Below are 72089 nucleotides of genomic sequence, written 5' to 3'. Positions count from 1 at the left end.
TATCAAAGACATTAATAGCAAGTAAGTTCATTTGCTTATTTGAAATGTATCTAACATCCCTCAAAGTCAACATGCAGCTCATACTAATTTGTATAATAATATCACTAATCTCAACAATCTACAACACACTATTATTTCTCATCTTGGTGTAACCAAAATCTTCTGCTTTGTAAGTTATAAATAACTCCCACTTAAGAACACAATAATATACCGCTCTTGTGTCAACTATCCACTCAATGTCGGGATCACCAACATGATTACAATTATCATGCGTACAAATCAAAGTAATTGAATCACTATCTGAATTCACTACTGTAACATTGCCATCATCTGAACTCTTGCCTTTCTCATCTTTCTACTCTTGTTTTAAGATTTTGTAGTATCATTTTATATGATTTTCTTGACCATAATGAAAACACTTCACTTTATCTATGGACTAGGATCTATGTTTAGACTTACTATGGCCTTTTGAGTTCTGATCTTTGTTGATGTTTCTATCCCTATTTTCTGTGACCAGAGCTTGATTCCTAGGGTCTAAATCTTTTCACTTTACTTTTTCATTGAGCATACTATCTTTTACTATCTCTAATGTCACCTTGTAATTAAGAACTAAATTAAGAACAGTCACAATAAGAGTATTTTAGCTGTTTGGCAATGACCCTAAAAGAAACAACGCCTTCATTTCATCATCCATCTTAAGCTCTATAGTAGTCATCCGATTAAATATGTCTTGAAAATCACTCAAGTGCTTTATAATTGATCACCCATCCCTATACTATAAAGTTGCAAGCTTTTTAACAAGTATAACTTTATTCATATCTATTTTTCTCTCATATAATGCTGGTAATTTTTTTCAAATAGTATGGGCATTTATCTTCTATGCTACATTATGGAACATGCTGATATCAATCCATTTTTTAATTGTAGCCAGCATTTTTTTACCTAATTTTTCTCAGCTTTCATCTTTCATATCTGTTGGTTTAGCCGAATCACTAATACCGGCTCATACAAATCTTTACAGTATAAATAATTTTTCATTATAGGCTTTCAAATTGAATAATTTGATGCTGTCAATTTTATCATGAAACGTGTATCACCCTCCATGATCTCAAATAGAATTTACTTTTGTCTTGGGCTACTTTTATATCGATGTCTCAAAATAACCTTTGCTCTGATATCACTTGTCATAGGCCAAGACTCAACCTCTAGGCCCGTGAGGCTCTAGGACCTAGGCATACACTAATCCAGCGTCTCAGATCAGCCTAAGGTCCACACCTTTGTGAGGTATTATTTGCTCTGATCTTTCTTTGGCCTTACGATTTTATCCCACAAGAGGCGCCTCACAAGAAGAGGGTGGTGTGAACCCTTATATCTCAAGATCAACTCTAGTACTCAACCGATGTAGGATTCATAGCTCCTCTCTAGGACCGTGATATTCTCTCCCACTCCAACGTAGGCCCATCGTCCTCGGTGGCACATCGCTAGCACCCTTAGAACTGGCTTTGATACCATTTGTTGGGCCTGAAGCAATAAACATAACAACGTAGAAGCAATATAACACAATAAATCCACAGTAATAGACAATAATCAATAATTAACAATGCAAGAAAAATAAAGCACACCAAGATTTACATGACAAACCCTCAAATGTGGAGGGAAAAACCATGGACCACTAGAAAAAAAAAACTCCACTATCAAATAATACATATACAAAATTCTTCTCTAACTAAAACTAAAGCTAATCAACAATTAAAAAGACAATTGGAGAAATCTCACCAAATAGGTGACTCAACAAATATACTTTGAATTTGTTTCTAAAGAGCCTCAAACCCAATCTTCATCGTTTAGAATGTAGAACTTTGAATCATAAACATATTGACAAAATTTCAACTCAATCAGACTATAGATAGATTTTCGTTCAACCAACTCTCCCTTCTTCCTTTTCTTTCTATTTTCTTGGCTTCTTTTTTCTCTTTTCTTTTTTTAGTTTTTCGGCACCACCTTCTTTTTTTTCACCTTAAAACAACCTCACATATTTTTATTAAGTAGCTAGGGCTTTGTATAAAAAGAAAGACCAAAGCCTATGGCCTTTGATTAGTCCAAACCCAATTATATGGGGCTGGACCCCACTTTCCTAACACTTCCAATACCTAAAAGCTAAAAAAGAGAATTACATCATACATTAATGCAATTTGGACTCTTTATTGACTACTTTCAGCTGTTTATAATTTTACATAGATGTGCTGATCTACAGTTTATGAATACATACGTTATATCTTTCCAGATGATCCTGCCTCAACACATTGTAATTGGAATTGCATTGATTTTTTTTTCCTACTACAATAAAGGATGATTCTTCACTGCTAAATTGGTTCAGGGTGCTTAAATCCAAATATCTGAAGTGCAGTCACCACCTGGATATCTCATCTCATGAGCCAGAGAAGGGCCATCAGGTTCAGCACCAAAGTCAACAAAAAAGTTCGGGTTTATTTTAAGACCACCTTTCTCAGTGTCAACATCAATCTGTAACATGTGGGAACCCTTCTCCACGAGTTCAGGATAGAATTGGCGATTCCATTTGCTGAACAGTGAGTTGGTTACATATAGCCGCATCCCATCTAAGCTCAACTGATCATCTGGGGTCCCCCTCTCAGACGATGTCCCTATAAAGAAGATAAGAAGTTTACCAACTAACAATTAAGTTAAAAAGAAGGGTTTTTTGTACTGAATTAATTTGCCTATGTGATACCATTATATCTCCAGGGGCAAGGCAGTGGGATGTGTGGGGATAAGCTAGGCCTGTCTTCATAACAATATCCTCAGGCTGCAGCACTTTATGCAAGGGGGGAGCCTTGGGATTCTTCGTGTGTCAACCGCATAGATACGACCAGATCTGATTGAAATAGTTAAAATAATGGAAGTGGAACAGTTAAAATATGTCTGTACGATAAAATTCTACTATCTCAATAGCTAATGCTACAATCGGAACCACATTGTTTATCGTTATAGAAGATAGATGATGCAAGAAATAGACATCATAATTCATTTATTCAGTTTGAAAGAGATACGTCTGAGGTGAGAGACATATAATATCCTACACTCTGGTGAATTATAATCTATGCAGAGGCAGAGCCATATTTCAAATAAAAGATGCCACACATATCAGGTGGTAATGAATATTGCAATTGTCTATAATCATGCTATAAAGAAAATTTTATACTCATTTGCAAAGATTTGAATTCCGATTTTAATGCAAGAAAATCAATTACTAAATAAAAACATAAAATTACATATATTTTTATTCTAAATCATGGAGAAAAATTAAGCATATTTTTTGGTTTTATATATTTTCAATTTCATATGGGGTGCATATAATTATATTGTTGCATCAATTATTATCTTTTTAAATTAATTTTATTTGATTTATAATGTATTTGGTAATCATTTTAAAAATGATAAATTAATAGATAGTGGTTGATTTTTTAATAGAAAAATATGTCAATAAACATGATTTCTTGTATAATAATAGCTTATCAGTATCTCACAAAGCAATACTCTTAACCTTAAACATAATCACATATTTACAGACAATAAAAAAAAAACCTTAAACGAATTTATCAAAATAAAAATGTTACCAAACAACTTTAGTGAAATAAATTTGAGTTAAAAAAACCTAACAATTCACTTAAAAAATTAAGATTCAAGATCCAAATCTCATTCTTTCTTTGTACTTCCATATGTAGGTAAACAGATGGGCGACGTTGAATTGGAAGCTAGGGAGAACACAAATGTAGAATCAGAAGCCGAAGCATAAACGATAAAATGAGAAGGAAAATAACCCAAGTGTGCTTAATTTGTACGAAACGAAACAGGTCACACTTCCTTTTACTTTTGTGCACTTTCCAATCTTTTGTCTTTTAGGTTGTTCCTCTTCTTGCTCAACGATCTTCTTTGTTCTACGTCAATATTGGAATAATTCGATTTTGGCTAGGAGGTTGGCTTATAAAGTATTGGTTATTAGCCACATAGTTAGAAATTTTGCTAGTTTAATTTAAATATATTAAATTAAAAATCAAATAAGAATAAGATTATGCTAATAAAAATTAAAACTTTCATATTCACTCATAATTGATAAAAATTTTACAATTATTTTTAACATGATTTCATATTTTTACAATAATTTCAATATCAATATTTATAACATATTTTTTTTCAATATATATAGTTAAACTATCATTCAATCATTGACTTCTTAGTAATCATGCAAATAAATCTTTAAGATGTAATTTATTTCTGAAAATATTTCTCTATTATGATATTGACAACTAATAAAATTAATATTGGTCTCAACAATGAAGGCTCTTAAAACTTAACCCCATCTACCCATGAATTTGCTGATGAATACCAAATTTCTTCACAAAAATTCCACCATGCGGCTCAATTGAAACTTCAATTTCATCTCCTTCGTCAAAGTTTACAACGTAGATAAAATTGTTTTCATCATCAATAAAAAAATTAGGTGTCACGTAACTCACCCACGCATGATCTTGACATATATTCCCATCGAGGGAACCATGTGACCTAACAAAAGCCTCACAGCCCGTTGTTTTATTCTTAAAATATATGGTAAGAGAAACTTCAGAAGTGCTTTCGCCATTACATTCTTCATTGACCGAATAGATTGCGCACACAATCATACCTCGATTTAAACCAATCGGGATTGAAGGCATACAAACCAGTAGTGAAGATCCAATTTCTTTATAGTCGAACCAATCTGGCACCTCTCTTGCTGGGAAGTGAGCTTCCAAACACTTGTACTTGGAAGTAAACGACTTCTGTTTCAAAGAAATACTACTAGTTATGAACATTATCATGCATGATAATATACATTGTATGTATATACAGAGAGATAGAGAAAGACCTTTGGGTTGTTAAGATCTGGTTCTATCCAATTAAAACAACATCGATGAATTGGGTAAAACTCCCACCGTTGAATGTCAACTATTTTGCAATAATTACTAATTCGGATACTATCAAAACGATCACCTATGTTTGATAAGTTTGGGTATCTCTCAATTGATGTGCATTGCTTTGCTTCTAAGATCCATAAATTTTTAGGAAGCTCTGTAATGGATCGAAGGTTTTTGCAGTTATTCAATACAAGGCTCTCTAACCTTGGATGGTTGCTGATTCCCGCAGGTAGGTTACAGAAGTTGTTTCCCCCTAATTTCAAACTCCTCAAAAAATAGAAGCTCCCAAAGTCAATGGAAATTTCATGGTCAGACAAGTTGAGGTCACAAAGATTAAGCTCGCTTAATGAGCTTAACTGAGAGAACGTTGCAGGTAGCAGTAAAGAAGAAGGACCCACACTACTTTTTGGTGAGATCCATGAGGAAAAGTATGAGAACCAATACTTAGAAGGTAACTCTTTTCTAAGTCCAGCCAAAGATAGATCTTCAAGGTTCTTCAAAAGTCCGATCGAGGAAGGCAACTCAGTAATAGCAGATCCACTTAAAACAAGCTTTCTCAAAGCTTCCAATTTGCCCAAATGCTCTGGCAAACTACAAAGTTTTGAGCAGCCATTGAGGTTCATTGTCTCAAGAGACCTTAAGTTGCAAATGCTGTCTGGAAGTTCACTTATGTTCTTGCACTCTGCCAAATTCAAGAATTCAAGTTTTTCCAGATGTCCGATAGATTGATCAACCCCAACTAAACCTGTGCAACCTTCAAGTTCAAGTCTTTGTAGGCTTGAGAGTCTTGCAAAGTTTGGTGTCTCTCCAAGGTATACCGAATAACTCAGATCTAGTATTTTAAGCTTGTGAAGAGCCTGTTGAAACAAGAAAAAGAATATAACAATAAATCCATAATATGCGCTAAGAAAAAAAATCTAAAATATCAAAATTAAGAGAAAACACATAGCATTGCGAGTGATATTAATTACTTTTGTCTCCTTCCAAACTTTTTTGATACTACTGTGTTGCATTTCAAGAACAACCAAGTTTTCTAGATGAAGGTTGGGCGGTAAAACCATTAGTGGACATCGATGCCACCAGAGCCATCTTAACTTTCTAGAAAATTTTTCATAGGAACCAGTGAAATGTACAGAATCGATTTTCAGCAATCTTAAGTTGATCATCTTTGGAAATGCTTGGGTGATTATAAGGTCATCTTCTAGTGTTGGTACATCTAAGCTGAGACCTTCCACAGCTTCCATCCCCTAAATACAAATAAAAAATATTATTAATTCTAGTTAAGTATAGCATTTAGTGCATTTTTAGATCTATTTACAAAGTGCATTTAACATTTTACCATGTGTTTCGTTAATACATCTACAACATCCTGATGAAACCAAAGCCTACTTCGATATCCAGGGTGAGATGGTGATTCTTCATGAACAATCTTTCTTCCCATGTCTCGTAGTAGGTTATGCATTTGTAGCTTTTGATCCTGTGGGTCAACTGCTATAAGAGACCTTTCAAGAAGAGCTTTAATACCAAATTTTGGAAAGAATCCACAACCATCTAGTATTGTCATCACATAATCTTTATTCATCCCAACATAAAAACATGCAATATCAAGAAATGTGGCTTTCCATAAATCATCATCTAGTGTGTCAAAGCTTATCCTAAGCTTCTTTTGAATTTGTTGGTGAGGTGCCTTTTGTAATTTTTCCACAAAACTTTCCCATTCTGGTAGGCTTCTTTTAGACAAAGAAGAACCAAAAATTTCAAGAGCTAAGGGGAGTCCTTGAGCATGCTCCACCAAACTGTTGGAAAGTTCGAAGTAATCATTTTCTGGAGCAGGCCTCCTAAATGCATACCAACTTAAAAGCTGAATTGACTCCTCATGATTCAATTGTTCAACCTTATAACTTTTATCCACCTCTAATTCAGTCAGCAAACGTTCATCTCTAGTTGTGACGAGAATCCTACTTCCTCGACCGAACCACTTCCGATCACCAACTAATGGTCTCCATTGTGCTGACTCATCCAAGTCATCAAGAACTATTAAAACTCTTCTACAACAAAGCCTCTCCTTGATTAAATTGACACCCCTGTCAATATTATCTATCTTGAATTTTTGCCCATTCAAGATATCAGAAAGGAGCTTCTCTTGCATCCTAGCAAGACCATTAGGTTGCTGCGAGTCATCTTTAATATTTGAAAGGAAACTGCATCCTTCAAATCCTTCACAGACCATTAGGTTGTAGACAGCTTTTGCGATGGTGGTCTTACCTATCCCACTCATTCCATAGATGCCCACTACGCAAACTTCTTCAGATCCAATATCTAATAATCTCATCACCCATTTAACACGTGATTCTAGAGCTACTGGGTGAGTGGCGACGTGCAAGTCATTACGTTTTAATTTTCTGATAACATCATTGACAATTTTTTGGATGAATCTCGATTCATACCTGTGAAATTATTTGGGATGAAACAACAGAAGAAGAGCACAAGAAAATTTGATTATCAGTAAACACCCATTTTTTATTATTTAATTTTTATAATTCTCTTTATTACAATATTACAATTAATTAATTATAATAAAAAAATATCTAAGAGTTCATCACTTAAAATGAGGTTTAAATAATTTTTTGATGGACACTTCATAATGCTAAAACTAAATTATAATTGATTAATTATATTACAATAATTATATATGATATATTGTCATTATACACTTCAAACAAACAACTTTACAACAAAAATAAATTAGACATTTTTCAGGTATATATAGATTGTGTAGAATTTCTACTCTTAATTTTAAGGTTTAAATCATCAAACATAAAAAACAATTTATACTAAGATATAAATTGACTACAATAATTTAAAATTAGGCGCATATAATAATTTTCATAGCACTAACTAGCAATTAAAATTAGTTTCATTTAATTTTTTTTATTTAAAAACGAAGATGTACATATACATATACATTTTAGAATTTTTTGGATGATTCATCTTAAAAATTAAATATTACCCATTTGTCATGTTTCGAAGGTCCCAACCGGATAAGTTTCCGGCTTCTGTTAGAGCTTTTCTCCACTTTTTAATCCTTTCCATCTTATCTTTAAACCGTTCTTCGTGTTTAGCAAAAGCTTCTTCATAACTTCCGATCTGTCGCCGGACCTCAGATGGATCAACATCGTAGAAGACAGGAATAACAAACTGGCCTGTTGTGTTTTTGCACTCAATAATCTTGACAAGCTCATCAAGACACCACCTGGAAGAAGCATAGTTTTTAGAGAAAACCACGATAGAAAGTTTTGATTCTTCGATTGCTTTGAGGAGCTCCGAGGAGATGTCTTTTCCCCTGGGAAGTTCATCGTCATCTCTGAAGGTAATCACTCCATCTCTCACCAAAGCTGTGTAGAGATGATCTGTGAAGTTCTTCCGAGTGTCTTCGCCTCTAAAACTTAAAAAGACATCATGGTTCCATTTAAAGCGAGAAGAAGATGCTTCAGAGAAACTTTTGGTAGCCATGGAAAGTCAAACAGAAAAATGCACTGGAGAAAATGGTTTTTGGAAACTTAGTACATCCATCTGAGAATTACAATGTAAGGGTCATTACTATTCCTTACTTTACTATTCAAATTAATGTATTCTTTATTGAGAGCATTACAATCACCGGGAACCTTCCAAGAAAAAGCTTCATTAAAATAACTTGGCGGCGTAGTGGGTGCAATGTGATGTAGACTTTAATATTATTTTTTTAATTCAACTTGCTCTTGTCCTTCGCATTTTATTATTTTAACTTAAATCATTTTATAGATAATAAAGTGATCCAAATGCATTCACAATATATATAAAAACATAGATTCCATACATCTCTACCGTAAATATGATAGCAAGAATAATTTATATTAGAATTTAGCTCCAAAGACACGTTTTTATTTTATTTTGGTTTTTTTTTCCGTCATTAGTATTTTTATTACATTCATTAAATTTGAATATTTATATTATTTTATTTTTAAATAATTATTATATATTGAACATATAATTGCCTATTGTATAAATAGTTAAAATTCATCAAATGCCTTTTAATATGTGAAGTTTGTTTCATGTACAAAATATATTAAATTAACGTTAATGTATATTTGGAACTATAAAGATAAAGAAATTTCATATTAACATTAACTATTTATTTGTCAAATAAATTCATTTAATAATAAAATTTTATGAAAATAAAAACTCTTGTTTACAAATTAAAATCTCATTAATATTTAGAAGAAGAAATATTTAAAATATAGTAAATATAATTTTCATTTTAGTCAATAAAAAGTTTCACCAATATCCATGATTATATATAAAAATTATTCTATACGTTACTATCGCTAGAAAAAAATTTTCAACTTCAGAAATAGGTCAAAAAATTTATATAAATACTCTAATGAGGAACTTTTCAATCTTTTATCCTCATTTACGAAATCTAAAAACTGCAATGCATATAGGATAGTTTTTTCCGTAAATATATTTTTATCAATCCTAACGTTGTATTTGACCAATCAAATTTTTATTAAATTTTCAGAATTACTTTTCCATATATAGACTATATTAAAGTTTTTTTAAACTTATCAAATGGATTTATATGATTGTGATATATCTATTTAAAAATTAAATGATGAAAAAGTTTTTTATACACCTTATGGCTCATGTTTGTACTATTATTTAGGAACAAACTTGTCTGTTGAGATGAATTCTTAGCAACTTTGGACATTTGAACCGTAAATCTATGCTCTATGGTGTCTGTATTATATGGTAAAATCAATGTGAAAAAATTAAGCTTCGTTTCTCAAACGATTTTGCTTTTTGTTATTTGTTTTCTCATTTTCATTCTCTTTGGAAAAAAAAAAATACACACACACAATAAAAAGTAAAAGCGACCTAATTGTTACACTATTCTCGTTTATTATATTTTATTTTTGGATTGTTACTCTTTTTACGAAACTTCCCCAAGAAAATTTTATCACAAAATCACCATATGATTTAGACAGATCAAAGAAATTCATTTGAGGGACAGAAATTAAAAACAACTTTCAAATCTTTTTAATTGAGTAATGATCTTACATAGTGAAATCTATAGGATAATTATTTGATTCCATCGTTCACAATTACAAATAAATTTTTATGCCATATGAGAGGGATTTCAAATTTGAGATTCAATTGCAACTAATATAGGATCAGCCTGATAAGAAGTAACGTGAGAATAATATAAAAAAAACCAAGTTGTTATTTCTTTTTTTTTTAATATAAATTAAGAAAAATTTATTCACTTTTGTCATTTACTATTATATTTTATTTTTGGATTGTTACTCTTTCGATGAAAGTTTCCTAGAAAATGTTATTCCAAAATCACCAAATGAATAGGACAGATCAAAGAAATTCATTGGAGGGATGGAAATTGAAAACAACTTTAATATTTTTTATAATTGAGTAATGATCTTACATAGTGGAGTCTATAGGTTAATTCTTCGATTTTATCGTTCACAATTAAAAATTAGAAACTATGTCAATAGCTAATCAAAAAAACTTTCTAGCCAGGTGAGGTTGATATAAAATTTGAGATACAGTTTCAAATGATATGGGACCACGCTGATAACAGGCAATTTGAGAATATTGTCAAACAAAACCAAGTTGTTATTTATTTATTTTTGTAAACGAGGCTCTCTGGATTTGATTTATGCTCACTGAAACTAAAATTCCAATACTTCACTGATAAGAATTTTTTATTTTAAATGAGAATTTTATTCAAAGCATGGGATGTAGTAAGCAGGAATAGAGCTCGAATCGGAGGCAAGCTCTGCAACTCATATTTTTCCTTTTAATTATTTTTTACCTAGTTAATTTCAGAATCCATTGACAATTAATGCATATAAAACAACAAATTCCATCTATACTCATTTGAAGATGACCTATTGTATTTTTGCACTTGTTGAAATATTGGGGTTTAAACAGATTAACATAATTCAACTAATTAAATTCAAAGTAAAGATAGCAAGCACATAAAAGAAAGTGTTATTCATAAATAAAAGTCTATATCCGCGAACAGAGAGAATGAGAGAATATTTCACTCTAATCAAAGAAGTAACAATCCTACAAGATCAAAGTTCTAATCACCGAAGAATAAGAGTTCGTTTTTGATATATTAATAGTGTAATTTTTAATTTTACAAGCTAAATTAAAAAGACTATTACGTGTTTTTTTTTATATTTTTTATTACACCTTAAGGCTTAAGAGATATGTGTCATTCCATTAATCTCTTTTTTTATCTTTGAAACATGAAATTCCTTAGAGACAAAACCATGCGTTTGATTCATAAACACTTCTCTATCTAATTCTCTATAAAGAAATGCATTTTTGATGTTTGCCACAAATTCCACTCCTTATGGGCAGCCAAAGAGATGAGAGATCTGACGGGTGTCATCTTGGCAACTGAGTTAAATGTCTCTTTATAATCCAGTCCATAATGTTGCGAGAAATCTCCAGCAACCAAAAGTGCTTCGTATCGATCCACTGATCCTTCCTCCTTTTTCTGAAACTTGTAAACCCATTTGCATGTTACTGGTTCAATGTCATTGGGCTTTGGCACAAGCTCCCATGTATTATTCTTTATGAATGCTGAAATTTTCTCTTGCATTGCTACTTCCCATCTTAGGTGCCTTCTAGCCTTTCCAAATCATGTAGGTTCACGAGAGTCAATTGGACCTATAAAACAGCATTGGGTTATAGTGGACTTATTTGCTTGGACTTTATAGTCTTTTGCCAAGCTGGTTGCTTTCTTTCTCGGCTAGACCGTAATCTGATCATCTCTTTCTTGTTCCTATTGTTGACTTTCAAATTTGTTGTTGCAGCCTTTTTCTTTGCTGCTCCCCCTTTCTCTAGACTCTTGGAATTCTTCATGATTGAAAAAGTCGTCATGTAGGCTTAGTTTAAACTTTGCAACATCATTAACTTTGATGTTTGACTCAATCTTTTCTAAGGTTTTATAGGAAAGTGAAACATCATCAAATACCACATCTCGAGAGGTGGTGAACCTCTTGGTTTCTAGATCATGCACCTCCAATCCTTCTGATGCTGATCATAACCGGTAGAAACACGCCTTTTTGCATTTGGATCTAGTTTTGTTCTGTCACTTTTTGAAACAAAAGCATAACAAACTGAACCCAAAACTCGCAAGTAACTCACATTTGGCTTCTTATCGTATAAAAGCTGAAAGGGAGATTGGTTACGTTGCCACGGAGGTAAATAGTTCACTGCATCACATGAGCAACTGATAGCTTTAACCCACAATTATCGAGGGAGATTCTTGTTATGTATCCATAACAAACTTGTCTTTGAGAGATGTGCAAGTTTCCTTTCAGCAACTCCATTTTGTTGAGGAGTCTTTCAACATGTTATCTACTTTTGAATCCCATTCTCTCCACAAAACTTTAGAAAGTCTGTATCCGTGTACTCGAGCCCATTGTTTGTTCCTAGGCACTTGCTCTGAACATCAAGTTCCTTCTCAACTTACTTCTTGAACCCAAGAAACTTGTCGAAAGCCTCATCATCTGCTTCAGAAAATACACCCAAGCAAAATCTGGAAAAATAATCAACAAAAATCATCATGTAGTGATAATTGCTGTAACTTGATGTTTTGGTTGGTCCTATCAAGTCCAATGAATCAAATCAAAAGATTTTGATCTTTGATTTTGCGATGTATTGAAAGACAAGCGTTGAGATTTGCAAAATTGACATCCTTGGCAAACTAAGTCTAGAGGTATGCTTTTCAGAATAGGAACGCCATCAACCATCTGCTTGGACGCGATTTCCTTCTATTACTGATATCCAACATGGCCTAATTTTGCATGCCAAATAGCTGCATTATTGTTTCGGTTAGTCTTCTATGCATAAGGTTCAGAAGCAGACAATACAAATAAGTTAGATTTTCTATTTTGATTCTTTATAAAAAAGTTTAAATAAAGATTTTTTTTATCATTTCTCATTTAATAGTGATATTTTAAAAAAATTAAATATTGCTTGAATCCAAATAATTGAAATTTCTTTCACTTAAAATTAATTTTTTATACCTTTTTTACAAGCAATATTTCAAAATACTTTATCTTTTACTCTATAATTGTGGACTTTATTAGTGCATATTTCATATTTTTTTAATAAAAACTTAAAATTTTAAATTAAAAAATTTATTATATGAAACTATAGAAACCACAAAATTATTGCTACATGGAAGAGATTGTTAGTGGTAATAATATGGTCAATGATTGTCAGTGACAAGTTTGAATATTTCAAGTAAAAGGTGCCATGCATATAAAGTGGTAATGAATATTGTAATTGTCTAAAACCGTGCCATAAAGAAAAATTTATACTCATTTGCAAAGATTCAAATTCTGAATTTAATGCAAAAAAATCAATAACTAAATAAAAGCATATAATTATATATTTTTATTCTAAATCTTGGAGAAAAATGAAGCAGATTTTTGGGTTTTATATATTTTCAATATCATATGGGGTGTATATAATTATATTGTTGCATCAAATATTACCTTTCAAAATTAATTATATTTGTTTTATTGTATTTGATAATCATTTTAAAAATGATAAATTAATAAATAGTGGTTGATTTTTTAATAAAAAAATGTCAATAAACATGGTTTAATGTATAATAATAGCTTATAAGTGTCTCATGAAACAATACTCTTAATTTTAAATATAATCACTTATTTATAGACAGTAAAAAAAAACCCTTAAACGAATTTATCTAAATAAAAATATTACTAAACAAGTTTACTGAAATAAATTTGAGTTTAAAAACCTAACAATTCACCTAAAAACTGGAGATTCAAAATCCAAACCTCGTTCTTTCTTTGTACGCCCATATGTAGGAAAACAGATGGGAGATTTTGAATTGGAAGCAACTGAGAACACAAATGTAGAATCGGAAGCCGAAGCATAAACCATTAAATGGAAAGGAAACCAACCCAAGTGTGTTTAATTTGTACGGAACGAAACAGGTCACATTTCTTTTTACTTTTGTGCACTTTCCAACTTTTTGTCATTTAGATTGTTGCTTTTCGTGCTCAACGATCTTCTTTGTTCTGCATCAATATTGGAATAGCTCGATTTTGGTTGGGTAGTTGGCTTACAAGGAATTAATTATTAGCAACGTAATTAAAAATTTTATCAATTTAATTTAAATATATTAAATTAAAAATAAAATAAGAATAAGATAATGTTAATAAAAATTAAAATTTTCATATTCACTCATAATTGTTAAAAATTTTACAATTATTTTTAATGTGATTTCATATTTTAAAAATATTTGTACCATAATTTCAATATCAATATTTTTAACATATTTTTTTCAATGTACTAGTTCTATTCCACGTGCTATATACGTGATTGTTAACCAAATTATAATTATAATATAATATAATAATTTTGGTACTTTATAATAATAAAATCGAAATAATTATCATCATACTAAATTAAATTAAAATTGTAAATTTAAGTTTAAAAAAATAAATATAACAAAAAATTAAAATTAAAATTCCAAAACAAATAAATATTTAATCTTTCTTTATTTTGATTCTTTTTAGAAGTTTTCTTTTAAGTCTTTTAGTGTTAAGTCATCATCTTCATTCTTTTATATATATATTTTAAAATTTTTTCAACTATAAAAGATTTTCTTCTATCACAATTAAATTGGAGTTTGTACTTTCTTTATTCTCTATGTTATGTTTTTTCTAGAGCTTTTTAAAGCTTTTTTAGTGGTGGACTTTTAACTTCAATTTTATAAATTTTTTAGTCAATTGATCATTTCTGAACTCATTCAAACTATTACTTTTCATATATTTGCAATTAAAATTTTAAATTCATTATCTTGATTTGAAATCAAATTGTTATAAAGTTTTTGTTACTTGAAACAAAGTAAATATATAATTTTTTTTCATTACTAACTTTTGTTTTAAACATGTACTTATTTATGTAATATAAATCATTTTGTAATTTCATTTTATAGTAAAAAAATGTATACTTACATGAATTTTACTAATTAAAAATATTAATTTGTAAACATATTCTAAAAAAAGGATATGAAGTAATAAAAACTATTAGTATCTTGATGTAATAATCATGATGTTTATTTATGTATTTATAAGAGATATTGACTAAAACTACCTTTAGTATTAAATACTGATTTCTTAAAAAGTAGTTAAATATACAAAACTTACTAAAATATGTTATACTAAGAGTTTAAATAACAAACTTTACTTAAAGGTATACCTTATCCTAATCAAATAGTTTTTAATGCAGTTCTTTAAATATTCAAATACTTTTTCCAATTAACTTTGGTTCAATATTATTATTGTTTGTTAAATAATGAAATATCATAATTTTAAGATTAATAAGATATGATCTATTTTAGACAAATATCAAAAGATATATTTTAAAGGTAAACTATGTTTTAAATCTTAGACTTTAAAATTGATAGTGAATATATTTTTAATATTTGAACTCTTTTTTAATTAAAATGGAGTAATTTCATTATTCGATGAACACTTAATTATATATTAAATATAAGTCATGCAAAAAATTCATTATTTAAGCAATATTGTTTTAAAATTATAATTTATAGAATTCATACTATTATTAGTATTAGTAGATCATATATTTTAATTTAAAATATTATGTACCTGAGAAAATAACTAATAGGTAATTTTTCTATGGTATTTTCTAATAAATTTAGACTCATTATTTTTCTCTTTCATTTTAAAAATATATTTAAAGACAATAATTTTTTGTATAATTGCTATAATGTTATAAATGATACCATAAAACACAACAATTTATTTTAGTAAAGATATAGCATTAATCTAGTTACTATTAAAATATTATCAAATAGACAATCAATGTCATACAAATATAGATAAAGTTATTTCAAATTTTCACTTCAAAATTTGATTTTTTTAATAAAAATATGTTGTTATAGTAATTGGTACGTGAATATTGTTTTAATTATTTATATATGTGAAAAATATCCACAAATATTATAACTCAATACCTTAGTATTAAATGGCAATTAGTATAAATTTTTAAATGAATTAAATATGTTAGACATATTAAAAAATATAGCTCTATATCAATATTTAACCAAAAAAAAACCTACTAAGTTAGTAATGATTTACTACTACATGTTATAGATGATTTGATGCTAAGTTATATTACTAATTTAGTATTAAAATATGAATAATTTACTATGAAGTTATCTAGACTTTGCTATTAAGCTAAACTGATTTACTACTAAGTTATTATTGATTTATTGTTATTACTGATTTACAACTAAATTATAAGTGATTTAGCATTTAGTTATCAATAAATTACGTATAAGTTAACTCTAATTTATTATTGTAACTAATTTATTACTAAGTTTTTACTTTACTCTTGCTAGTAACTAGAGTTCAATCCCTAAAAACTTCAAATATAAAAAATCTTATCATCAATTGACAATTAAGTCATTACTAATTTATTACTACGCTATCAGTGGTTTATTATTAAATTATTAATGATTTACTATTAAGTTATAAATAATTTACTACTAAGTTATTGATGATTTAGTACAAGTTATTGATAATTTATTATAAAATTATAACTAATTTATTATGAAGTTATTGATGATTTACGATAAAATTATCATTGATATATAACTAAGTTATAAGTGACTTATTACTACATTATTGGCGATTTATTTCTAAATTTAGTGATTTACTATTATATCATTATGCATTTACTAATTACCATTGATTTATTACTAAGTTTTCAATAGTTAGCTATTAAGTTATCAATTATTTATACTAAATTATTATTGAATTACTACTAAGTTATTTATGATATACTACTAATTTTATCAATTAATTACAATATATGAGATAATTTTCTTTTTATATAATATAACATTATTGTTTCATTTAAATTTAGAATTTTTTTGCTAACTTTTTTTAATGAATAAGTTCATGGTAAGTTTATCCTAATCCTTTTCTCTTTCTAGTAACCAAGGTTCAATCATTAGTAACTTTAAGTATAAAAAAAATGTTATCACTAATTAACAAATAAGTTACTACTCACTTGTTACTATCTTATCACTGATTTATTACTAAATTATCATGATTTATCACTAAGTTATAGATGATTTACTGCTAAGTTATAAATAATTTATTACTTAGTAATTGATAATTTACTATTAAGTTGTTAATAATTTATTATAATGTTATTATTGATTTACTATAAAGTTATTAATAATTAACTAATTTACAACTAAATTATCATTGATTTATAACTAAATTATCACTGATTTATAACTAAGTTATCAATGTTTTACTATTATGTTATTAGTGATTTACTACTAAGTTATCAATAATTTACTACTAAATTATTAATGATTTACTATGATACTATTATGCATTTGTTATTTTGTTATCATTGATTTACTATTTAATTTTAGTGATTAGCTATTAAATTATCATTGATTTATCGCTAAGTTATTTATGATTTACTACTAAATTTATAATTTAATTACTATTAAACTAAACTAAATTTATTATTATGCTATCACTAATTTACTACTAAGTTTTCATTGATTTAGTACTAAATTATTAATGATTAACTATTAAGTTATCATTTTTTATGAAGTTATCGTTAATTTACAACAATGTTATTATGCATTTACAACAATGTTATAATTGATTTATTATTAAGTTATTATGATTTGACTATTATATTTTTACTAATTTACTACTAAATTATAATTGATATACTATTAAGTTATATCTCTAATTTACTATATTAAATTATTATTGATTAACTATTAATTTACTGATGATTACTATTAAGTTATATTGATTTACTTTTAATTTCTAATTATTAATTACTACTTAGTTATAAATTATTTACTATTAAATTATCATTAATTTATCACTAAGATTTTTATGATTTATTACTAAATTTGTCAATTAATTACTACCCCCTTTATCTATCCCAATTAAATTGCCACAGTTGATCTTTTTAGTTAAATTTTTTTGACTTTGACATCTATTATTTTAAATATTTTAATAAATTAAATTTTACAAAAAATATATTTAGAAACCACTTCATTTAAAGTTTTTAAAATATTGTTTTCATATTTTTATCAATAATAAATAAAAAATAATAGGTAATTAAAATTGAAAAAAAATTGACCAACAAAAATCAAAATGTGACAATTTTATTAGGATGGAGAGAATATTAAACTGAATTTTATTTACTATTAAGTTATCATTAATTTACTATTAAGTTATCATTGATTTATTACTAAGTTATCAATAATTAACTACTAAATTATCATTTATTTTTATTAAGTTATCTTTAATTTACTAATATGTGTTATACATTTACAATTATGTATAAATGATTTTATTGTTAAGTTATTTGTTATTTCCCACTATGTTATTATGTATTTATTATTATGTTATCATACACTATTTTATCAATTATTTACTACTAAATTATTATTTATTTACTATTAAGTTATTATTATTTTATATTAAGTTATCCATAATTTACTATACAGTTATCATTAATTTAGTATAAAATTATTACTGATTTTGTCTAAATTATCACTAATTTATAACAAAATTATCAATAATTTGCTACTATATTGTTATACATTTACTACTAAATTATAATTGATTTACCATTAAATCTTCTATAATTAATATAATTGTGTAAATCATATTAATAGGTGTAATATATTATAAACAATAAATTATTTATTTGTAGAAAAGCTATTTTAAGCCTTCTAGCTGTAATGCTTGCGTTGAGGTATGAATGACTTAACCAAAGAAAAATTATTTTAATAAGAAAATAAATAAAAAATAGATAATATTTTAATTTATTAAAAAATATTAAATAAAAATAAATAGAGATAATTTAATAAATTATCACTTTTTATATATAATATAGATATATATTAAACATTTTCTTAATTATAGAATGTCTTATTTAAGGTAGGCTATAAAATCTAAAGTATGTATATGTTTGTGAATTCTAAATATTTAGCTAAAATTTAAATAAAATTTTTTATAGTAAAGTTGGCTAAATTCCAAGTGATACACTTTTTACGCATTAAGAGAAAAAAAATTAAAGGTCATGTTATCATTTGTCATCCAACACTTTTTTTTAATCATTTTCATATATATTATGATACATTGACCCACTGAATAACAAAAAGCTTAATTTAATAATTTTACGATCTATATGAAATATTAATTGATTCACTTATTTATTTATATATATAATTTAACATTATTAATTGAATTAATTTATGATCTTAATTGTAAGATTATATAAATAAACATATTTTATTCCACATCCTCATACTTCAAATTTATTATTGTGCAACTAATGAGTTTAATTGTAAGTCTTCTTTTCTTTATGAATTGAAGAATTGGTTGGACATGCATGATTGGCATGCGATGTATTATCAATAGGAGTGTAACAAATAAAAAAAATCACTTTTAATATTATTTAGAGTTCACACTTTTGTATGTAGATATCATAAATGATATATGTATTTATCATAAATGATAAAGTACAAATAATTATTAAATAGATGCTTTCATGATAAGAGTACAAATTAATAATCATATACTTAAAGAATATAAACAAACAACAGAAAATAAACTATAATATTATTGATTCAAAGAATATAATAATTGGTTACAAAACTAACAAAGCTTTGATTATTCAACAAAACGTGCACAATTAATCATGTGACTAAAATACTTTTCACTATCAAAATACAAAAATATTCTAGAGCATTCTTAATTGAAAAAAAATAAATTTATATTATTCAAGGAAAAATTATAAAATATATTGATAGTAGAGTTTTTAAATTTCACAATTGATATTAGTAACATAATACACATACCCTTTAAGCTTCAGAGTATATTAAAAAAGACTAATTGAAAAAATAAGTGAGTGATATTAAAAAAAAAATTTAATTGAAAAAATAAGTGAGTGATGTGTTAATTTTTTAACCCACTTATGGAATTAAAAAAAAAAAACTCAACTAACATTATATCAAATAATTTTTCTCCTTCAAGATTAATGTTTCTTAACAATATTGACTATGGTTTCATTAAAATATCTTAAGTAAAAAATATTTAAAATAAAAAATAAAAAATAAGGATTGACTGAAATTAACTTTGATGTAATAAAGAATCAATCTATAGAAGACAAAATAAAATCTAAGTTCAGTAACAATTCACATAAACAGGAGATTATGTTCATAAAGCAAAGATTCATTTAGTCATTATAATGTTAAAACGTGATTGCATAAAGTGATTAGAAATATTATAGTAAAATAAATCAATCATTGCAATCATTAAACATATAAATGTATATTTATCATAAAAAATAAAAAAAATTCAAACATACAAACATACCACAATATATGTATTACTCTTTCTCAATAATATTTGGTAATTTAATTAATAATTTTGTATGAACTTTAATTTTAATTGATCTAAATTAAATAAATAAATATTATAAATATATTTAAGGACTTATGATATGTACTATTAAAGAAGATAAAGAGTAAATTAGGTTGTATCTTGAAAAAAAAAATTTATATTTTACTGAAGATAAAATTAAATGTTTTTGGGTTATAAACGTTATGATATAATAATTTAGACTAAAATAATGACTCATTGAGTAACAAAAGAAAGATTTTACCTATGTTTTGTTCAATATCAATGACTCATAGTATGCCATAGCCTATAAGATGAGAAATATGTTTTATATGAATTTAATTGAATTATTACTTATGAAATTAAACAAAAAAAAGATAAGAGTAAATTTGGGTTAATTTTCGACAACACATCCACCATTTCCCATAAAGAAACTTTTAATGTAATTTAATTTGATATAAATTCTATTCATAAATTTTTAATTGATTTAAATTTAAATAACTATCGAATAAAAGATTATATATTTAATGGCAAATTTGTTATTTTTAAAAATTCTTAACGATAATTATGCTATTCACTTTTAACACTTTTGGATTGATTTAAATAATTAACTAATAAATTATATATATTTAATGAAAAATAATCTTTAATACATAAATAAAAAATGCTAGAAATTTAAAGACAAATTTGTTATTTCTTAAAATTTGTAAGTATATTTATGTCGTTCACTTTTAAAAATTTTAGAATTCATATTTTTATATATAAATAGATATATAATTAAACTATCATTCAATTATTGACCTCTCAATTATCATGCAAATAAATCTTTAAGATGTAATTTATTTTTGAAAATATTTCTCTATTATGATATTGACAACTAATGAAATTAATATTGGTCTCAACAATAAATAAAATAAATCAATAAAGGCTCTTAAAACTTAACCCCATCTACCCATGAATTCGCAGATGAATACCACATTTCTTCACAAGAATTCCACCATGCGGCTTAATTGAAACTTCAATTTCATCTCCTTCTTCAGCGTTTACATCATCGATAAAAGCGTTTACATCATCGTTCAAACCAGGTGCCATGTAACTCACCCACGCGTGATCTTGCAAAATATTCCCATCGAGGGAACCGTGATGTGACCTATCAAAAGTCTGGCAGCCCTTTGTTTTATTCTTAAAATATATGGTAAAAGAAGCTCCAGAAGTGCTTTCGTCATTACATTCTTCATTGACCGAATAGATTGCGCACACAATCATACCTCGATCTAAACCAATCGGGATTGAAGGCATACAAAACACTATTGAAGATCCAATTTCTTTATAGTCGAACCAATCTGCCACCTCTCTTGCTGGGAAGTAAGCTTCCAAATACCTAAAGCTGGAATACAACGACTTCTGTTTCAAAGAAATACTAGTAGTTATGAACATTATCATGCATGATAATATACATTATACGTATAAAGAGAGAGATAGAGAAAGACCTCTTGCTGGTTAAGATCCCGTCCAAGAGGCCAACAAGAAGACAATTTATGAATTGAGCGAAAATCCCAACCTTGAATGTCAGCTACTTCGCGACAATTACTAATTGAGACTCTAAAAAGTTTTCTACCTATATTTGATAAGTTTGGGTATCTCTCAATTGATGTGCATTGCTTTGCGTATAAAGAGAGATAGAGAGAGACCTCTGGCTGGTTAAGATCTCGTCCAAGAGGCCAACAAGAAAACAATTTATGAAATGAGCGACAATCCCAACCCTGAATGTCAGCTACTTTGAGACAATTACTAATTGAGACTCTAAAAAGTTTTCTACCTATGTTTGATAAGTTTGGGTATCTCTCAATTGATGTGCAATGCTTTGCGTATAAGACCGTTAAATTTTTAGGAAGCTCTGTAATGGATCGAAGGTTTTTGCAGTTATTCAATACGAGTCTCTCTAACCTTGGATGGTTGCTGATTCCTGCGGGTAGGTTACAGAAGTTGTTTCCCCCTAAATTCAAGCTCCACAAAAAATGGAAACTCCCAAAGTCAATGGAAATTTCATGGTCAGACAAGTTGAGGTCACAAAGATTAAGCTTTCTTACTGAGCTTAACTGAGAGAACGTCGCTGGTAGCAGTAAAGAAGAAGAACCCACACTAATTTTTGGTGAGATCCATGAGAAAAAGTATGAGAACCAAGACTTAGAAGGTAACTCTTTTCTAAGTCCAGCCAAAGATAGATCTTCAAGGTTCTTCAAAAGTCCGATCGAAGTAGGCAACTCTGTAACAGCAGATCCACTTAAAACAAGCTTTCTCACAGCTTCCAGTTTACCCAAATGCTCTGGCAAACTACAAAGTTTCGAGCAGCCATTGAGGTTCATTGTCTCAAGAGATCTTAAGTTGCAAATACTGTCTGGAAGTTCACTTATGTTCTTGCACTCTGCCAAATTCAAGAATTCAAGTTTTTCCAGATGTCCAATAGATTGAACAACCTCAACTAAACCTGTACAACCTTCAAGTTCAAGTCTTTGTAGGTTTGAGAGTTTGGCAAAGTTTGGTGTCTCTCCAAGGTATACCGAATAGCTCAGATCTAGTATTTTAAGCTTGTGAAGAGCCTGTTGAAATAAGAAAAAGAAAATAACAGTAAATCCATAATATGCGCTAAGGAAAAAAAGATCTAGAACATCAAAATAAAAAGAAAAAACATAGCAGTGTGAGAGTGATTTTAATTACTTTTGTCTCCTTCCAAACTTTTTTGATACTACTGTATTGCATGTCAAGAACAACCAAGTTGTCTAGATAAAGATTGGGCGGTAAAACCATAAGAGGACATCGATGCCAACAGAGCCATCTTAATTCTTCTGAAATTTTTTCATAGGAACCGATGAAATGTACAGAATCGATTTCCAGCAATCTTAAGTTGATCATCCTTGCAAATGCTTTGGTGGTTATAAGATCATCTTCTAGTGCTGGCACACCTAAGCTGAGACCTTCCACAGCCTCCGTCCCCTAAATACAAATAAAGAATATTATTAATTCTAGTTAAGTATAGCATATAGTACATTTTTAGATTTATTTACGAAATGCATTTAACTTTTTACCATGTGTTTCGTTAATACATTTACTACATCCTGGTGAAACCAAAGCCTGCTGCGATATCCTGGGTGAGATGGTGATACTTCATGAACAATCTCTCTTCCCATGTCTCGGAGTAGGTTATGCATTTCTAGCTTATTAAATGGGTTAACTGCTATAAGAGACCTTTCAAGAAGAACTTTCATACCAATTTCTGGAAAGAATCCACAACCATCTAGTATTGTCATCACATAATCTTTATCCATCCCAACATAGAAACATGCAATATCAAGAAATATGGCTTTCAAAAGATCATCATCTAGTGTGTCAAAGCTTATCCTAAGCTTCTTTTGAATTTGTTGGTGAGGTGCCTTTCGTAATTTTCCAACAAAACTTTTCCATTCTGGTTGACTTCTTTTAAACAAATAAGAACCCCAAATTTCAAGAGCTAAGGGGAGTCCTTGAGCATGCTCCGCCAAAGTATAGGAAAGTTTGAAGTAATCTTTTTCTGGAGCAGGCCTCCTAAATGCATACCAACTTAAAAGCTGAATTGATTCCTCATGATTCAATTGTTCAACCTTGTATCTTTCATCCACCTCCAATTCAGTCAGCAAATGTTCATCTCTGGTTGTGACGAGAATCCTACTTCCTCGACTGAACCACTTCCGATCACCAACTATTGGTCTCCATTGTGCTGACTCATCCAAGTCATCAAGAACTATAAAAACTCTTCTACAACAAAGCCTCTCCTTGATTAAATTGACACCCCTGTCAATATTATCTATCTTGAATTTTTTCCCATTCAAGATGTCAGAAAGGAGCCTCTCTTGCATCCTAGCAAGACCATTAGGTTGCTGCGATTCATCTTTAATATTTGAAAGGAAACAGCATCCTTCAAATCCTTCACAGACCATTAGGTTGTAGACAGCTTTTGCGATGGTGGTCTTACCTATCCCGCTCATTCCATAGATGCCCACTACGCTAACTTTTTCAGATCTAATATCTAATAATCTCATCACCCTTTTGATACGTGATTCTAGACCTACTGGATAAGTGGCGATGTGCAAGATATTGTGAATATTGCGGTTTAATTTTTTGATAACATCATCGACAATCTCTTGAATGAATTTCGATTCATATCTGTGAAATCATTTACAATAAAGAATACAAGAAAAACATAGGAAAATTTGATTATCAGTAAACACTCACTTTTGGTTATATAATATTTTTAATTATCTTGATTACAATACTACAATTAATCAATTATCATAAATATTATTTAAGATTCATCACTTAATATATAAATGAGATTTCGATAATTTTTTGAAGGACACTTTTTTCAGGTATTTATAGTTAGGGTAGAATTTCACTATTAATTTTAACATTTAAATCGTCAAACATAAAAAAACAATTTATATTAAGATATAAATTGACTACAAGAATTTAAAATTAGGCGCACATAATAATTTTAATAGCACTATCTAGCAATTAAAATTAGTTTCATTTAATTTTTTTATTTAAAAACGAAGATGTACACACGTATATATTTTAAAATTTTTGGATGATTCATCTTAAAAATTAAATATTACCCGTTTGCCATGCTTCGAAGGTCCCAACCCGATAAATTTCCAGCTTCCATAAGTGCTTCTCTCCATTTTTTGATCATTTCCATCTTATCTTGAAACTGTTCTTCGTGTTTAGCGAAAGCTTCTTCATAACTTCCGATCTGTTTCTGGACATCAGATGGATCAACATCGTAAAAGACTGGAATAACAGCCTGGCCTGTTGTGTTTTTGCACTCAATAATCTTGACAAGCTCATCAAGACACCACCTGGAAGAAGCATAGTTTTTAGAGAAAACCACTATAGAAAGTTTTGATTCTTCGATTGCTTTGAGGAGCTCCGAAGAGACGTCTTTTCCCCTGGGAAGTGCATCGTCATCTCTGAAGGTAACCACTCCATCTCTCACCAAAGCTGCATAGAGATGATCCGTGAAGTTCTTCCGAGTGTCTTCGCCTCTGAAACTTAGAAAGACATCATGGTTCCATTTGAAGCCAGAAGAAGATGCTTCGGCGAAACCTTTAGCGGCCATGGAACAAACAAAAAAATGCGACGGATAAAATGGTTTGTGGAAACTTAGTACATCCATCTGAAAATTACAAATAAGGGTCATTACTAATTGTTACTATTCAAATTAATGCAAATTTTTTTTTTTTTTTTGGAGAGTCACTATCAGGTTCATTAAATCATTTTGTCTGACCAAAGAAATCCATACGCGGAATCAAAATTAATGAAAAATGACTTTGAGGAGTAGTGGACGTACAGTGATGTAGACTTCAATATTATCTTTTCAATTCAACCTGCTTTCGTCCTTCGCATTTTATTATTTTAACTTAAATCATTATATATAATAAAGTGATCGAAATGCATTCATAATATATATAAAAATATAGAATATTAGGATTTTAGGTGCAAATTTCATTGTATATAAATTTTATTATTTAATTGTATTTTAATTTGTCAATTGTTGTAATTAATTATGATAAAATACAGTACTAAAGCCTAATAAAAATTTTCACCCTTGTAACTTGTCAACTTTAGAACTTGTCAACCTTAACGTCCGCAAGAAGTGGATGCTTTTCTTCTAGGCAACGACTCCAGAGAATAGAGACTCTTAATCAATCCCAGTGCAAACATTTTAACGTCGAAGGGCCCAAGGCGGCCCTGATAGATACCTGACAAAAGAGATTTTTGTATTCGGAAATTGAACTTTAATCGTCTTTCACACTGTCCTCATTGGCTTCGTCGAATGTTACAAACAAGTCAACATTGGAGGGCTAGAGATTGTGCTATACACTTTCCCATTTGGATTTGGGTTTAATTTCATTAGATAATTTTAGATAAAATATGGTGATGTAATATAAAAATAATATATTTAAAATTTAAAAAAAATTTAAAAAATAAAAAAATAAATTTTTTATTTTACTTGTAAATAATATAATTTTTTATTTTATTAAACAAACATCACGTAAATTTATAAATTATTATATTTAAGTTTAATATAAATCACCAAAATGCATTTATTTTGAATCAGACTTGGTTAGGATTTCATCCTATATCATCCAGTTGGCGTAAATTGACTTTGGAAGCTAAAGTGCCTCCACATTGCTGGCCCAAGGCTAGCACAAATGGTGGCAGTGGCATTCTGTGGTGATCCAAGTAAATTGCTACATGTGCAAATTCTGTGAGAATTACCTGGGAAAAATAAATTGAACATTTATTTCCGATTTGGTTTACAATCACAAAATTTTCACCTACTATAGTTTAAAACTTTGAAATTTACAAATCATTTTCTAATTTCCATTTACCTTTCTTAATGTCTCTATTCTCTTCGGAATTCCCTTTGCTAAATCAAATGGATCTTCAACAATCTCAAATCTAGACCGAGGATCGGCATAAATAATCCTTGGAATCAATCTTGTGACCACTTCTCTCATTGCTAATTCTTCATCCTTGGAAACTTGAAGCAACGTCTGGTTGATGCGAACTTTTCCTAGTCTCAATTTCTTTGGAGATATGAACACCGAATACTTGGTATGGTTTTTTGGTTAATGCCATACATATTGTGAATAACCACTCACTGGATGGTAAAAGACTGGAACACAACTAGCCGAAACGGAATCAAAAGTTGGCCTTGGAGGTTGCAAGCAAAACACTGAACTTTGAAACAGCTTCATCAGATTAACTGGATCATCACATTTATGCCCAATGGAACCACGGTCTACTAAATTGCATAAGTTGTTTGAAGCTTGACGTTGGCTGATAATCTCACTCCTTTTTTATTTTTGACATACTTCAAGTAATTATTACACAAATATATTGGGCTAATAATTATTTCTATATATGTTAACAAAATAAAGTTATCTTTTAGATAAAAAGAAAATAATAATTCTTTATGTTATGCTTAAAAACATTTTTTTTGAAAATTTTTTTATTTTTAATAATTTTTAACATAATTGATAGTATTTTTTGTGAGTTAGATATGGCAGTTATTGTCATTCTTCTCATATCATCCATTGTAGATAAAAAAAATTTAATAATAAAAAGTATAGCAAAAAGAAATAGAAAAAATAAATTTACATATTAATTTGTCAAGATTAAATATATGTAATAATAAAAGCAAATATGTTAATAAATTAATAGAGAATAAAAACATTGAAAAATGAATAAAACAAAAAAATATATAATACAAAAAGTTAATTATAATCAATCTAAACAAAATTAAAAAAAAAAAGAAGTTATGGACTAAAGAGAAACAAATAAATTAACCAAATATATAATATAAAAATATTTGAATTAAAACATAAATAAAAACATTATATTTGTTTTCAAAAAAATATATTTTTTTATCTAATTTTTTTATCAACATTCAAATGTCTCATATTTTCATATAAAGATGTAAGTTTTTATTACTTTAAAAATACATGTTTTCTAGTTAACAATTCATTAACTTATCTAAAAATACTAAATTTAAATAATCTATTAAATAATTTTTAATTTTTTATAGATTTTAATTTGAATTTAAATAATTATCAAAAAATATTAAATTTAAATAATTTATTAAATAGAATTATTTTTCAAAAAATAAAATTTTATTAAGTTTATATATTTGGAATTGTCATTAAATTAAAAAAAAAGATAAATTATGATTTAATATATTTGAATTCAAATCTTATGCAAAAATTTCAATCTTAGATTTTAATTTCAATTTAAATAATTATTCGAAATATTTCATTTAAATAATTTATTAAAAAATTTTATTTTATAAATAAAATAATATAAATATTATCTTATGTGTCATTAAAAAAAATTATCTACCTAGACGTCCACATAAGTAATTTTAATTGTGTAATCTTGTATGTTGTAATATAATATATATATTAGATTACTAAATGAGTGTCAAATAATGAGCTCTTTAAAAGACTATTTTTCTTTTTTTTTATAATTAATATTGTACTTTATATATATTTATGTCTTCATACATAAATAAAAAATATATATAAATTTAAATTCAAATAATTTATATTATTTTAATAAACATTTAAATCAAAAATAAAAATCATTCAATTTATAAAGTTTAATAGAAAAAATTAATAATATATAAAAAATTAAAAATATTTTTTATAATTTAAATTTGATGAGTACTTATTCAAAAATAAAACTTCTGTTAAGATTTTTATTAAAAATATTTATTTAAAAATATATTAAATTTTATAATTTTTTTCAAAATTTACATCTTAATCTATGTAATAAAATTTTTTTAATTTATCAATTGTGATTTTAAATTTTAATTTTTATCAAATCGTTTTTAATAAAAAAATTTCACGAACCTCATCTAAACATCTTCACTTTTGGGGGATCGAGAGAGAAGAAGAAACGAACAAGAATCATTAAAAGTTGTAGCAAAAGAATATTGAGAAGAAACGAAGAAGAATCATTAAAAGTTGTAGCAAAAGAATATTGTGTTTGTTACCCAATATAAAGAACATATATTTATAAAGCAATTCATACTTTACATATAAGAGAAAATGATTATAGATATTAAGATTTGAACTCTAAATATATTGAATGTAATTTTTTAAATATATTTATATGAATCAATTAAATTAATATTCAAATTTATAAACAAAATATTTTGGCTTCTTCTTTACTTCTTTAATCATTTATATCCGACTCTTAATATATAATTGTATTAGATATTTTTATTGGGATCTATATATGTATCAATGTTAATTATAGTACAACACAAATTTAAGTTTTCTTATATTTTTGAATTTTTATTAAAAGGATATATATATATATATATGTATATTTTTCTTATCTTAAAATGCAAATGGTTGAAAAATATTCTTTTTTTTTTCATAGGAAAAATATTTAATTAATTTAAAAGTTTTAGTTTAAGATGCTAAAAACATGATGCCGCTACATATCTATGTTATTATTGGTTTATAATTCATAAAAGCATAGATCACCAATTTTATTTAGTTTATATATTTGGAATTGTCATTAAATTAAAAAAAAAGATAAATTATAATTTAATATATTTGAATTCAAATCTTATACAAAAATTTCAATCTTAGATTTTAATTTCAATTTAAATAATTATTCGAAATATTTCATTTAAATAATTTATTAAAAAATTTTATTTTATAAATAAAATAATATAAATATTATCTTACGTGTCATTAAAAAAAATTATCTACCTAGAGGTCCACATAAGTAATTTTGATTGTGTAATCTTGTATGTTGTAATATAATATATACATTAGATTACTAAATGAGTGTCAAATAATGAGCTCTTTAAAAGACTATTTTTCTTTTTTTTTTTATAATTAATATTGTACTTTATATATATTTATATCTTCATACATAAATAAAAAATATATATAAATTTAAATTCAAATAATTTATATTATTTTAAAAATTAAAAATATCATTGACAATTTTCATTCAATTAAGTCTTGCCTTTTGTTTTCCTTAGAATTTGCTTTAAAAAAGAAATAAAAAAATTGAAGAAGATGCCTCAGAGAAACCCTTGGCAGCCAACGGAAGTCAAAGAAAAAAATGCAATGGAGAAAATGGTTTTTGGTAACGTAGTACATCCATCTGAAAATTACACTGTAAGGATCGTTACTAATTGTTAATATTCATTTTTTTTTTTTTGGGGGGGGGGGGGGGGGGGCGCTGTTACTATGAGTGGGAACCGACCAAGAAAAAGGTTCATTAAATGATTGTCTGATCCAAGAAATTCATACGCGGACTGGAAATTAATGGGAAATGACTTGGACGAGTAGTGGGTCCATAGTGATGTGGACTTCAATATTATCTTCAATGAAAAAGGCAACTTCATTTTGCTTTCTGAAAGTTTCTTTTGACTATATATAAAAAAGCCAAAGGCAACTTGGACGATGGGGAAGTTAAGAAAGAACAAACGAGAAGATGTCGGTGGCTAGGTAATATTAAGGAAGGGAAATTCTTAACAAACTTATTCAGATAAAGTTTGTAAAATTTTTTTATTAAAAATAATTTAATAAAATATATCAAGTTTAATAAGAAGATTAATAATATATTAAAAAATTATTAAAAATATTATTTATAACTTAAATTTGATAAATACTTATTTAATAATAAAAATTTTGTTAAAATTTTTATTGAAAATATTTATCTAAAAAATATATCAAATTTTATTAATTTTTTAAAAATTTATACTTTTAATCGGTATAACTAAATTTTTAATCTATCAATTTAAATTTTAAATTTTATTGAATCATTTTTATTAAAGAATTTCATTAATTTTACACAAAAAACTTCACTTCTGGATATTCGGGGAAAGAAGGAACAAAAAAGAATCATTAAAAGTTTTAGCAAAAAAATATTATGTTTGTTACCAAATATAAAGAATATATATTCATAAAGTAAATCTCAGTTTAGAGATAAGAGAAATGATTATAAATATTAATATTTGAATTTAAAATTTGTTAAATGTCATTTTTTAAATATATTTATATGAATAAATTAAATTGAAATTCAAGTTCATAAACAAAATATTTTGGCATATTATTTACTTTTTTAATCATTCATACCCAACTCTTAATATATAATTATATTATTATTTTTGTTGGGATCTATATATGTATCAATGTTAATTATAGTACATTACATGGTCTAGTAAACACAAATTTAAGTTTTTTATATTTTTGAATTTTTGTTAAAAGGATATATATATGTATATTTTTCTTATCTTAAAATGCATATGGTTGAAAAATATTTTTTTATTAGGAAAAATATTCAACTAATTTAAAAATTTTAGGTTAAGATGTTGAAAACATGATGCCACTACATATCTAGGTTATTATTGGTTTATAATTTATAAAGGATAAACCACCGATTATTTATATATATATATATATAATTTATAAAGGATAAACCACCAATTGTATATATATATATATATATATATATATATATAGAGAGAGAGAGAGAGAGAAAGAGAGAGGAGAGGATTAAGTTACGCTAATTTTATTATTATATTTTTTTAATAATTGATTTCAATAAATTTAAGAGAAAATTAAATTTTTTTCACTTTTGTTTCTCATTCCTTAGATTTATTGAAATCAATTGTTAAAAAAAATGTAAAACTAAAAAATTTTACACTAATATAAGTTGATTTTTCCTTTTGTATATTATTTGATTACATAAACATTAACTTTACTAAGTGTGTATATTAATAATTGCTTGATGAGTGTCAAGTAATTAGCCTTTCAGAAGACTCCTTTTCTTTTTTTTTTTTAATTAATGTTGTACTTTATATATATATTTATATCTTCATATATAAATAAAAAAATATATACACTTAAATTTAAATAATTTATATTGTTTTAAAAAATTAAAGATACCATTGATAGATAATTTTCATTCAATTTGGCCTTGCCTTTTGTTTTCCTTGGAATTTCATTTAAAAAAGAAATAAAAAAAAAAACAAATAAGATGCTTCAGAGAAACCCTTGGAAGCCATGGAAAGTCAACAAAGAATGCAATGAAGAAAAATGGTGTTTGGAAACTTTATTTGTACATTTATCTGAAATTTACACTATAAAGAACATTACTAATCGTTACTATTCACATACATTAGTGTATTTTTTTTAGGGGGGAGCGTTACTATGACTAGGAACCCATCAAGAAAAAGGTTTATTAAATCATTTTGTCTGATCCAAGAAATTCATACGCAGAATGGAAATTAATGGGAAATGACTCGGTGAGTAGTGGGGGCATAGTGATGTAGGCTTCAATATTATCTTCAAAGGAAAAGGCCGCACTATTTTCCTTTTTTAAAGTTTCTTTTGACTACATAGAAAAGAGCCAAAGGCAACTTGGACAGTGGTAAAGTTAAATTATGTGGACCTTAAACTTTTATCATATCGTTACTTTGTTAGAAGAAAGAACAAAAGAGAATATGTCGGTGGCAAGGTAATATTAAGGAAGGGAAATTATTAAAGAAGATCTTTAGATAAAGTTTCTGAACTTTTTTAATAAAAAAATTTTAATAAACATTTAAATCAAAAATAAAAATCATTCAATTGATAAAGTTTAATAGAAAAAATTAAAAATATTTTTTGTAATTTAAATTTGATGAGTACTTATTCAAAAATAAAACTTCTGTGAAGATTTTTATTAAAAATATTTATTTAAAAATATATTAAATTTTATAATCTTTTTCAAAATTTACATCTTAATTATGTAATAAAATTTTTTTAATTTATCAATTGTGATTTTAAAATTTAAATTTTATCAAATCGTTTTTAATAAAAAAATTTCATGAACCTCATCTAAACATCTTCACTTTTGGAGGTTCGAGAGAGAAGAAGAAACGAACAAGAATCATTAAAAGTTGTAGCAAAAGAATATTGTGTTTGTTACCCAATATAAAGAATATATATTTATAAAGCAATTCATACTTTACATATAAGAGAAAATGATTATAGATATTAAGATTTAAACTCTAAATATATTAAATGTAATTTCTTAAATATATTTATATGATTCAATTAAATTAAGATTCAAATTTATAAACAAAATATTTTGGCTTCTTCTTTACTTCTTTAATCATTTATACCCGACTCTTAATATATAATTGTATTATATATTTTTATTGGGATCTATATATGTATCAATGTTAATTATAGTACAACACAAATTTAAGTTTTCTTATATTTTTGAATTTTTATTAAAAGGATATATGTATGTATATCTTAAAATGCAAATGGTTGAAAAATATTCCTTTTTTTTCTTAGGAAAAATATTTAATTAATTTAAAAGTTTTAGTTTAAGATGCTAAAAACATGATGCCGCTAAATATCTAGGTTATTATTGGTTTATAATTCATAAAGCATAGATCACCAATTTTATATATATTGGAAAGAATTAAGTTACACAGAAAAAATTATATATATATTTTAATCATTGATATCGATAGATTTAAGGAATGAAATTAATTTTTTTTCTTTTTTTCTTTTCACTTGTATCTCTTATCCTTAAATCTATTGAAATTAATAATTAAAAAAAAGTATAAAACTAAAAAGTTTTATACTAATCTAAGTTAATTCCTCTCTTATATATATTATCTTATTACATAAACATTGTAGATACCGATTTTGTTTGGTATATTTTTTTATATATATAACAATAATGATTTTAATAATAATAAAATTGGTTTAATTAAAATTAAAAATCAATTAATTATTAAAAAAAAACATAACAGAACAAAAAAAAAAGAAAAATTGAGGATGGCAACGGTGCCTTCTCAAGCACCACTGCCACCCGGCCCTACACCCCACCTTTCTGATCAGTATACCCTACCCTCCACCCCTCTAATCACCCATCCCACTGACAGCCACTATCCTCACTATCAAATAAGACAGAAACAAATAATAGGACATGGGGCTCGTGCTTACACCCCATGCCGAGCCCTATGCCCTTCCCTCAAGCACACGCACGACCGGAGCTTCATAAATAGAGCTCCAAGCCAAACCAAAAAAGACAGAGGAAGAGAGACGCTGTAAAAAGAACGAAAAAAAACACTACCAAAAAAAAATACAGTCCTCCCTGTAGAGAGGAATCCAGCGCCGAGAGCTTCCTACACAAAGAAGAAAAAAAGGTCAGTTTAAAAAAAAAAGTTAGAATACAAAAAAAAAATTTCATCGAAACTTTGAAAGCAGATCTAAGGAAGTGAGGATTCTTTTTGGTGAAAAGGAGATCGGATATGTGTTCAGGAGGTCGAAAGGAGTTTCTAGGTATTTTTTAAAATTTTTCGACACCGACGACGGCGGCCTGAGCTCGCCACCGACAAGGACTGCTGCGGTTGTCGCAACGGACGACCACCGACCCAAGGTCGATTGAAAATAAAAAAAGAGAGAAAAAAAGGTGTTTTTTTTTAAGAATGAAGGAAATAATCGAAAAAAAATTTGGGCTTTTATATAAGCTGTCAATAGCTAAAACGACGTCGTTTCAATAAACGTCCAAAACGACATCATTTTAAGCACTCAGAATCTACGCATCAATTCGTGATCTGACTCCATGCACTCGACCCACTACCCGCTTCTCCATCAGCCTCTAATCAGTCTGACTGAACCGGAACTGAATCGCTGAACCCGAACCGAACCGGTATCGAATCGCTGAACCAACCAGACCGCCCTCAAATCGAACCGAACCGAACTCAAACGGCTGGACCGAACCGCTGACCCGAACTGCCATTGACCGGATGTTGACCGGTCCGGTTCAGGTAAAAATTTTTTTTTGAATTTTTGAATTTTTTATATATTATTATTTTTGTTATTTTAAGTTTTCTTTTTATATTTATGCATGATAAGTTTTAAATTTGTTAGAATAAGTTTTTTAATTGTTTTAATAATAATAAAATGAAAACAAAGTAAGATAATAATTAAAAAAATATTAAAAATGCTTAAATAATAATAATAATAATAGAATTTTTTTCCCTGCCTAGATGTTGAAGGAAATTAAATCATATTTCAAAAATAAAAATTTTGCCTAAATGTTGGGAATTATTATTATAAAAAATACTAAATAAGTTAATAATATTTTTGATAATAAGTTTTCATAAAAAAGGAACCTTTTAAAAAAAAACATTTTTATAAAAAAAATTATGTTTCTTAAATTAATTTTTAAAAAAAGATTATAAAAATTGAACTTCTCCGAAAGTCCACCTAAATGTTGAAGATTTTTAGAGATGTTCATATTTTCTAAAACCCCTAAAATTTGAAATCCTTTAAGTCCAAACCCCAAAATCCAAAATCCCTAAAATCCAAACCCTTATATCAAAGCCCTAAACCTCAAAACCTAAACCCTAAAATCTCCAAACTCTAAAATCAAAACCCTAAACCTTCCATATCCTGAAATTCAAGCCTTAAAACCCTCTAAACCTTAAAATCAAACCTTCAAAAACTCTACTCAAAACCTTCTAAAAATCTTAAGGACACGTGTGAAAATCTCATTTGAAGTAATTTATCCCTGAATGCTGCCTAGATGATGGGGTATTTAGGAAACTTTACTTCGTTAAGTCTTTTCATACGATTTCGTAATTTGATTTAATAATAAGATTAATAAATAAAAAGTATAACAGTAAATTGGGATCTTAAATATAAACAGTCGCATCTAAGCTCTGCCTAGATATTGGAGAGTCGGGGTGGCCTCATTATACTTAAGAATCTAATTTTTAAATTACATCCCATCCTACATAACATTCATTGGTATACATATGTTAGCATTATCAGTAATTATTTGCCCTATTCTGTCTTTAATTTTTATTTACTGCTTGGTGATAAAATATTTTATAATAAAAAAATAATACTTTTAAAAAAAATTGTGATATTACAAAATAAAAAAAAATATTTCGAAAGAAATAATTCTTGGTACTCTGCCTAGATGTTGGAGAGTCACCAAAAATTTTCTATAAAGAGTGTTATTTCATTTTAAGGATTGTTGTATTAAATCTTAAGTAAAAAGAGTTATTTTAAATTCTGCTTAAATGTTGGAGAATTTTAAAATAATTCTTTAACTTAAAGATTTTCTCAATATTTCTAAATAAAAACTTTAGCAAAAATATTTTTTAAAACGAAGGGAATTGTATTAAATTTCAAGTCAAAACCATTTTTATTCAACACCGAGAATAGCGCATAATTAAATGGTACCAATTTATGGGCGTTGTGAGGGTGCTAATCCTTCCCTACACGTAACCGATTCTAGGACCAAACCTGATTTTTCGTAGACTAAAATTTATTTTTTTGATAAACTTTAAATCTGTTTTTATAGTTTTATTAAAAAGATAAATTTTTGGGTGGTCAATCACACCCTAACAAAGATTGGTGGCGACTCCCCTTTTATTTCTCTCGATTTTAAAATTTTTTACGTCTGACGGTCTCAAAACCGTTATGACAAACATTAACATTATTATTACAATGTGTGCGTAATATTTTATTTGATTTTAAATAATATATTACATAATATTTTATCTTCAACTTCTTAATTTAGTGATTAAAGAATTTTTAGCAAAACATAGAAATATTGATTTCAAAACCAAGATCTCCTTTTTCTTTCCCCATAAACTATACCAATTCAATGTACAAAAATAAATTAATAAGTAAAATCAATATAGAATTAAATTAAATGGATATGTGGTGCGATTTGAACTTAAAATTTATAAATTTTAAAACTTTACTTTTATCATTAAAACAAAATCTCATCATCATCAACCATATATAGAGGTTAATCTTTTAAATTTTAAACTCTAATTTTCCTTAAAGTGTAAAAGCTACTAATTGCTAGGGTAGACATTATCTTAAATCTCTAAAATTCAAACTCCATTAGTGTTAAACAATATTTACATATATTGTTATTTTACATATTGTAAAATCTACAATATAATATAAAAATTATCTCCTAATTGTAACAGTAAATAATTGTTCAATTTAAGCTTCCATTGCATGACACATGCTACTTAATAATTACCCTCCAATTAATTTTTATTCTAAATTTTAATAAATCTATTTATTATTATTATTATTTAAAGTAATTTTCATATCTATCAATGGATGGTTAGTTCAAGTGACAAAAACAAAATGATTTCTTCTTGTTACTTAAGTTTGAATTCGTTGAAAAATTATGAGAAGATAATTTTTTTTAAATTCGTTAGACCCAACATAAATAAACCTATTTGAGCTAGTCTAAAGAGGGATGTACCGGGTAAAATCTAGGAACCTCTTATTACTAAATAAAAAAAAGTAGTCTCCAAATCTATTACTATTCATAATGACTTTCAATTTGATGAAATGTGTTATCTTATGATTGGATGTTCAATAAATTTTTTATATTAATTAAAAATAAAGGTAAAATTAAATTGTTTAAAATTTTAAAGAAAAGAAAGTAAAAAAGTTTCTATAAGCGTCTAGATAGAGAAGATTTTGTGTAAAAAGGTTCCCAAAAAATTTTAAAATTAATAAAAATGATTTTCAAAAAATATTCTTATGAAAAAATTTATAAAATTTATAAAATTTCAATAATTGCTTGATGAGTGTCAAGTAATTAGGCCCTTAGAAGACTACTTTTTTTTTCTAATTAATATTATACTTTATATATATTTATATCTTTATACGTAATTAAAAAAATATATACATTTAAATTCAAATAATTTGTATTGTTTTAAAAATTAAATATATCATTGAAAGACAATTTTCATTCAATTAGGCCTTGCCTTTTATTTTCCTTGGAATTTGCTTTAAAAAAGAAATAAAAATCAATAACTCAATAAAAAAAATGAAATTTAGATTTGTTTAGAAGAAAATCTACTAAAATATATCAATTTACCTATTTTTTACTAAATTAAATTGAATAGTTAAATATATTTATCTAAAAAAATCTTAAAATGAAAATTTTAAAAAAGTTGAAATTTATGATTTTTTATATCTTCATGCATAATTAATATATATATATATATATTCAGTTAAGTTGAAATAATTAATATTATTTTAAAATAAAAAATTGATCCCAAACTAATAAAAGTAAGGGATCCTTCGAATTCTTTAAGTTTAAGATTTCATCTTAAAACTATTAGGTTTGAAATTTAAGATGAAATTAAAAGGATTATATTTTGTCTTACAGCTTAATATAACATGCAAAAAAATAAATAAAACATAAATAATGTTTGCAAAATTATCACAGACAATAGAAATTTTGAATTCTATTATCAAAATTACTAAAGTGACATAATTTTGAATTCTATTATCAAAATTACAAAATTTTTTAAAAAATGAATTCATAATTTTTTTCCTATACAAAAGTGGCTAAAAATTAAATTTTTATCAAGGGCAATTCAAACAATTTAACCCAATTGGTCCAACTTTTGTTTTGCCACTTGTAGAGCTGTCATTAGATCAACTTCAGTACGGCTTGGACTGGGCTCCAATATTAAAAAAAAAAAAATTATAGAAGACCAAGACAAGGTTAAAACTTACATTTTGATCAAGCCCAAAGTTATTAAATAACGTTTAGGCACATTTTCTTGCCTAAAACAAAAGTTACATAATAAGAGCTCTATTATTTAATTCGAAATTTTATTTGTCTGGTGCATTTCTTCTTATCTGAGCCCCTAAGTTTGGGCATTTCTTTGAGCCAAAAATTAATCTAAAACCAATTGTTGAAATAGATGTTGTCGAGCTACAAAACACATTTTTTATATAATTTTTTTATGGACAATGTTATATTCATGTATTTCATACACACAAATTATACATGTAGGTATTTTTTCAATTTAATATTGTCAAATATATAGGCTTATGATCTTTGTTTAAAAAAAATGAAACTGCAATGATTCCTACTCCATAGGTAGTGAGATAAACATGATAATTGTTAATTGGAATTAGAAATTGATAAATCATTTCGTTTTATTAGTTATGTGATTATTTTGCTCGTATATTTCATGTTGCATTGAACAACTTTGATAAATGAATAACTCAAAAGGAATTGATAAAAGAATTGTTGGCGGGGTTTGAATTGATTTATAGTTAGCTTGAAGCATAAGTAGATCTGATAATTTAAAATAAAATATAGTGATATGGTTATGAGGCTGATGACAAACATGAATAAAGACTTATTTTGAATCACAAAGAAGAAGCTTAATTATATCAATTCAATTGCATTATAACAATTCAAACAATTAAAAGCAAATATGGCAAGGATATCCTTCGTTTTTTTTTTTTACAAGAGGAGCATTATGACTTAAAGGTCTCTACAAAAATCTGATTGTATGTACCCTTGTTACTTTGAGTTGAACTCACGTGACCTGCGCATGGCTACCAATATTATGATGTAAACTTTGGGATATATATTCACATTATCTAAAGTTGCAAAATGAGATAAGAAAAAAAAAGATATTGCAACGCTGCAATTTTAAAATTTAGACCTGTTTCATTTAAATGTTACTTTTTAAGGGTTACTATATGAATGAAATCATAGATATTTATATTTTGAGTTCAGTTCTTAATGTATATGTCGCTTATAATGATTCAAGAACAAGAAGGATGAGGCAAGAAAAACTAAGTGAAACTATAATTAAAGTACGCCATAGTTTTTTTTTTTTTATTAAATCTTAATTTCTGCAAAATTTGTTAGAAACTAAAAAGAAGTGACCTAGTTTTTTTGGACATTATGAACGGTTGGATCAACGCCAGGCATTTTCCCAATTACACCGTTTAGAATATAAAGAGAAGTGTTTCAGAAGTAGGTGAACCGATAATGGGAAGAAAGTGGCTTCTCTAAAACGAGACCTAGACAAGCTCACTTTTGCAAAACAGTGCGTATAAGGAGAGAGTTATCAAGACAGAAGAGAATATTAATATCCATGGAAGGATGAATCCTAGACTTAATTGGTTAATTGGTTCTGTTATCTGTTTTCCTGCTTGGGGGGGCCCTTAAGGGACGGCTAAAATTTGACCCAGATCTTTTGTTTTCGAATGCGTCGTGGAACCAATAACATGGCCATGAAGAAGAAGCTCTTGAAAGAGGTCAATATGCTAGCCAAAAAGAAATTAGGAGATCATTGTGATTCAGGGCTATCAGCAGTCGAAGACATATACCATCGGGTAAGATATTAAATTCATTGCTAAATTTAACTCAAAGTTTAACTCAGCCACCCTACAATGTGGCATCCAATTGGTCTAAAATTCAAATCCTAACATATATAATCCATTCTCTTATCTGACCTTTTTTATATAAAAAAAATACAATTAAATATTTAATTTAATAATTGATGCATGCTTTTTATTTTATTTAAAAAGCTTAGTTGAAACCTCTCAATTCCCAACATAAATAATGATAATAATCAGTATATCTCAAGGTTTCTTTTTTTATTTATTACATTTTCTTGAGCTCTGCAAACAGATATGGGAGTTGCGCTGGAATATTCATAGGAGTTATTTCATCCCAAAACCAGCAATAATGGTCGATGAAAAGCAAGTTGTGAAAGAGATTAAAGAGCTGAAATGGGAAATGGGAAAGAGATAAAGCCTTTGCTAATGCTCCTGTGTAGGGATAGACTTGGAATTCTTTACCTTCAAAAAATGTCATCAAACATCAAATTAAGGTAACATTAACTAAAGTCATTCAAATACTGCGACAAAAAATTTGCCAATTGGTGCCAATAGCCGTGTGTTCTATCGATATACTACTAGATTCTTAATTTCAATAATCATGGTTCAAATATTATTTATATATAAAAATATGAACTCCAAAAATGTTAAAAGTAATTGATCTAAATATTCTTGAAAGTTTTTAAATTAACAAATCAATTCTTAAATATATAACTTTTTAAATTTATTTAAGTTTAATTTTTTAAAAAATTAAAATTAAAAATAGAGTTTATGTAAAATTAAATTACTTAAATTTTTAAATTTTAATTTCAAAAGAGTTAAAAGTGATTAATTAAAATATTCTTATTAAATTTTTTATAAAATTTAATTTGAATGAATTTCATTTCTATTATTAGACTTTTTATAATTAAACTCAAAAAGTGTTAAAAGTAATTAATGAAAATAACTTTAATAAAATTTTAATTTAAAAAATGTATCAAGTGATTCCTTAAATACCATTAGTAATTTTTTTTATAAATTTTAATTTAAATAATTTTTTTATTATTGCACTCTTTTTTATAACTATACTCATATTAAGACATAAAGTATAATTTTCACTTCAAACAAAAATACAAATATAATTATATCAAAATTTAATAGTTTGCATCAAAATAAGAAAATTATATAGGGTTTGTTTTTTTATTGTTGTGAAAACAATTACACATATAATTCATGTTGATAAATAAATTTATTAAAAATAATCATAATTAATTCATTGAAGAATATTTTTTTTATTTTTTTATTTTTTCCATTTAATTTTTTTATTTTAATTGATTTGCTAACTATATATATATATATGTTAACTTTATTTATACATCGATCTGAAAATTACACTATAAGAATCATTATTAATCGTTGCTATTCACATTAATGCATTTATTTTTTGGGGAGCGTTACTATGACTAGGAACCACCAACAAAAAGGTTCATTAAATCATTGTCTGATCCAAGAAATTCATTAGCGGAATGGAAATTAATGGGAAATGGCTTGGAGGAAAACCTGTTCTTGTCCTTCGGTTTTTATTATTTTAACTTAAAAAAAAAAAAGTTTGAGGGGTGCTTTTGTTTGTTAGAGAAAGGGGGATACGGAAACGGGGTCAATGGAAGAAGCGTCCAGTTGCGTCAAATTTAACGGCATCGCCGGCGGGTTTGGGTCGGATAATTTTTTGTCGCAAAAAGTTAAAATTATTTTTTCATTGCGGATATTTTCGGATTTGGATATTATATATGGGCTTGACTTTTGAGTCATTTCAATTCACATTATTTTAATGTCATGTTTGACACTTTTAATTATTTAAATTAATTTTAAGTTTATGAATGGATATGTAATTATATAAATGAAAATATAATTATAATATTATTTAATAAATTTTTACTTTTTTACTGGCAATATTCCAATATTTTTTTAATTTATAATTGTTGATTTTATTAATGGATATTTCATTTTTTTTTAATGAAAACTTAAAAGTTTTAATAAAAAACTATATGAAATGTTGGCAGCCACAAAATTATTGCTATATGGAAGAGATTAAAAGCAATAAAACATCTCGTGAATGCTATATGGTCATTGATTATTAGTGGCAAGCTTGAATATTTTAAATAAAAATTTTTAGATGAAATTCATGAAGTTTTTTGCTACAAATAATTAAATAAAAATTAAAATCGAAAATTAAAATCAATAGATTGAAAGAATTAGTTGCATAAATCAAATATGTAAAATTTTAAAAATTTTAATAAATTTTGATATATATATATTTTTAGATAGATATTTTTAATAAAAATGTTGATAAAATTTTTACCGTTGAATAAGTATTAATCAAATTTGAATTATAAATAATATTTTTAATAATTATTTTTACATATTATTGATATTCACATTAAACTTTATTAATCTATCTGTTTAGATTTTTTATTAAAATTTTTATTAAATCATTTAAAAAAATTTTTTTTTACAAACTTCACATATAGAACTTAACATAAATTTTGTCCTTTAAAATAAAAGGTACCTTCCAAGAACTTGAATTATGAATTTAATGGAAGAAAATCAATAACTAAACAAAAAACTAAAAACCCATATAATTATATATTTCTAATTATAATCATGGAGAAAAATTAAGTGAATTTTTTTCTTTTTATAAAATTTCAATTTCACATGGGGTGCATATAATTATATTTTTGCATCAAGTATTACCTTTTAAAATTAATTTTATTTGAGTTCTATTGTATTTGATAATTGTTTTAAAAATTATAAACTAATAGATAGTGGTTATTTTTTAACAGAAAAATATGTCCATAAGCATAATTTCATGCATAATAATAACCTATCAGTATCTAGAATGAAAACATAAAGAAAAAAGTATGAATTATCAAATTCATTGCTATTAATCTGACTTGGATACCACCGCTAGACTAAATATTTAATTAAGCAAGTAAAAACAAAATTACCAAACAAAAACACAATGAACTTTTAGGCTATTGCTCTTCTTGCTCAATTAACTACGTTGTTCTTCTCCAATATTGAAATAGTTCGATTTTAGCTGTTTGGTTGCCTTAGACAAGGTGCCAGGTACCATGACCAATTGGTAGATGAATACCACATTTCTTCACAAGAATTCCACCTCGCGGCTCAATTAAAACTTCAATTTCATCTCCTTCTTCAGCCTTTATATACGTAACAAATATACTAGGTGTCATATAACTCACCCACGCATGATCTTGCCATATATTCCCATCAAGGGAACGTGACCTATCAGAAGTCTCACAGCCCTTTGTTTTATTCTTAAAAGATATGGTAAGGAAAGTTGCAGAAGTGCTTTCGTCATTAGATTCTTCATTGACCGAATAGATAGCGCACACAATCATAGCTCGACTTAAACCAATCGAGATTGAAGGCATACAAAACGGTATTGAAGATCCAATTTCTTTATAGTCGAACCAAGCAGGCACCTCTCTTGCTGGGAAGTAAGCTTCCAGATACTTCCACTTGGAATACAAACACTTCTGTTTCAAAGAAATACTAATAGTTATGAACATTATCATTTATGATAATATATATTATATGTATGTTGAGAGAGATAGAGAAAGACCTCTGGCTGGTTAGGATGTGGTCCAATATTCCAGATAAAAGCTTTTTTTCCATGAAATGAGCGAAAATCCCACCGCTGAAGGTCAACTACTTCGCGACAATTACTAATTTGGATATCATAAACATAATAATCACCTATGTTTGATAAGTTTGGGTATCTCTCAATTGATGTGCATTGCTTTGCTTCCAACCTTTCTAAATTCTTAGGAAGCTGCGTAAGGGATCGAAGGTTTTTGCAGTTATTCAATAGAAGTCTCTTTAACCATGGATGGTTGCTGATTCCTGCTGGTAGGTTACAGAATTTGTTTCCCCCTAAATTCAAAGCCAACAAACAACCGAAACTCCCAAAGTCAATGGAAATTTCATGATCAGACAAGTTGAGGTCACAAAGATGAAGCTCTCTTAATGAGCTTAAGTGAGAGAACGTTGCTGGTAGCACTAAAGAAGAAGAACCCACACTGCGTTTTGGTGGGATCCATGAGGAAAAGGAAGTGAAACAAGACTTCACAGGTAACTCTTCTTTCCGTCCAGCCAAAGATAGATGTTCGAGGTTCTTCAAAAGTCCGATCGAAGTAGGCAACTCTGTAATAGCTGATCCACTTAAAACAAGCTTTCTCAAAGCTTCCAATTTACCCAAATGCTCTGGCAAACTACAAAGTTTTGAGCAGCCATTGAGGTTCATTGTCTGAAGAGACCTTAAGTTGCAAATGCTGTCTGGAAGTTCACTTATGTTCTTGCACTCTGCCAAATTCAAGAATTCAAGTTTTTCCAGATGTCCAATAGATTGATCAACCCCAACTAAACCTGTACAACCTTCAAGTTCAAGTCTTTGTAGGCTTGAGAGTTTTGCAAAGTTTGGTGTCTCTCCAAGGTATACCGAATAGCTCAGATCTAGTATTTTAAGCTTGTGAAGAGCCTGTTGAAATAAGAAAAAGAAAATAACAGTAAATCCATAATATGCGCTAAGAGAAAAAAGACCTAGAATATCAAAATAAAAAGAAAAAACATAGCATTGTGAGAGTGATTTTAATCACCTTTGTCTCCTTCCAAACTTTTTTGATACTACTGTATTGCATGTCAAGAACAACCAAGTTGTCTAGATAAAGATTGGGCGGTAAAACCATTAGTGGACATCGACGCCAACAGAGCCATCTTAATTCTTTTGAAATTTTTTCATAGGAACCGGTGAAATGTACAGAATCGATTTTCAGCAATCTTAAATTGATCATCTTTGCAAATGCTTTGGTGCTTATAAGATCAGCTTCTAGTGCTGGCACACCTAAGCTGAGACCTTCCACAGCTTTCGTCCCCTAAATACAAATAAAGAATATTATTAATTCTAGTTAAGTATAGCATATAGTACATTTTTAGATTTATTTACGAAATGCATTTAACTTTTTACCATGTGTTTCGTTAATACATTTACTACATCCTGGTGAAACCAAAGCCTGCTGCGATATCCTGGGTGAGATGGTGATACTTCATGAACAATCTCCCTTCCCATGTCTCGGAGTAGGTTATGCATTTCTAGCTTATTAAATGGGTTAACTGCTATAAGAGACCTTTCAAGAAGAACTTTCATACCAATTTCTGGAAAGAATCCACAACCATCTAGTATTGTCATCACATAATCTTTATCCATCCCAACATAGAAACATGCAATATCAACAAATATGGCTTTCAAGAGATCATCACCTAGTGTGTCAAAGCTTATCCTAAGCTTCTTTTGAATTTGTTGGAGAGGTGCCTTTCGTAATTTTCCAACTAAACTTTCCCATTCTGGTTGACTTCTTTTAAACAAATGAGAACCCCAAATTTCAAGAGCTAAGGGGAGTCCTTGAGCATGCTCCACCAAACTATTGGAAAGTTTGAAGTAATCTTTTTCTGGAGCAGGCCTCCTAAATGCATACCAACTTAAAAGCTGAATTGATTCCTCATGATTCAATTGTTCAACCTTATATCTTTTATCCACCTCTAATTCAGTCAGCAAATGCTCATCTCTAGTTGTGACAAGAATCCTACTTCCTCGACCGAACCACTTCCGATCACCAACTAATGGTCTCCATTGTGCTAACTCATCCAAGTCATCAAGAACCATAAAAACTCTTCTACAACAAAGCCTCTCCTTGATTAAATTGACACCCCTGTAAATATTATCTATCTGGATTTTTTCCCAATTCAAGATATCAGAAAGGAGCTGCTTTTGCATCCTAGCAAGACCATTAGGTTGCTGCGAGTCATCTTTAATGTTTGAAAGGAAACTGCATCCTTCGTATCCTTCACAAACCATGTTGTAGACAGCTTTTGCGATGGTGGTCTTACCTATCCCGCTCATTCCATAAATGCCCACTATGCGAACTTCTTCTGATCCAATATCCAGTAATCTCATCACCCTTTTGACACGTAATTCTAGACCTACTGGGTGAGTGGCAACATGCAAGCCATCGCGAATATTACGGTTTAATTTTCCGATGACATCCTTGACTATCTTTTGAATGGATCTTGATTCATACCTATAAAATTATTAGTGATGAAAGAATACAAAAAAAAAATTAAAAAAATGATTATCAGTAAATACCCACATTTGGTTATTTAATTTTTACATTTCTCTTTATTATAATACTACAATTAATCAATCATAATAAAAAATTATGTAAGGGTCCACCATTTTAAAGTATGAGCTTTATATAATTTTTTATAAAAACTTCACAATACTAAATTATGATTGGTTAATTATACATAATATATTCTTATAACACACATCAAACAAACAAGTTTACAACAAAAATAAAATAAACATTTTTTCAAGTATATATAGTTTGGGTAGAATTTCCACTCTTAATTTTAAGGTTTAAATCATCAAACATAATATATATATATATACTAAGTTATAAATTGACTACAATAATTTAAAATTAGGCACATATAATAATTAAGAAGGTGTTTAGTACACAAAATTATAATAGGATGGGATAAGATATATTATGAATAGAATTAAACTAAATAATACCATTCTATCTAGTATTTGATGTGTGCAAGGATTATAATAGAATAATTTATTTGTTGGTCAAAATTATCTTTTCTTAAAGTTTATATAATTTATATATGTTGACATAATTTTTAAAGGTATAATAACATATGTGAGTTCAATCTCATGGATTAAAAATAATACTCTCTACATTGAGAGGATTAGATCATCATATACCAAAAGAATGATTAAATCTCGTTGTAATCCTATAATTTTCATTAGATATAAATCAAACATTATATAGAATAATTATTATCCTATCCTCTCAATCAAATTATACACCAAACATGACATTCCTAACAGTAACTAGCAATTAAAATCAGTTATTTCATTTAATTTTTTTGTTATTCAAAAATGAAGATGTATATATTCTAAGATATATATATATATATATATATCTTAGAATTTTTTAGATGATTATTCTAAAAAATTAAATATTACCCGTTTGCCATGTTTCGAAGGTCCCAACCCGATAAATTTCCGGCTTCTGTAAGAGCTTCTTTCCACTTTTTGATCATTTCCATCTTATCTTTAAACCGTTCTTCAAGTTTAGCAAAAGCTTCTGCACAACTTCCAATCTGTTTCCGGACATCAGATGGATCAACATCGTAGAAGACTGGAATAACAACCTGGCCAATTATGTTTTTGCACTCAATAATCTTGACAAGCTCATCAAGACACCACCTGGAAGAAGCATAGTTTTTAGAGAAAATCACAATAGAAAGTTTTGATTCTTCAATTGCTTTAAGGATCTCCGAGGAGATATCTCTTCCCCTGGGAAGTTCATCATCATCTCTGAAGGTAACCACTCCATCTCTCACCAAAGCTGCGTAGAGATGATCCGTAAAGTTCTTCCGAGTGTCTTCGCCTCTAAAACTCAAAAAGACGTCATAGTTCCATTTGAAGCCAGAAGAAGATGCTTCAGAGAAACTTTTGGCAGCCATGGAAAGTCAAGCAAAAAAATGCAATGGAGAAAATGATTTTTGGAAACTTAGTACATCTATCTGAAAATTACAATATAAGGGTCATTACTAATTGTTAGTATTCAAATTATTAATTGTTAGTATTCAAATTAATTGTTACTATTCAAATTACAACATAATGTTTTGGAGCGTTACTATGACTGGGAAACCACCAAGAAAAAGGTTCATTAAATCATTTTGTCTGATCTAAGAAATTCATACGCAGAATGGAAATTAATGGGAAATGACTTGGAGGAGTAGTGGGTGCATAGTGATGTGGACTTCAATATTATCTTCAATGAAAAAGGCAACTGTATTTTCCTTTTGAAAGTTTCTTTTGACCATATATAGAAAAAGCCAAATAACTGGTGGAGTTTTTTTATTAAAAATAATTTAATAAAAATTGATTAATTGATAAAGTTTAATGAGAATATTAATAATATGTAAAAAAGTTATTAAAAATATCATTTATAATTTATATTTGACAAATATGTATTTAATAGGAAAAATTTTATTAAGATTTTTACTAAAAATATCTATATAAAAAATATATCAAATTTTATTAATTTTTTTCAAAATTTATACACTTAATCTATGTAACAAGATTTTTTAATTTATTGGTTTTGATTCTAAATTTTAATTTTTATTGAATCAGTTTTAATAAAAAATTTCATGAACTTCTTTTAAACAAATTCACTTTTGGAGGTTCGAGGGAAGAAGGAACGAAGAAGAATCATTAAAAGTTGTAGCAAAAAAAATATTGTGTTTGTTACCAAATATAAAGAATATATATTTATAAAGCAATTCTCAACTTAGAGATGAGAGAAATGATTATAAATATTGAGATTTGAACTCTAAATATATTGGATGCAATTTCTTAAATATATTATTATGAATCAATTAAATTAAGATCCAAGTTTATAAACAAAATATTTTGACTTATTTTTTACTTCTTTAATCATTCATACCCAACTCTTATTATATAATTATATTATATATTTTTGTTGGGATCTATATATGTATCAATTTATGGGTGAGTAATCGATCGGTTCGGTTTGAAAAAATTAATAACTGACTTAATCAACTTTCATTTAACAAATAACCGAACCGACCGAATATTATTAAATAACCGACCATAATTGAACCGACCAAAATCGGTTCGGTTCGGTTAAATAACTTATTTTTTTATCATTTTTTTCCTATTATAAATAATTATTTAACCACAAATACGATTCAATAAAATTCAAACTCAAGTATTATTTAAACTAAATGACTAAAGAATTTAATAATTTCAACAATATTTTACAAGAAAAAAATCAATAAAAATATTTATCTCAATTTTTTTTTACTTTTACTTATTGGAAAGTTGGTTAATTTGATCAGTTCGGTTATCAATTTTAAAAACTGAAAATCGATCGAATTGACTAATTTAACCGATTTAAAAAATCGATTATAACTGAAACAGAATAAATCGAATCGATTGAACTGAATTCACTCAATTTCAATCGGTCTAGTCGATTCAAACCGACTTTTGCTCACCCCTATTAATTATTGTACATTACATGGTCTAGTAAACACAAATTTAAGTTTTTTATATTTTTGAATTTTTATTAAAAGGATATATATATATTTATATTTTTCTTATCTTAAAATGCATATGGTTGAAAAATATTCTCTTTTTTTTGGGAAATATATTCAATTAATTAAAAAGTTTTAGTTTAAGATGTTAAAAACATGGTGTCACTACATACCTAGTTTGTTATTGGTTTATAATTTATAAAGCATAGACCACCAATTATATATATATATATATAGAGGAAAGGATTAATTTCCGTTAATTTTATTTTTATATTTTTTTAATCATTCATTTCAATAGATTTAAGGGATGAGATTAAATCTTTTTTTTTCTTGTGTCTCTCATCCTTTAGATATATTGAAATCAATTGTTAGAAAAAAAAATGTAAAACTAAAAAGTTTTACTCTAGTGTAAATTGATTCTTCCTTATATATATTATTTGATTACATAAACATTAACATTAGTAAGTGTGTATATTTTGTTTGAATTTAAAAATTATATTGTATAATATTTTATCTTCGGCTTTTTGATTTAGTGATTAAAGAGATTTTGGAATAATATAGAAATCTTACTTTCGAAACTATGATCTCCTCTTTCTTCCCTTATAAATTATGCCCTACGTACAAAAATAAATTAATAAGCAAAACCAATATAGAATTAAATTAAATTAATATGTGATGCAATTTGAACTTAAAATTTATAAATTTTAAAATCTTACTTTTAATATTAAAACAAGAGCTCATCATTATCAACCTTTTATAGAGGATAATCTTTTAAATTTTAAATTTTGATTTTCCCTAAAGGGTAAAAGTTACTAATTACTAGACTCGACACTATCTTAAATCTCTAAAATTTGAATTCCATTAATGTTGGGCAATATTTACATATATTGTTATTTTACATATTCTAAAATCTATATCATAATATAAAAGTTATTCCCTATTTGTAACATTAAATAATTGTTCAATGGAAGTTTCCGTTGTATGACACATGTTGCTTCATAATTACCCTTCAATTATTTTTTGTTTTAAATTTTAATAAATCTATTATTATTATTTAAAGCAGTTTTTAAATCTATCGACAGATAGTTAGTTCAAGTGGCAAAAAAAAAAAGTGTTCTCTCTGTTACCTAGGTTTGAATCCATTGGAAGGCTATGAAAAAATAATTTCTTGTGAATTTGCTAGGTCAAACATAAATAATCCTATTTAAACTAATAGGGATGTACTGGGTAGAATCGAAGAACCACTTACTCCTAAATAAAAAAAAAGTAGTTTACAAATGTCTTACTATTTATAAGGGTATTAAATGTCATCAAATGATTGGATGTTTAATAATTTTTTATATTAATTAAAAATAAATTTAAAACTAAGTTGTTTAAAATTGAAAACAAAAAGGAAGTAAAAAGCTTCTATAACCTTCTAAATAAAGAAGTTTTTGGGTAAAAAATTACAAAAAAAAATTTAAAAATTAATAAAATTTTTTTTCAAAAAATATTTTTATGAAAAAATTACAAAACATTATAAAATATTAATAATTGCTTGATGAGTGTCAAGTAATTAGCCATTTAGAAGACTCCTTTTTTTTTTTAATTAACGTTGTACTTTATATATAGTTATATCTTTATACATAAATAAGGAAATATATGCACTTAAATTTAAATAATTTATATTGTTTTAAAAATTAAAGATATCATTGATAGATAATTTTCATTCAATTTGGCCTTGCCTTTTATTTTCCTTGGAATTTCATTTAAAAAAGAAATTTAAAAAATCAAATAAGATGCTTCAGAGAAACCTTTGGCAGCCATAGAAAGTCAACAAAAAATGTAATGAAGAAAAATGGCTTTTGGAAACTTTATTTGTACATCGATCTGAAATTTGCGCTATAAAGATAATTACTAATCGTTACTACAAAGAAAAATGGCTTTTGGAAACTTCACATTAATGTATTTTTTTAGGGGGAAGCGTTACTATAACTAGGAATCCATCAAGAAAATGGTTCATTAAATCATTTTGTGTGATCCAAGAAATTCATATGCGGAATGGAAATTAATGGGAAATGACTGGGAAGAGTAGTAGGTGCATAGTGATGTAGACTTCAATATTATCTTCAATGAAAAAGGCAGCGCTATTTTCCATTTTGAAAGTTTCTTTTGACTATATATTAAAGAGCCAAAGGCAACTTGGACGGTGGTAAAGTTACATTATGTGGACCTCAAACTTTTCTTATATCGTTACTTTGTTAGAAGAAAGAACAAAAGAGAAGATGTCAGTGGCTAGATAATATTAAAGGGGGGAAATTATTAAGGAAGATATTAAGATAAAGTTTATGAAATTTTTTATTAAAAATAATTTAATAAAAATTAATCAATTAATAGAGTTTAATAAAAAATTCAATAATATATATAAAAAATTAAAAATATCATTTATAATTTAAATTTGATGAGTACTTATTCAACAATGAAATTTTTGTTAAGATTTTTACTGAAAAAACCTATTTAAAAAATATATTAAATTTTATAATTTTTTTAAAAATGTACAAACTTAATCTATATAATAAAATCTTTTAATTCATCAATTATGATTTTAAATTTTAATTTTTATTAAATTGTTTTTAATAAAAAACTTCATGAACCTCATCTAAACAACTTCACTTTTGGAGGTTATGAGGGAAGAAGAAACAAAGAAGAATCATTAAAAGTTGTAGCAAAAGAATATTGTGTTTGTTACCAAATATAAAGAATATATATTTATGAAGCAATTCACAGTTTAAAGATAAAAGAAAATGATTATAGATATTGAGATTTGAACTCTAAATATGTTGAATATAATTTCTTAAATATATTTGTATGAATTAATTAAATTAAGATCCAAGTTTATAAAAAAAATATTTTGGCTTCTTCTTTACTTCTTTAATCATTCATACTCAACTCTTAATATATAATTGTATTATATATTTTTATTGGGATCTATATATGTATCAATGTTAATTATAGTACAATACAAATTTAAGTTTTTTTATATTTTTGAATTTTTACAAAAAGGATTAATACATGTATATTTTTCTTATCTTAAAATGCATATTGTTGAAAAATATTCTTTTTTTTTCTTAGGAAAAATATTTATTTAATTTAAAAGTTTTAGTTTAAGATGCTAAAAACATGATGTCACTACATATCTAGGTTATTATTGTTTATAATTTATAAAGCATAGACCACCAATTTTATATATATGGGAAAGAATTAAGTTACACGAAAAAAAATTATATAAATTTTTTAATAATTGATTTCAATAAATTTAAGGTATGAAATTAAATTTTTTTCTTTTTTCTTTTCACATGTATCTCTTATCCCTTAAATATATTGAAATCAATAATTAAAAAAAAAGTATAAAACTAAAAAGTTTTATGCTAATATAAGATAATTCCTCCCTGATATATTTTATCTAATTACATAAACATTAACATTTTTATTACTAAGCGTGTGCAATATGTTGTTTGATTTTAAATAATATATTACATAATACTTTGTCCTCAACTTCTTGATTTAGTGATTAAAGAATTTTTAACAAAACATAGAAATATTGATTTCAAAACCAAGATCTCCTCTTTCTTTCCCCATTAAACTATACCCATTCAATGTACAAAAATAAATTAATAAGTAAAATCAATATAGAATTAAATTAAATGGATACGTGGTATGATTTGAACTTAAAATTTATAAATTTTAAACCCTTACTTTTATCATTCAAACAAAATCTCATCATCGTCAATCATATATAGAGGTTAATCTTTTAAATTTGAAATTCTAATTTTCCATAAAAGGTAAAAGCTACTAATTACTAGACTAGACATTATCTTAAATCTCTAAAATTCGAACTCCATTAGTGTTAAGCAATATTTACATATATTGTTATTTTAGATATTGTAAAATCTACAACATAATATAAAAATTATCCCCTAATTGTAACATAAATAATTGTTCAATTGAAGCTTCCATTGCATGACACATGCTACTTAATAACCCTTCAATTAATTTTTATTCTAAATTTTAATAAATCTTATTATTATTATTATTATTATTTAAAGTAATTTTCATATCTATCAATGGATGGTTAGTTCAAGTGGCAAAAAAAAAAAAAAAAATGTTGTCCCCTTGTTACTTAAGTTTGAATCCATTGAAAAATTATGAAAAGGTAACTTTTTATAAATTCGTTAGACCCAACATAAATAAACCTATTTGAGCTAGTCTAAAGAGGGATGTACTGGGTAGAATCTAGGATCCTCTTACTAGTAAATAAAAAAAGTAGTCTCCAAATCTATTACTATTCAAAAATGACATTCAATTTGATGACATTTGTCATATTATGATTGGATGTTCAATAAATTTTTATATTAATTAAAAATAAAGGCAAATTTTAAAGAAAAGAAAGTAAAAAAGTTTCTGCGTCTAGATAGAGAAGATTTTGTGTTAAAAAGTACACAAAAAAATTTAAATTTAATAAAAATAATTTTCAAAAAATATTTTATTGAAAAATTTTAAAAATTTTATAAAATTTCAAAAATTGCTTGATGAGTGTCAAGTAATTAGCCCCTTAGAAGACTACTTTTCTTTTTCTAATTAATATTGTACTTTATATATATTTTTATCTTTATACATAATTAAAAAATATATACACTTAAATTCAAATAATTTTTATTGTTTTAAAAATTAAATATATCATTGAAAGACAATTTTCATTCAATTAGGCCTTGCCTTTTATTTTCCTTGGAATTTGCTTTAGAAAAGAAATAAAAATCAATAACTCAATAAAAAAATGAAATTTAGATTTGTTTAGAAGAAAATCTACTAAAATATATCAATTTAGCTTTTTTTTACTAAATTAAATTGAATAGTTAAATAAATTTTTCTACAAAATGTCTTAAAATGAAAATTTTAAAAATGATGAATTTTACATCTTAATACATAAATTTATATATATATATGCACACACACACATTTAACTTCAAATAATTAATATTATTTTAAAATAAAAAATTAATCTTGAACTAATAAAAGTAAGGGATCCTCCGAATTCTTTAAGTTTAAGATTTTATCTTGAAAGTATTAGGTTTGAAATTTAAGATGAAATTAAAAGGAGTATATTTTATCTTATAGCTAACGTGTAAAAAAACTAAATAAAACCTAAATAATGTTTGAAAAATTATCACAGACAATAGAATTTTTGAATTCTATTATCAAAATTACTAAAGTGACTTTTTTTAGAGTAAAGTAAACAAAATTTTTTTAATTTTTTTCGTATATCAAAAATCGCTAAAAATTAAATTTTGATCGAGAGCAATTCAAACAATATAACGCAATTTAACTCAATGGGTCCAACTTTTGTTTTGCCACTTGTAGAGCTGTCATTAGATCAACTTCAGTAAGGCTTGGACTGGGCTTTAATATTAAAAAAATAATAATAATAGAAGACCAAGACAAGGTTGAGCCTTATATTTTGATCAAGCCCAAAGTTATAAAATAACGTTTAGGCACATTTTCTTGCCTAAAACAAGAAGTTACATAATAAGAGCTCTATTAATTAATTCGAAATTTCATTCGTCTGGTGCAATTCCCCTTATCTTAGCTCCTAAGTTTGGGCATTTCTTTGTACCAAAAATTAATCTAAAACCTTTCGTTGAAATAGATGTTGTCGAGCTACAAAACACATTTTTTATATAATTTGTTTATGGACAATGTTATATTCATCTATTTCATACACATAAAATTATACATATAGGTATTTTTCTCAATTTAATATTGTCAAATTTGTATATAGGCTTATGATCTTTGTTTAAAAAAAATGAAACTGCAATGATTCCTACTCCATAGGTAGTGAGATAAACATGATAATTGTTAATTGGAATTAGAAATTGATAAATCATTTCGTTTTATTAGTTATGTGATTATTTTGCTCGTATATTTCATGTTGCATTGAACAATTTTGATAAATGAATAACTCAAAAGGAATTGATAAAAGAATTGTTGGCGGGTTTGAATTGATTTATAGTTAGCTTGAAGCATAAGTAAATCTGATAATTTAAAATAAAATATAGTGATATGGTTATGAGGCTGATGACAAACATGGATAAAGACTTATTTTGAATCACAAAGAAGAGGCTTAATTATATCAATTCAATTGCATTATAACAATTCAAACAATTAAAAGCAAATATGGCTAGGATTTCCTTTTTTTTTTTTTTTTACAAGAGGAGCATTATGACTTAAAGGTCTCTACTAAAATCTGATTGTATGTACCCTTGTTACTTTGAGTTGAACTCACGTGACGTGTGCATGGCTACCAATATTATGATGTAAACTTTGAGATATATATTCACATTATCTAAAGTCGCAAAATGAGATAAAAAAGAAAAAAAAGAGAGATTGCAACGCTGCAATTTTAAAATTTAGACCTGTTGCATTTAAATGTTACTTTTTAAGGGTTACTATATGAATGAAATCATAGATATTTATGTTTTGAGTTCAGTTCTTAATGTATATGTCGCTTATAATGATTCAAGAACAAGAAGGATGAGGCAAGAAAAACTAAGTGAAACTATAATTAAAGTATGCCATAGTTTTTTTTTTTTTTTATTAAATCTTAATTTCTGCAAAATTTGTTAGAAACTAAAAACAAGTGACCTAGTCTTTTTGGACATTATGAACGGTTGGATGAACGCCAGGCATTTTCCCAATTACACCGTTTAGAATATAAACAGAAGTGTTTCAGAAGTAGGTGAACCGATAATGGGAAGAAAGTGGCTTCTCTAAAACGAGACCTAGACAGGCTCACTTTTGCAAAACAGTGCGTATAAGGAAAGAGTTATCAAGACAGAAGAGAATATTAATATCCATGGAAGGATGAATCCTAGACTTAATTGGTTAATTGGTTCTGTTATCTTTTTTCCTGCTTGGGGGGGCCTTAAGGGACGGCTAAAATTTGACCCAGATCTTTTGTTTTCGAATGCGTCGTGGAACCAATAACATGGCCATGAAGAAGAAGCTCTTGAAAAAGGTCAATATGCTAGCCAAAAAGAAATTAGGAGATCATTGTGATTCAGGGCTATCAGCAGTCGAAGACATATACCATCGGGTAAGATATTAAATTCATTGCTAAATTTAACTCAAAGTTTAACTCAGCCACCCTACAATGTGGCATCCAATTGGTCTAAAATTCAAATCCTAACATATATAATCCATTCTCTTATCTGACCTCTTTTATATAAAAAAAATACAATTAAATATTTAATTTAATAATTGATGCATGCTTTTTATTTTATTTAAAAAGCTTAGTTGAAACCTCTCAATTCCCAATATAAATAATGATAATAATCAGTATATCTTAAGGTTTCTTTTTTTATTTATTACATTTTCTTGAGCTCTGCAAACAGATATGGGAGTTGCGCTGGAATATTCATAGGAATTATTTCATCCCAAAACCAGCAATAATGGTCGATGAAAAGCAAGTTGTGAAAGAGATTAAAGAGCTGAAATGGGAAATGGGAAAGAGATAAAGCCTTTGCTAATGCTCCTGTGAAGGGATAGACTTGGAATTCTTTACCTTCAAAAAATGTCATCAAACATCAAATTAAGGTAACATTAACTAAAGTCATTCAAATACTACTACAAAAAATTTGCCAATTGGTGCCAATAGCCGTGTGTTCTATCGATATACTACTAGATTCTTAATTTCAATAATCATAGTTCAAATATTATTTATATATAAAAATATGAACTCCAAAAGTGTTAAAAGTGATCGATCTAAATATTCTTAGAAGTTTTTAAATTAACAAATCAATTCTTAAATATATAACTTTTTAAATTTATTTAAGTTTAATTTTTTAAAAAATTAAAATTAAAAATAGAGTTTATGTAAAATTAAATTACTTAAATTTTAAAATTTTAATTTCAAAAGAGTTAAAAGTGATTAATTAAAATATTCTTATTAAATTTTTTATAAAATTTAATTTAAATGAATTTTATTTCTATTATTAGACTTTTTTATAATTAAACTCAAAAAGTGTTAAAAGTAATTTACGAAAATAACTTTAATAAAATTTTAATTTAAAAAATGTTCCAAGTGATTCATTAAATACCAGTAGTAATTTTTTTTATAAATTTCAATTTAAATAATTTTTTTATTATTGCACTCTTTTTTATAACTATACTCATATTAAGACATAAAGTATAATTTTCACCTCAAACAAAAATACAAATATAATGATATCAAAATTTAATAGTTTGCATCAAAATAAGAAAATTATATAGGGTTTGTTTTTTTTATTGTTGTGAAAACAATTACACATATAATTCATGTTGATAAATAAATTTATTAAAAATAATCATAATTAATTCATTGAAGAATATTTTTTTTTATTTTTTTATTTTTTTCATTTAATTTTTTTATTTTAATTGATTTGCTTACTATATATATATATATGTTAACTTTATTTATACATCGATCTGAAAATTACACTATAAGAATCATTATTAATCGTTGCTATTCACATTAATGCATTTATTTTTTGGGGAGCGTTACTATGACTAGGAACCACCAACAAAAAGGTTCATTAAATCATTGTCTGATCCAAGAAATTCATTAGCGGAATGGAAATTAATGGGAAATGGCTTGGAGGAAAACCTGTTCTTGTCCTTCGGTTTTTATTATTTTAACTTAAAAAAAAAAAAGTTTGACGGGTGCTTTTGTTTGTTAGAGAAAGGGGGATATGGAAACGGGGTCAATGGAAGAAGCGTCGAGTTGCGTCAAATTTAACGGCATCGCCGGCGGGTTTGCGTCGGGTAATTTTTTGTCGCAAAAAGTTAAAATAATTTTTTCATTGCGGATATTTTCGGATTTGGATGTTATATATGGGCTTGACTTTTGAGTCATTTCAATTCACATTATTTTAATGTCATGTTTGACACTTTTAATTATTTAAATTAATTTTAAGTTTATGAATGGATATGTAATTATATAAATGAAAATATAATTATAATATTATTTAATAAATTTTTACTTTTTTACTGGCAATATTCCAATATTTTTTTAATTTATAATTGTTGATTTTATTAATGAATATTTCATTTTTTTTAATGAAAACTTAAAAGTTTTAATAAAAAACTATATGAAATGTTGGCAGCCACAAAATTATTGCTATATGGAAGAGATTAAAAGCAATAAAAGATCTCGTGAATGCTATATGGTCATTGATTATTAGTGGCAAGCTTGAATATTTTAAATAAAAATTTTTAGACGAAATTCATGAAGTTTTTTTGTTACAAATAATTAAATAAAAATTAAAATCGAAAATCAAAATCAATAAATTAAAAGAATTCGTTACATAAATCAAGATTGTAAAATTTAAAAAATTTAAATAAATTTTGATATATATTTTTAGATAGATATTTTTAATAAAAATTTTGATAAAATTTTTACCGTTGAATAAGTATTAATCAAATTTGAATTTTAAATAATATTTTTAATAATTATTTTTACATATTATTGATATTCACATTGAACTTTATTAATTTATCGATTTAGATTTTTTATTAAAATTTTTATTAAATCATTTTTAAAAGAAACTTTACAAACTTCACATATAGAACTTAACTTAAGTTTTGTCCTTTAAAATAAAAGGTACCTTCCAAGGACTTGAATTATGAATTTGATGGAAGAAAATCAATAACTAAATAAAAAACTAACCCATATAATTATATATTTCTTGTTATAATCATGGAGAAAAATTAAGTGAATTTTTTTTTTTATAAAATTTCAATTTCACATGGGGTGCATATAATTATATTTTTGCATCAAGTATTACCTTTTAAAATTAATTTTATTTGAGTTCTATTTTATTTGATAATTGTTTTAAAAATTATAAACTAATACATAGTGGTTATTTTTTAAAAGAAAAATATGTCCATAAGCATAATTTCATACATAATAATAACTTATCAGTATCTAGAATGAAAACATAAAGAAAAAAGTATGAATTTTCAAATTCATTGCTATTAATCTGACTTGGATACAACCGCTAGACTAAATACTTAATTAAGCAAGTAAAAACAAAATAATCAAACAAAAACTCAATGAACTTTTAGGCTAATTAATCTTTTAGGTTATTGCTCTTCTTGCTCAATGAACTTCGTTGTTCTTCTCCAACATAGAAATAGTTCGATTTTAGCTGTTTGGTTGCCTTAGACAAGGCGCCAGGTACCATGACCAATTGGTAGATGAATACCACATTCCTTCACAAGAATTCCATCTCGGGGCACAATTAAAACTTCAATTTCATCTCCTTCTTCAGACTTTGTATACGTAACAAATATACTAGGTGTCATATAACTCAGCCACGTATGATCTTGATATATATTCCCATCAAGGGAACGTGACCTATCAGAAGTCTCACAGCCCTTTGTTTTATTCTTAAAAGATATGGTAAGGAAAGTTGCAGAAGTGCCTTCGTCATTAGATTCTTCATTGACCGAATAGATAGCGCACACAATCATAGCTCGACTTAAACCAATCGAGATTGAAGGCATACAAAACAGTATTGAAGATCAAATTTCTTTATAGTCGAACCAAGCAGGCACCTCTCTTGCTGGGAAGTAAGCTTCCAGATACTTCCACTTGGAATACAAACACTTCTGTTTCAAAGAAACACTAATAGTTATGAACATTATCATTTATGATAATATATATTATATGTATATTGAGAGAGATAGAGAAAGACCTCTGGCTGGTTAGGATGTGGTCCAATATTCCAGATAAAAGTTTTTTTTCCATGAAATGAGCGAAAATCCCACCACTGAAGGTCAACTACTTCGCGACAATTACTAATTTGGATATCATAAACATAATAATCACCTATGTTTGATAAGTTTGGGTATCTCTCAATTGATGTGCATTGCTTTGCTTCCAACCTTTCTAAATTCTTAGGAAGCTCTGTAAGGGATCGAAGGTTTTTGCAGTTATTCAATAGAAGTCTCTTTAACCATGGATGGTTGCTGATTCCTGCTGGTAGGTTACAGAATTTGTTTCCCCCTAAATTCAAAACCAGCAAACAACCGATACTCCCAGAGTCAATGGAAATTTCATGGTCAGACAAGTTGAGGTCACAAAGATGAAGCTCTCTTAATGAGCTTAAGTGAGAGAACGTTGCTGGTAGTACTAAAGAAGAAGAACCCACACTGCGTTTTGGTGAGATCCATGAGGAAAAGGAAGTGAAACAAGACTTCACAGGTAACTCTTCTCTCCGTCCAGCCAAAGATAAATGTTCAAGGTTCTTCAAAAGTCCGATCGAAGTAGGCAACTCTGTAATAGCTGATCCACTTAAAACAAGCTTTCTCAAAGCTTCCAATTTACCCAAATGCTCTGGCAAACTACAAAGTTTTGAGCAGCCATTGAGGTTCATTGTCTGAAGAGACCTTAAGTTGCAAATGCTGTCTGGAAGTTCACTTATGTTATTGCACTCTGCCAAATTCAAGAATTCAAGTTTTTCCAGATGTCCAATAGAGTGATCAACCTCAACTAAACCTGTGCAACCTTCAATTTCAAGTCTTTGTAGGCTTGAGAGTTTTGCAAAGTTTGGTGTCTCTCCAAGGTACACCGAATAGCTCAGATCTAGTATTTTAAGCTTGTGAAGAGCCTGTTAAAATAAGAAAAAGAAAATTACAGTAAATCCATAATATGCGCTAAGGAAAAAAAAATCTAGAATATCAAAATAAAAAGAAAAAACATAGCATTGTGAGAATGATTTTAATTACTTTTGTATCCTTCCAAACTTTTTTGATACTACTGTATTGCATGTCAAGAACAACCAAGTTGTCTAGATAAAGATTGGGCGGTAAAACCATTAGTGGACATCGACGCCAACAGAGCCATCTTAATTCTTTTGAAATTTTTTCATAGGAACCGGTGAAATGTACAGAATCGATTTTCAGCAATCTTAAATTGATCATCTTTGCAAATGCTTTGGTGCTTATAAGATCAGCTTCTAGTGCTGGCACACCTAAGCTGAGACCTTCCACAGCTTTCGTCCCCTAAATACAAATAAAGAATATTATTAATTCTAGTTAAGTATAGCATATAGTACATTTTTAGATTTATTTACGAAATGCATTTAACTTTTTACCATGTGTTTCGTTAATACATTTATTACATCCTGGTGAAACCAAAGCCTGCTGCGACATCCTGGGTGAGATGGTGATACTTCAAGAACAATCTCTCTTCCCATGTCTCGGAGTAGGTTATGCATTTCTAGCTCATTAAATGGGTTAAGTGCTATAAGAGACCTTTCAAGAAGAACTTTCATACCAATCTCTGGAAAGAATCCACAACCATCTAGTATTGTCATCGCATAATCTTTATCCATCCCAACATAGAAACATGCAATATCAAGAAATATGGCTTCCAAAAGATCATCATCTAGTGTGTCAAAGCTTATCCTAAGCTTCTTCTGAATTTGTTGGTGAGGTGCCTTTCGTAATTTTCCCACAAAACTTTCCCATTCCGGTTGACTTCTTTTAAACAAATAAGAACCCCAAATTTCAAGAGCTAAGGGGAGTCCTCGAGCATGCTCCACCAAACTATTGGAAAGTTTGAAGTAATCTTTTTCTGGAGCAGGCCTCCTAAATGCATACCAACTTAAAAGCTGAATTGATTCCTCATGATTCAATTGTTCAACCTTATATCTTTCATCCACCTCTAATTCAGTCAGCAAATGCTCATCTCTAGTTGTGAAAAGAATCCTACTTCCTCGACCGAACCACTTCCGAACACCAACTAATGGTCTCCATTGTGCTAACTCATCCAAGTCATCAAGAACTATAAAAACTCTTCTACAACAAAGCCTCTCCTTGATTAAATTGACACCCCTGTCAATATTATCTATCTTGAATTTTTTCCAATTCAAGATATCAGAAAGGAGCTGCTCTTGCATCCTAGCAAGACCATTTGGTTGCTGCGAGTCATCGTTAATGTTTGAAAGGAAACTGCATCCTTCATATCCTTCACAAACCATGTTGTAGACAGCTTTTGCGATGGTGGTCTTACCTATCCCGCTCATTCCGTAGATGCCTACTATGCCAACTTCTTCTGATCCAATTTCTAATAATCTCATCACCCTTTTGACACGTAATTTTAGAGCTACTGGGTAAGTGGTGACGTGCAAGCCATTGCGAATATTACGGTTTAATTTTCTGATGACATCTTTGACTATCTTTTGGATGAATTTCGATTCATACCTATAAAATTATTAGTGATGAAAGAACACAAGAAAAACATAAAAAATTTTAATTATCAATTAACACCATTTAATTTTTACAATTCTCTTTATTATAATACTACAATTAATGGATCATAATAAAAGAATTATGTAAGGGTCTACCTATTAAAAGTATGGACTTTATATAATTTTTTTATGAAAACTTCACAATACTAAATTATGATTGGTTAATTATACTTTAATAATTATACGTAATAGATTCTTATGATATTATGATAATATCATAAAATTGACAAAAATAAAATATACATTTTTTCAAGAATATATAGTTTGGGTAGAATTTCCACTCTTAATATTAAGGTTTAAATCATCAAACATAAAAAAAAAATTATACTAAGATATAAATTGACTACAATAATTTAAAATTAGGCACATATAATAATTAAGGATATGTTTGATACATAAGATTATGATATGATAGAATAAGATGATATTATAAAAAGGATTAGATTAAATAATGCTATACTATCTAGTGTTTGATGTGTACAAGGATTATAATAGAATAATTTATTTATTGGTCAAAATCATCTTTTCTCAAAGTTTGTATAATTTAAATTATTGATATAATTTTTAAGAGTATAATAGGATATGTGAGTTCAATAATATGAATTAAAAATATTCCCCTCTACATTGGAAGGATTAAATTATCCTATATCAAGATAATGATTAATCCTTCTTGTAATCCTATTAAATTCTTTAGATACAAAATAAACATAATATAAAATTATTGTTATCTTATCCTATCAATCAAACTATACACCAAACATGACCTTTCTAGCACTAACTAACAATTAAAATTAGTTATTTCATTTAATTTTCTTGTTATTCAGAAATGAAGATGTACATATATATATATATATAAATATATGTATCTTAGAATTTTTTAGATGATTATTCTTAAAAATTAAATATTACCCGTTTGCCATGTTTCGAAGGTCCCAACCCGATAAATTTCCAGCTTCTGTAAGAGCTTCTCTCCACTTTTTGATCATTTCCATATTGTCTTTAAACCGTTCTTCGTGTTTAGCAAAAGCTTCTGCATAACTTCCAATCTGTTTCCGGACATCAGATGGATCAACATCGTAGAAGACTGGAATAACAACCTGGCCTGTTATGTTTTTGCACTCAATAATCTTGACAAGCTCATCAAGACACCAACTAGAAGAAGTATAGTTTTTAGAGAAAACAACTATAGAAAGTTTTGATTCTTCGATTGTTCTGAGGAGTTCTGAGGAGATGTCTTTTCCCCTGGGAAGTTCATTATCATCTCTGAAGGTAACCACTCCACCTCTAACCAAAGCTTCATAGAGATGACCAATGAAGCTCTTCCGAGTGTCTTTCCCTCTGAAACTTAGAAAGACATCATAGTTCCATTTGAACCCAGAAGAAGATGCTTCAGAGAAACCTTTGGCAGCCATGGAAAGTCGAACAAATTGTTGCAATGGAGAATATGGTTGTTGGAAACTTGGTACATCCATCTGAAAACCACAATATATAAGGGTCATTACTAATCGTTACTATTCAAATTAATTTATCTTTCTTATTAGGAAAGTTACTATCTCTGGGAACCCTCCAAGAAAAAGTTTCATTAAGTCATTGTCTGATCCAAGAAATTCATAGGCAGAATGGAAATTAATGGGAAATGACTTGGAGGAGTACCAGGTGCATTGTGATGTACACTTCAAACATATAATATCTTACTAATTCAACCTGCTCTCGTCCTTCGCATTTTATTAATTTAACTTAAATCAATATTTATATAGTAAAGTGATTGAAATGCTTTCACAAAGTATATAAAAATATAGAATTTGGGATCTTTTATTTAAATCTGTTGAATAACTCATATTTGTACTATTCTTTAGGAACAAACTTGTTTGTTAAGATGAAAGGCTTATCAAGGTTTCTTAGAAACATTGGACAATCGAATTGTAAATCTATGCTCCATGGTGTCCGTATTATATAGTAAAATCATTGTGAAAAATCATGCTTCTTTTGATAAACGGTTTTGCTTTTTGTTTTTTTTTTAAATTTTGTTTTTTGTTTTGAATTTTCTATTCAAATTTTGTTTTTTGTTTTATCAATTTCATTCTTTTTTTTTTTTGTTTTTGCAAATAACACAACAAAAAATAAAAGCAACCTAATTGTTATACGATTTTAATTTATTATATTTTATTTTTGGATTGTTACTTTTTCTACGAAACTCCCTAGAAAATGTTATTCCAAAATCACCGAATAACTTGGACAGATCAATGAAATTTATTGGAGGGATGGAAATTGAAAACAACTTTAAGTTTTTTTAATTGAGTAATGATCTTACATAGTGGAGTCTATAGGTCGTTCATAATTACAAAAAACTTTTTATGCTAGATGAGGTGGATTTCAAATTTGAGACTCAATTTCAACTAATATGAGACCAACCTGTAGCAGGTAATGTGAGAATAATGTCAAACAATATCAAGTTGTTATTTTTTTTATTTTGAACATAAATTAAGAAAATTTTATTCGCTATTGACATCTAATATTAAATTTTATCCCAAAATCACCAAATGATTTGAACATATCAAAGAAATTCATTGGAGGGACGGAAATTGAAAACAACTTAAAGATTTTTTTTTAATTGAGTAGTGATCTTACATAGTGGAGACTATAGGATAATTATTAAATTTTATCATTCACAATTACAAATTAGAATGATAGGTCTTGGTCCTCAATTGTTTGAAAAAGAAACCAGAAACATAGTCAAGAGCTACTCCAATAAATGTTCATGCCAAATGAGGCTTATTTCAAATTTGAGATACAAGTTCAACTGATATGGTACCACGCTGATAATAGACAATATGAGAATAATTAATGTCAAATAAATTGTAAAGATGTAAGTGTTGAAATTCGATTTTAAATTTACTGGATGTTACATTTTAAAAATAATTGTATGAATAATAATAAATTTAGAAAATTTTTTAAGGAATGTCTACTTATAAAATATATAAAAGTGACTTTTATTTTTACCTTTTTTGTCTTTTTAAAATGACTTTTATATCATTTATTTGAGAATTTAAATTTATTGTACGTTACCTTTTAAAATTTTGTTGTCTTTTTAATCCGTCACTATAATATGAGATCAAGCACATTTTATATTTGGATTGAGCACGAATGATTCTTTTTCCTTTGTCTTTGTTAACCACCCAAAGCTTCTAGGCCTTGTTCGACCTAACGAAAGCCCTGTTCCACCTTCCATCAGAGCTGATCAAGGCAATTATTAAGAATTTTGTTGCCTCTCCATGGAGACCATGGCTTCCAAAAGCTACTCAGAGTTCATACTATTAGGGATTACAATAGCTCTAATACCACTTGTTAAGCTAAAAAGTTTCAATCCACTCATACCAGCAGAAACGAAATCAAATAATGAATCAAACACACAAGAGATAATAATTTAACATGGTTTGGTCCAACTGGCCTATGTCCATAGATGAAAAACAAGATCCACTAGTTATAAAAAATTATAAACATACATAAAAATATATTAACCACTCAACAATCAATACTCATAGACCCTTTTAATCTCCTTTAGTCCTATATGGAGTATTTTCAACCTGAACAAATAAAAACCCATGTACACCCTTTAAACACAACCAAACACATTCACATATGCACCCATACATGATACCTATGTGGACCATCTTAGTCTCCTTTAGTCCACTCCCAAACATTCAAACACACTCATTTATATGACGTAAATCCCCAATACTCCTATGGGGTGTCTATCTTACAAAAACCTTATAACTCTTTTATATTTTTTTGTCATACTTAACCTTATAGAGACTTTACCTATTTATAAGTATACAAACTTGCCAATTAATAATCTCTTTCCTTTTAGAATTCTTCTTCTACAAGTCAAATTTGCTTATTAAGAATGTCTTTTTTCTTAGAATTCTTCTTTTGCAAATTTTGTTGTATATCAAGCAATATTTAATAAATCTCTTATGAGATTTGAGTTACTATTCCCAACACATACCTTTAGAGACAATGAGGAACTTCATAAACCAAAGGCGATCCATGTTTTGAGGTAGGATATCGATGAACATCTTTAAAAGTTAAAAAAAATTAAAAGAAATTTCTTGAACACTCAAAAAAAAAATTTTAAACACATTTTACATTGACAAAGTTGATAAATCCTTTAATAATTATATATATATATATTAAAACTAGACAAAAAAGAAATTTTGAATCCATCACTATTCATAAAGAGAAAGACATGTCAAGGCTCTTAAGAACAATAGAAGAATTTAGGTTTCCGTCGTAGTTTAAACATGAAAATTACAGTCCTTAAAATTGAAAAAAAAACTTTTATTATCTTTAAATTGCCGAATATTTATTTTAAAACAGTTTTATCTCTGAGTTGATAATGTCGTGTAATTCCTACTCCTACTTCCCTGATTCAGATGATAATATTCTGCTGATTTTAGTTAATTACGACTTTGAGATTTAAACCCTACAATACAAGAAACGGAAAATAGAAAATAAATCAAATAGATAAATGCAATAGCATTTAGTTTTGGGTCAGGTTTTTCATTTGATTGAGTATTGAGATTACTTTTGATTTCTTCTTTCTCAAATAAATGACATAAAAGTCACTTTAAAAAGACAATAAAAAGAGCATGCCTTATGATTTAAGGGTGTAAATTATATATTAGTATTTATAAATGATTTAAATTCAATTCAGATAAAAGTTAAATTTAACTCCACAATTATCGAGTTGAGTTCGAGCTTGAACAATTTAATTCATCGAACAAATCGAATTCAAACCTTTTAATATAACCCGAGTAGTTCACAAGCATAATCTAGATTTTATATTTTAATATATGTTTTTATTATTTTAATTAAAAATTTATTATTTCTCCTTATATATATATATATATATATATATATATATGAATTTAATTTCAAGACAAATAATCAAGCTTAAAGTTGAGTATGAGAATTGAACTCTTTTTTTATTTGTTAAATGAACCTAATTAAACGAGTTTGAGTAGTTTAATTTTTATCTCAAATCGAACTTAAATTTAAATTTTAAAACTCGATCAAACTTGAACTGAATTGTCAAAAACCAAGTGTCTTCCACCCCCTCTGAAACTTAGAAAGACGTCATGCTTCCATTTGAAGCCAGAAGAAGATGCTTCAGAGAAACCTTTGGCAACCATGGAAAGTCAAACAAAAAAAATGGAGAATTTTGGGATCTTATAGTTAAAATGGTTTTGGCGATGGAGAAAATGGTTTTTGGAAATTTAGTACATCCATTTGAGAATTAAAATATAAGGGTCATTACTAATCCTTACTATTCAAATTAATGTATTTTTTATTGGGAGCGTTACTATCACTAGGAACCTCCAAGAAAATGCTTCAATAAATCATTGTCTGGTCCAAAAAATTCATAGGCGGAATGTAAATTAATGGGAAATGACTTGGAGCTGTAGTGGGTGCATAGTGATGTAGACTTCAATAATATCTTTTTAATTCAACCTGCTCTCATCCTTCGGATTTTATTAATTTAACTTAAATCATTATATATATAGTAAAGTAATCGAAATGCATTTTCAATGTATATAAAAATATAGAATTTTGGGATCTTATAGTTAAGTCTGTTGAATAACTCATGTTTATACTATTTTTTATGAACAAATTTGTTTGTTGAGATGAAAAAATTATCAAGTTTTTTAGAAACTTTGGGCATTTAAATTCCAAATTTATGTTCTATGGTGTCTGTATTATATGATAAAATCATTGTGAAAAATCAAGTTTTGTCTGATAAATGATTTTGCTTTTTGTTATTTGTTTTGAAGTTTTCTATTCAAATTTTATTTTTTGCTTTTTCAATTTCATTCTTTTTTTTTTACAAAAAACACGGCAAAAAGTAAAAGTGACCTAATTGTTATACTATTCTCATTTATTATATTTTATTTTTGGACTGTTACCCTTTCTACAAAACTCCCTTAGAAGATGTTATCTCAAAATCACTAAATGATTGGACAGATCAAAGAAATTCATTGGAGGGACGGAAATTGAAAACAACTTTAGGATCTTTTTAATTGAGTAATGATCTTACATAGTGGAGTCTATAGGATAATTACTCGATTTTCTTGTTCACAATTAAAAATTAGAAGCAGCGTGAATAGCTACTCAAGTAAATTTTCAAGCCAGATGAGGCTGATATAAAATTTGAGATACAATTTCAACTAACATAGGACTACGCTGATAACAGGCAATATGAGAATAATGTCAAACAAAACCAAGTTGTTACTTATTTATAATTTAAATGAGATTCTTAAGATTTTATTTATACTCAATGAAACTAAAAATTCAATATTTTACTATAAAATTTTTATTCTAAATAAAAATTTTATTCAAAACATGGTATTTAGTAAGCAGGAATGGAGCTCAAATAAGAGGGAAGCTGTGCAACTCTACCAAGATTTTTAATCCAATCTTCTCACATTTTACTTTTTAATTATTTTTTTACCTAATTAAATTCAGAATCCATTGACAATTAATGCTTATAAAACAACAAAATCCATCGCTATAATAATGGTATTCGAGTATGATTTTTAATTACCGTTAAAATTAGTATAATGGAATGGATATAATGATTTTTAATTACCATTAAAATTAGTATAATGGAATGGATATATATTGGTTGTAAATGAGTATTAATTTGAAGATGACCTATTGTATTTTGCGCTTATTAAAATATTTGGGTCCAAAAAGATCAACATAATGCAGCTAATTAAACTCAAAGTAAAGATATCAGGCACATAAAAGAACGTATTATTCATAAATAAAAGTCTATATCCATGAATAGAGAAAATATTTCACTTTAATCAAAGAAGTAACAATATCCTACAAGATTAAAGTTTAATCACCTAAGAATAAGAGTTCATTATTTGATATATTAGTAATATAATTTTTAATTTTACAAACAAGATTAAAAATTAGCTATTGACCTTTTCTTCTGGCAGGCCACCGCTCGAGAGAAAATAGACTCATAATCAGTCCCAATGCAAACATGTAGATGTCGAAGGGCCCAAGGCGACCGCGATCGATACCTGAACAAACAGATCCCTGCCGGCTTCTTGGAGTACTCTTTGGCACATGCCAAGGGATTTTTGTATTCGGAAATTGAACTTTATTCGTCTTTCAGATTGTCCTCATTCGCAAAAATACTTTCTCGTCCCTTTGGGGAATGCTACAAACAATCAACTTTGGGGGGCTGGAGATTGTGTTATACACTTTCCTTTATTTTGAATTGGGTTTAATTATGTTAAATAATTTTATATATAATACGATACTATAATATAAAAATTATATAAAAATAATATGATTTAAAATTTTAAAAAAAATTATGAGTTTGATCAAAATAAAAAGTGCATTTTATGTTTGACTCATAAGCAGTGTATTTTATTTTTGACTCATAACAAATTATGATAATATAATTTTTATATTTTACACATATTTAATATAAAATAAATATGATATAAACACTTAAATTATCATATTTAAGTTTAATACAGACCACCTAAATGCATTTGTTTTGAATCAGGCTTACAATAGGATTTTGTCCTTTTTCATCCTCCTGGTGTACATTGACCATTGGAACCTAAAAATGACTCCACATTGCTGGCTCAAGGCTAGCACAAATGGTGGCAGCTCTGTGAGAATTACCCGGGAAAAAAATAGTGACCATCTATTTCCATTCAGGTGGTCAATGAATACAACCAGCCAAATGGAATCAAAAGCTGACCTTCTTGTCAATGAATCCCCTGGAGGCTCCAAGCAGAACACTGAGCTTTGAAGCAGCTTCATCAGATTAATTGGATCATCGCATTTATGCCCAATGGAACCACAGTCTAGTAAATTGCATAAGTTGTTTGAAGGCTGGCATTGGCTGACAATCTCATCTTCGTTTAGCCTTTCTATCTGGATCTTGGCCATCAGCAAAAGAGAATAAGAAAGGCAGGTTTTGGATTCTCATGAGTTTCTGCCATTGAAAAACATCATTATCTGTTGAAGGATAGAAGTATGTGGGGTATGGTACAGCAAAGTCATTTTTCCAGGATCCTGATTCAATTGTTAACATTGACATGTTCTCATATTCTGTCAGGAACCTGAAGTTGCTACCCTAATCAGACTTCCTGTTTGATTGTCTCCTGAAATCTCGAGCAATCCTCCCTGAAATCAAGAAATGATCATTACCCCACATTCTTTTCCGTTCAGGTTTTCCTGCAAGCCATTTAACCAAATCGAGACCAGATGAATCTCTTATAGAGGTATTGAATCCCCATAGATTGCGAAGGTGCAGGCCAGCATAATATGGCACGAAAACAGCAGAGGCGAGGGTCAAATCATTGGTTAAGCACTGGTGTTTCTTCATTCTGTTACGGAAAATAACCTCAAGTAAGATTTGGTTTGTTGAAAACCAATTGCTATTCCATAAATCCAAAGCATGGGAACTTTCAATCTGAGGACCTAAGCCAGAGTTTTGTATATATGAACACATACTGGATTTATCAGTGGCCCTAGTAATCAGCTGACAATCTTTGAGCATATCTTCATTGAATTTTTAAGGAAGATCATAAACATAAATGTATCGACCCAAGCACATATTCATTGAATTTTAAACCAACAAAACTAGAAATCTTCTTCTTTGAGTTGTCTAATGGAGTTTTAGTATCAATTGAATTTCCAGCAAAATTAATGACTGATACTTTGAGCTATCACTGCTAGAGAAATAAACGAACTCCTCAATCTTCCCAAAGGAAAACAGACGAAGCAAGAGCAATAAAAGGAATAAAACAATGGAACTGTTACGGGCATTTTAGTGTTCAAAGGATAAAATAGACATTTCCTTCCAAAGTATAAGCCATCTGGCAAATGAGGTCATTCTAATCATTTCGACCGAGCTAACATGCAGGGTCAGTCTAAAATCTCGAGGTCCACATCAACACAGTTATTTTAGTAACCTACTAGCTAGTGTCTTAGAGTATTGATTTGCATACTTTAAGTGAACAATTAACTGTCAGTTCAGCTCGGCCTATAAAATAAGCCTTAGTCTCTTATACTGACCTTGGTTTATCGAGGCCCAAGATCCCCCCATCACACGGGTATAAATAGCTTCACCTACATATTTCTAAATATACTAGACTCTTAGCTTTTAAGCCTTTATTCCCCTTCCTTTTCCTAGACCAAACTCTGACTTAAGCGGAGTACAAATGCCAGAATCACTCTTGGCCTTTATCGTTCATTGATCTC

At 27.5% G+C, this 72089-nt stretch overlaps 5 protein-coding genes across 6 annotated transcripts; 1 reads left to right on the top strand and 4 right to left on the bottom strand.

Moving 5' to 3' along the window:
- Window positions 1-4327: 4327 nt before the first annotated feature.
- Window positions 4328-8483, bottom strand: LOC111279481 (disease resistance protein RPV1-like). Its single transcript, XM_089756686.1, has 5 exons — window positions 7981-8483; window positions 6310-7417; window positions 5942-6217; window positions 4922-5827; window positions 4328-4835 (listed from the first exon to the last, which is right to left on the bottom strand). Exons 1-5 carry the CDS (start codon window positions 8481-8483, stop codon window positions 4380-4382), a joined length of 3249 nt encoding a protein of 1082 aa, XP_089612812.1. The 3' UTR covers window positions 4328-4379.
- Window positions 8484-21314: 12831 nt separating this feature from the next.
- On the bottom strand, window positions 21315-25730 carry LOC111279766 (disease resistance protein RPV1-like). Of its 2 annotated transcripts, none has more exons than XM_089756680.1 (5): window positions 25150-25679; window positions 23587-24700; window positions 23219-23494; window positions 21991-23100; window positions 21315-21904 (listed from the first exon to the last, which is right to left on the bottom strand). In XM_089756680.1, exons 1-5 carry the CDS (start codon window positions 25650-25652, stop codon window positions 21449-21451), a joined length of 3459 nt encoding a protein of 1152 aa, XP_089612806.1. In that variant the 5' UTR covers window positions 25653-25679; the 3' UTR covers window positions 21315-21448. The 2 variants fall into 2 exon arrangements, with proteins under 2 accessions (XP_089612806.1, XP_089612807.1); XM_089756681.1 differs by having other exon boundaries at window positions 21790-21904; window positions 22448-23100; window positions 25150-25730.
- Window positions 25731-43169: 17439 nt separating this feature from the next.
- On the bottom strand, window positions 43170-48098 carry LOC111279492 (disease resistance protein RPV1-like). The gene is made up of 5 exons (XM_089756685.1): window positions 47369-48098; window positions 45302-46412; window positions 44934-45209; window positions 43901-44815; window positions 43170-43814 (listed from the first exon to the last, which is right to left on the bottom strand). Exons 1-5 carry the CDS (start codon window positions 47869-47871, stop codon window positions 43365-43367), a joined length of 3255 nt encoding a protein of 1084 aa, XP_089612811.1. The 5' UTR covers window positions 47872-48098; the 3' UTR covers window positions 43170-43364.
- Window positions 48099-55953: 7855 nt separating this feature from the next.
- Window positions 55954-58276, top strand: LOC149511004 (core-2/I-branching beta-1,6-N-acetylglucosaminyltransferase family protein). The gene is given in 8 exon segments (XM_089756367.1): window positions 55954-56070; window positions 56187-56303; window positions 56305-56362; window positions 56457-56596; window positions 56895-56999; window positions 57001-57096; window positions 58052-58160; window positions 58218-58276. Coding segments are annotated over 8 exon segments (801 nt in total).
- Window positions 58277-59700: 1424 nt separating this feature from the next.
- LOC149511003 (disease resistance protein RPV1-like) lies at window positions 59701-70772 on the bottom strand. The gene is made up of 8 exons (XM_089756366.1): window positions 70387-70772; window positions 69847-69923; window positions 63705-64182; window positions 61638-62748; window positions 61270-61545; window positions 60237-61151; window positions 60086-60150; window positions 59701-60019 (listed from the first exon to the last, which is right to left on the bottom strand). The coding sequence occupies exons 1-8, from the start codon at window positions 70770-70772 to the stop codon at window positions 59701-59703; spliced, it is 3627 nt and encodes a 1208-aa protein (XP_089612492.1).
- Window positions 70773-72089: the final 1317 nt, after the last annotated feature.

This window comes from Durio zibethinus, chromosome 27 (assembly GCF_047325235.1).
Source record: "Durio zibethinus cultivar Kanyao isolate XHJ-2024 chromosome 27, ASM4732523v1, whole genome shotgun sequence".
Taxonomy (NCBI): domain Eukaryota; kingdom Viridiplantae; phylum Streptophyta; class Magnoliopsida; order Malvales; family Malvaceae; genus Durio; species Durio zibethinus.
This window is presented reverse-complemented; position numbering and strand designations above follow the sequence as displayed.

What these genes read in the sequence shown, in the direction of transcription:
- LOC111279481 (XM_089756686.1), bottom strand. Translation starts at nt 8,483, where the DNA reads ATGGCTACCAAAAGTTTCTCTGAAGCATCTTCTTCTCGCTTTAAATGG. An exon ending in CTTCGAAACATGACAAATGG is followed by an intron (nt 7,418 to 7,980) that starts GTAATATTTAAT and finishes ATAATTTCACAG; the next exon opens with GTATGAATCGAGATTCATCC. An exon ending in CAGATCTTAACAACCCAAAG is followed by an intron (nt 4,836 to 4,921) that starts GTCTTTCTCTAT and finishes TCTTTGAAACAG; the next exon opens with AAGTCGTTTACTTCCAAGTA.
- LOC111279766 (XM_089756680.1), bottom strand. Translation starts at nt 25,652, where the DNA reads ATGGCCGCTAAAGGTTTCGCCGAAGCATCTTCTTCTGGCTTCAAATGG. An exon ending in AAGTTTGGAAGGAGACAAAA is followed by an intron (nt 23,101 to 23,218) that starts GTAATTAAAATC and finishes TTATTTCAACAG; the next exon opens with GCTCTTCACAAGCTTAAAAT. An exon ending in GGGATCTTAACCAGCAAGAG is followed by an intron (nt 21,905 to 21,990) that starts GTCTTTCTCTAT and finishes TCTTTGAAACAG; the next exon opens with AAGTCGTTGTATTCCAGCTT.
- LOC111279492 (XM_089756685.1), bottom strand. Translation starts at nt 47,871, where the DNA reads ATGGCTGCCAAAAGTTTCTCTGAAGCATCTTCTTCTGGCTTCAAATGG. An exon ending in CTTCGAAACATGGCAAACGG is followed by an intron (nt 46,413 to 47,368) that starts GTAATATTTAAT and finishes ATAATTTTATAG; the next exon opens with GTATGAATCAAGATCCATTC. An exon ending in ATGTATTAACGAAACACATG is followed by an intron (nt 45,210 to 45,301) that starts GTAAAAAGTTAA and finishes ATTTGTATTTAG; the next exon opens with GGGACGAAAGCTGTGGAAGG.
- LOC149511003 (XM_089756366.1), bottom strand. Translation starts at nt 70,772, where the DNA reads ATGGCCAAGATCCAGATAGAAAGGCTAAACGAAGATGAGATTGTCAGC. An exon ending in GGGCCCTTCGACATCTACAT is followed by an intron (nt 64,183 to 69,846) that starts GTTTGCATTGGG and finishes GTTTCTCTGAAG; the next exon opens with CATCTTCTTCTGGGTTCAAA. An exon ending in CACATCCTAACCAGCCAGAG is followed by an intron (nt 60,151 to 60,236) that starts GTCTTTCTCTAT and finishes TCTTTGAAACAG; the next exon opens with AAGTGTTTGTATTCCAAGTG.